Below are 57,927 nucleotides of genomic sequence, written 5' to 3'. Positions count from 1 at the left end.
ATTCTCCAAAACAATGACAAATGGATCAATCAATTGATAGAGGATTTCTTCTGCAAGGAACCCATGCAAACAAATACTATAAGAACCATCAACTGTAATTATATTTTATCTATATATATAAAAATATGTTGTCTGTGTGTGTGTCGAGTGACGTCATGTTTGTGTGTCGACTGACGTCATGTTTGTCGTCTGACGTCATTATAAGGATTGAGCTGTATGCGTCATGAAGTTGTTTGTCGACTGACGTCATGTTTGTCAACTGATGAAATTACATACCGGGACACCGGTACACAAATGACGACCGGGACACAGGGAATATAAATGACGACCGGGAACCTCAAAGAGAAATTACAGACTGGGACACCCGGACACAAATCACACCCGGGACACAGGGAATATAAATGACGACCGGGACATAGGGACACAACTACAACGTGGACGCCGAGGGCACAGGCGGGATATATAAATGACGACCGGGACACAGGGATTGTTTGAATAGAAATTACAGATCGGGACACCGGGACACAAATGACGACCACGACACCGGGACACAGGGAATATAAATGACGACCGGGACAATCAGAGAGAAATTACAAATTGGGACACCGGTAAACAAATGACGACCGGGACACAGGGAATATAAATGACGACCGGGACACAGGGACACGTCATTAGAATAATGAGATATATATCTGAATACGGATTGTTTTTCCAATGGACAATTATATGTTGCATGTTCAAGAGTCAGTAAACCTGACAATCTATTTATATGCAACATAATTTAGTGTTGAATAGAATTGTTGAATAGAAATATATGCAACTTAATTTAGTGTTTGATAATTTAAAAACTGTTATAAAGAAATCTTTCCTCTTATCTAGTAAAAGGTCCTTAAGAATAGACATTTATAATAAAAAAGCTATATGGACAAACTGCTTTAATACTACAGTTAACTTGAGATGTTACAGCTTGGATATGATTTTTGAGTTATTGAAATTTGTTTTATACAATACTTATATAAGATTTGGGGTGATTTGTACAAGCAAATTATGGGAATTCCCATGGGGGGGAATGCCAGCCCATTTATAGCTGACTTGTTTTTAATTCAACTAGAATATAAATATATGATGGATAAGAATAATCCAATTAATTTAAAACATGCTTTGTCAAATAATAAAAGATATTTAGATGATATTTTGGTCTTAAATTGTAAGAATTTCATTGATATTTCTAAAAATATATATCCATCAGAGCTTATTCTTGAGCCTAGTCATGGCGCTGGTCATGAAGATCATTTCTTACATTTGAATATTAATATTTGTGATAATAATAAATTAAGTTTTAAAATGTATAATAAAACAGATGATTTTGATTTTGAAGTGATTAGTTTCCCATTCCCTGAAAGTAATATACACTCAAATATCACATATTCAGCGTTTTTCTCACAGTTACTTCGTTATGCAAGGATTTGTAGTAATTATATTGATTTTAAAAATAGATGTAAAATCTTAAGCCAAAAATTGATATCAAGAGGTTTTTCTGCAAATAAATTAACTTGGCAATTTAAAAAATTTAGTTTTCATTATAACGAACTTTTAAATAAATATCAAAAGAATTATCTAGAAATACTTAAAGAAATTTTTAACTAATTTCGGATGTTCGAGAAATGTTGTCACTGCGCCATTTATTTTGAATTGTGTTTCTAATTGAGCGGATTTTCTAAAAAATTAGCCACATGGTAAAGATGAATTCTATAATTGTTTAGTTCATTCAGGTTTTTTGCAATGTGTTAATATTCCTAATTTAGTAAAATTTATAATATTTAGTTTACCTATTGTTTCTAAAAGGAGGGATATATTAACAGGATAAGCTTGTTTTTGGTTTTACTTGGTTGTTTTACATTTGCTGGTTTTTTTTTCATAGGCATGTATTTTGGGGGTGATACCTGACGCGGGGATGCCATGGATATTCTGTGGTAGCCACAACACTGTGCTGGGTAGAGAATTTAGAGTGGCGAAACCCTATATAGGCCAGTGTATTCTCCTGATGAGCCCTTAGGTTGGGTGTTGCCTCTGAATTATTTGTCTATATTATTTTTTCTATTGTTTGGTAAATGACGACTTATACTTATTGACGACATGACTGCCTGTCCATGGATTATTCTTTATGGTTGATTGTGTGTGGCTATGCTGTTTGACCTATGTGATTGTATGGATGAGTAGGGTTAAGGCCTCATTCAAGTGCTGGTCTATATTAATCACTAATTTAGGAAAACAGTCTTCCTTTTCTCCTTCTGTCTCTCTTTTTTTTTCTTCTTTTTTTTTTTTGTGTTTGCGCTGTAGCATTGGTGATTTCTCTTTTCATGATATATATATATATATATATATATATATATATATATATATATATATATATATATATATTCACAGGTGGGACACAGGGACACAACTACAATGGCGCGTAACTGATATGGCGCGTAACGACTTACGCGCGCGGGGGGCTTGGGGTGGCGCGAAGCGCCACCCCAACAGCTAGTAAGGTCATAATTTCAAGGGAGAACTTCGTAATAACTGAAGCGTAAAGGGGGCAATTAGTCTACGTTTATGCGTTAGTTTCTGGTCCTTACACTTTTAACTGGTAGAATACTCTCACTATGCTCAAACGACAACATTATACCCATTTATGGAATAATTTCTAGTCCTTACACCTTTAAGTGGTAGAATTTCCTCACCATATCTGAACGTTTTTTTGTCCTCTCAAGAAATTTTCAGGTTAATTATGTATTCTATTTCAGCCTAATAATATTTTCTTTTTCAGCCTAATATAATTTTTTTTCGGGATAAAATCAAAAGTGTTTCTATTGGCTAATAAGTTCTTCTTATTTTTCAGGTTCACTTAGCAATGTCACCAGCTACACCAGTGGCCTGTATCGACGATAAAGAGACAGTTATCCTGTTACCGCCACCCTAGTTCCTCAGAGGTCTATATATGGGTCCCATGGGAAGTCAACGTGAGGGATATTTTTGTTCATGGGTGAATCTCATTAATATAGCTTCCCCCGATTTTGGTTTAGATGCCTTTGTGAGGGATCTTGGGCTCGATGTGGAATTTGCGACATCTAGCAAGGTCGAAAGAGTACTGGAAGACACAGTGCCCACCCCTCACAGTAATCGTGACGAGGGGAAAGGAGAATGAATGGTGCAAGTTCAATCCCTCTTTTACCTGATTTTATTTCACTGATTCTGCCTTTTGTAATGTTTATGTCTTTAGAGAGCTCTGTTTGGAGATCCCCTTAACTTGCTTATAAGTGGTAATATCCATACAGGTCAGGTTGACATAGTCCACTCCTATGTGGGAAAATTCGTGCCCTTCTTGAAAAAAATTAGGAGGGAGGGGGTAGGGACAGCATAAAAGTAGTCGTCACCCAAAAAATATTTTCTTAAATAAAAAGTCCGATGAGGTGCAATCGCGTTACTTGGTGTTACAATTTTACAACACAAAATGATGAGGGGAAACTTAAAGATAAAAAGGGGGAAATATATTCAGTGAGGGCTCCATCCACTGAAGCGGTGAAACACTGGATATGGCTTCTATACGAGCCTGTCAGTGAAACTGATGCAATTGGAAATTCCAATTCCGCATATTAGTCAGGTTTTTTGTGAGGTTAAAGGGAACAAAGGGCTTGTTATTATTTTCTTCGTACAGAGTAAAAATAAAAACATTACTTGAGACACAGTACGCGTCCGTAGAGACGGTTTTGGGTGACAATGCTATCTTGCACTTGGAGTACTTTTAGAATTCGTTCTTGCAGAGCAACAAAGTAGCAATAAATATCAAAGCTAAACTCATATACTTTTACGATCCGTTAAACTCAAATCGTGTTGAAGAACATGAAGCTATATCAGTCTCTTATGCCCATGCGCAAAGACACTCGATTAATACCATGCAATTGGTAGAGATATATGAGACATTGGTTGGGGAGGGTTGCGTAGGATCAGCTATAGTTGCACTTATTAAAACTGCTAATACGGCAATTTAACGTCTGCGCGACGTAAATTATCCAATGATTGTATAAGCAGAGGAAGAGTTGGCAATTGAAAATCAAGAAATGCGTTGAGTTTGCAAGGGGAAGTTTGTCCCGGCTAGTAGGGGAAACGCCAGTCCGCGACCACAATCATCTAAGCAATCTTTTCTATTGGCGGAGGGAGTAACTTTCATGGACTGGGGCATAAATCTTGTAATTTAAATGTTAAACAACAATATCTTTTACCGGTTTATAATCGCATCTCCAACTATGATTTGAAATTCATAGTAACAGCGTTGGTACGGTTGCAGAAATGTGAAGTTGTAGGTGACGCATGGGTAGATGGATCTTTTTCATATAACGTCATACCCAAATATTATGAGAAGCTGATGCTCTTAGAGTTCAGCAAAACAGTTGTCAATGGTAATAGGTGCTTGAAAAAAATCCGTTTTTAGTTTCATATAGTTTTACCCCTAAATCCCTAAGCCAATTAATTCAAATAAAAAAAATGATGATTTTAATTATTTCCCCTTCATAAACAGCATTTTCCAAATGATATATTAATGAATAAGGGAATATGCCCGTATGAGTGCTACAACTCTGCCTCAAAGCTAAGTAAGAAAAAATTGCTGCCCATTTTATGATTCACTTCACTAGCGCCATTGTACCTCTGCCAACTATGAATCTACCAAAAAAGATTGAGCCAAGGGAGGGTATAAAAATGGAGTGGATTATTGTGAAAGATACCAGGCAAACCATGTACTGACTTTGTTGAATATTGTCTGTAAAAACACTGATAAAAATCTGTCTGGAATTTGAGTTGCATTTGGAGTATTATTTTCTTAACTCCTCATCTGGTGATGGATTTAACTCTTAAAAGCAGTAAGGAGGAAATAGGTCTTAATACCGAGGTGGATCAGCACTTATTTGTTGAAAGATCCCTGTGGAGAGGGTATATTTTCCACGGGAACTGTATCCTGGAAACCGACTCGACTGGACAACGTACCGGAAAAAAGTAGAATGCGGTTTTCTTGGTATGAACTCCCTTTATCTGTCATAAGGGGAGTCGGCAAAGATTCTCGAAAACCTTTGCCGTACGGGAATTACAAATGGCTGTACAGTTCTTCTGATCGTAATTTCCCCGACATTGCCACTATTGAGGAGAATGGACCACAAAAATGGTGTTAGAAATTGGTGGTGATATACCAGTGTAACTTCATGATTCGGTAAAGGATTTTATTTTCCATTGCATAAATATATTGCTATCCAGGGATTCACTGAGTCCCTATAATATTTAGTCAGTAGATAATTGGGATACTCACTAGGCACCTTCAAAACAAAAAATTATTGTCGACCTTCCCCACAAACGGAATATTATTGTACACACTACCGACCTTCACCGGAAAAAGATATTGTAGTACTTCATGTTCTTTTGCAGTGGATACTTGCCAACGGTTCCAAGGTCACAAAGGCTTATAGAGTCCTCCAATTCGACTAAAAGCCATAAATTAAGGGGTTTATTGACACATTTGTCAGTAAACGCACTGAGGCGAAAACGAAAGTTGAAAAAGAGATCTTTAAACTCATTTTAAGTGCTGCCATCGGTATAACGTGCGAGAGCGTGTGAAATAGGAGTCGTTGTGACGTTTAACCAGCCCAAAAGAATTTGCTTAAATCATTGCCGATCCCAATTTCATATCGTTTAAGATCACAATCTCCAATATGGTACTTTGAACTAGAAAAAATAATTAGTACAATTGTACTAGCACAATTTTAGGAATTTCCTTGAAACTCATATTTGAATGTCCTTGCAATGTTTGTAAGCCTCAATGGCCAGGGAAGGGAAAAAATGAACGTTAGTATGGAGACACTGATTCACCTGTTAAAAGTTAAAACTGAAAATTTATTGGACCATTTGGAAAATGATGAGCACATTAGCTCTCGAACGGATTAAACCAACTGGGATGAGTCCCTTCACCCGGAGCAAGTGAATGAACCACCGGAGCAAGTGAATCGACCACCGGAGCACACGTGAGTGAACCGGAGCACCAGGCTTCACTTGCGTGAAGCGCCAAATAATTTATCACTTTTAAAATTAGAGACAGAGAGTAACTTGATTCCCCACGGTGTGCTTGCAGGTCCTAAGGTGTATTGTGTGCAAACACACAATGAAGAAATCATAAAAGTCTGCAAGGGGATTCCTATACACCATGGAAAGGAAAGCATCAACACAAGTCTTTGTAGAAAATATGCAGAGAGTAATGTAGTTGTAAGACCGAATGTCATTGCCATTTGCCCTTTAAATTTTAAAAGTTATATAGTTAGAATAAACAAATGTCATGTCATGTGACAAAGTCTATGTGTGCGCGGACGGTATGACGGTACTACCCAACGGCCATTACTTGACTTCGGATCGAGATTAATTTGTAGAATATAGATAACTTATCGGTCAGGAGAAAGTTCAATAGTTGGCAGGAGAGGTGGGTCTATTTTTCTATCCCTGTTTTCTGTCAGTGTCCAGCTCAGCAGTGTGTTCTTTCTAGTGTTTTATATTTATTGATTTTTTCGGGAAAGACGGATTCGTGTTTCATATTATTTGAAAAAGTGTTTTGGAGCTGTATTTAATATTATACTATTTTATGTTTCCTTAAGACAACCACACCCGTCCCCACCTCCGGCCGAGCCTTGCAGCCGGCCCTCCTCCACCACATCAGGTGCTACACCTTTCCATTACAGCAGTGATAGCCTCGTGTTATTACCTCCCCACCATACTGGGAGGGGCATTATCGTTCTCATTTCATACTTTCAGTGTTTAGCCATTTGATATGAATATAAAACGGACACTGAAATTACCAATATGCTTAGATATGCGACAACTAGTGAATTACACTTAGTTGGGAAAATTAACCATGTATTATTTAATATGCCTCAATGGTTACCTCCCAATGTTAATATTGATGTAACGTTACAACTTGCTCCTTACAATTTTACTTTGCGTACTTGCTAGTGCAGTTGATGTTACAGTTTCTCTCGCCTCACCTGTTGCATAAAAACAACAGTTTATAAGTTCTGGTCTATTGGCAGTTGAAAATTAAGGGGCTAATGGAAATAATTTCAAATGTCTCGTTCCGCATAAAATTACAAATCAACGACATAATACAACAGGTTCACGTTTCTACACCGATTCGCCATTTATCAATAGCGAAATTCCTTGAAAACTTACTTGGCTTTTGTAAAAGGCACTAGGGCAATTGGATTATGGACGAATTCCCCTCACATCTCTTCTGTGTGAAGTAAGGGAAATTCCTTTCTACAATTTATCTTTTGATATATCCTGCAGGACCCTATATTAATTTACAATGAAGTCCCTACATTGAGATTCTTAACTATTTGAAAATGATATGAGTGAAGCAATGTTTGCAAAAACTCATGCTGCCATTGTGTTGGATTAGTCTGGTACTCATGATATGAGTATTGTCGGAGTGGGCACAGTACGTAGAAAGTGCACCCTTGCCTAACCATGGACGGAGAGTTTAGCATTAATTTAGAAAAATCAATTTGAAATCTATTGAGAATATACCCCTAATGGCAGTGTTTTATTAGACTTGGCACCATGAACACGAATCAAATAATCAGTGTATTTAATTTGGATTCCCACTTGTTAAAGTACAAATCTTATTGCATTCCCTCGGATTTTCTCGACCATGTTCATACTGTTAACAATACCCTTGTCATTGTTAATATTAGTCCACCAGCTGTAAGGACGGGTCATTGACTATATATTTTTCAACGAGCGAAGAATATTGAATTTTTCGATCCTCTTGGCCTGCTGTATGCATTCTACACCCATCACAGAAAAAACTTTCTTCAAAGAAGTGGAAATCTATTAGTCAAAATCGGATGCTAGTACAAGACTTATCGACAAAAAATATGGTTTTCTTGCAGTATTATATTTGATTTTTCGATGTCGTGGATAAGCTTACAGTGAATTTCTTAGCATTTATGTAGATAAATTTCGATTGGACGACTCTTAAGTTGAAAATACCCTCTCCTACCTGTATAATGTAAATTTCAGTGCTCTAAAATTGAAATTCTTTAACAATATTTGTAAATTTGTTTATTAAAAAAATTTGTATTTACAAAAAAGCCTTCATTCTTTAGATATCTTCTTCTGCGTATAGGTAACCATCAACAGCGAAAGGAGAGGGTAGCTCTTCAGAATTCAATTTGTAATAATCTTGGCAGGCAAAGTCAGGGTAGCATTTAATACAATATTATCTGATTTCTTTTTTATTATATCTCTTCATAAAGTCAATAATACTATTTTGATTCTTTTTTTAAGATTCATCTTTTTCAATTTGCTTATTTGAAGCAATTTCACACACGATATTCTCATATGAAGAATCACTTCCTGTAGCAGCCAAAAAAAAACATTAGGTTTACAATCATAGTAGCCAGTATCTTCACAACGATGTCATGAAAACCAGACTCTCTTATTACTCCAACAATTGAAGTGCACACCAAGTTTGTCCTCCCAAAACTATTTACAACCATGAAGATACCAGTCTCTTAAAAATAAGCTGAAAGTACGTTTAAGGTTTTCTTCAATCATACCAGGGTAAGTATTTTACCATTGATCACACATCATAGTGATAATTTGAGCATAGGAAACCTCTAGTGTGAGAGTCACAAACATCTTGAAGACAGGAATTACAGTCTTCAAAAATTCACAGCATATCTTTTGTGCAATTTACATGGATTATATAACCTAAAGTTTTCATTATAGTCATCAGCAATAGTAAAATTCTCACAGGATGACCACCTTCCAATGTATAAAACCAAATGGACAAGTTTAAATTATTATTTCAACTCTGACTGTCTCACTTCCATTAAGGAACTGTATTGTGATCGATAAAATGAATGTCTTCTAGGAGCAGGAGTTATCAAGTGACGTTACATATCAAATCAATAAGGCCTGTTTCGACAGGATTTTTTATAATATCGACTTATTTTTTGTTTGAATCTAGTTAGCGTTTAAAAGCAAATCTAAAATATCTTTTCAGTTTGTTTCGATTAGTAGGTTGATAAAATGAATAAATGCATTTGCGACACGACGTGAAAGTTTCTTTCATTAGTCCCAAAATGGAGATTCATTTTTCATTATATCTTCAAGCATTATTTTAACTGGTAACTCTTGAAAATCATCATACAGAATCAAATATTTTTCCAAATTCACTAGAACCCGCATGATTGTCAGTTTTTCAAATCTAAATATTTTTAATCTTGACACTTTTACTGCCAACTATAGACTAAAAAAGAACCAAGACTCTTTCTCACTTGTAGAATTTCCAACAAGCAATAGTAACAAACCCACTCCTTTTTTATAAATTGATTCGGATCACTGTATTAAACATATTTCATTAATGCATGTGATTATGTTTTATAATCTTGGTAGATGTTTTATATTCAACTTTTGCTACAAAACATAACTGTTCTTCCAAATTGAATCCGTTTAATGATATTACATATCTTGCAAACATCTCGTCCCATTCTGAGGTTAGCCGAAAGACCTATGTAAGTTCTACTACTACGTTAGAAACTCTTGGTTTCATTTTGCCATTGCTAGGGCCTTCAAGAATCAATAATCTAAAAGCTTCCATTGCTAAGGAATTAGCAAAGAATAATATCCTCCATATTGATACACCGAACTCTTTTTCAATACTGAGGTGGATCATAAGACCCAACAAGTTACGTTTTGCTGACCTTGAAAACCCCTTTTTGATGGATGGTAAAGGTCCCCAGAGCCAAAACAAGTCGCTTAAGATTATTTCACCCTCAATATATCTAAAAAGTCACACAAGATTACGTAAAAAAAGAAAAACATTTGTATAAGTAAACAAACAATCCCTATTATGTAAAAACAAGTGTTCTATAGTATTATATAACAAATAGAGGTAATATAGTATTGCACCGGACCCAGGTGTGCATAATAAAGTCTTGAGGATCTATTAGCTTCTCTAGTATACGCTCTACGGGCGTGCTCGAATCTATTATAGCGTCACTACTTCAGACTCATTTTATCTGTTCTTTTCAGTAATCTTCGATTAGGACATTTTTTTGATGTTAAGACAAATAAAACTGCTCGAAGTAACAAGTATTTTCACTAAAACACCAACGAAACCAGGCTTGTTGACACTCTTTGACCATTATATGAAACTTCTGTTTGTTTATGGTCTCATTTAATCGGTTATGCTGATTCCTGTTCGTTTTTAACCTGAATTAAATAAAAAAATGGTTTTTTCAACTGAAAGTAAGGAGCAAAATTAGAACTCAAAAGGAATAAAAATGTTTCTGTTTATGAAGGGTCTGCCCCCTCCTCAATAAATTGCTTTCTACGCTAAAGTTTTTAGCACTTTTAAAACAAGGGGGTCGTTTCAGGGTCGTTTAAAAAAAAATGGAACAAACTGTCAAACTTTAGCGTAAAGAGCAAGGTTTATTTAGCGTAATTGAGCGTAATTATTGAGCGTAATTAGCGTAACTGAGGAGAGGGCAACCTCTTTATGTTCAGAATAATTTTTGTTCGTTTTTATTTTTATTGTTGCTCCTTAATTTCAGTTGAAAAAATTCTTTTTTAAAATTAATTTCTGAATGTCTTTCAAACAATGCCGGCAAATCTGGCTCACAATCCATGAAAAATTTCCTCACTGGAAAGTCATGCGCTGAAAGCTCCTCAAACATAAAATAACCCCCCTCCCATAAAATTCCCTTCGTAAAATTTGATTCTTGCTGAAAATTCCCCGTCCCCTCCTTGAAATTTCGTGTGGATGATTCAGTCTGAAAAATTCTGCTTGGCATAATGTCATTGAAAAAAAAATAATTTCTAATCGTTTTTCAATCATTCCGGAAATCCCCCTTCTGTGAAAATTCTTCCTGGAAATCCAGAACCACTGGGGTCAAACTACCGCTAAAGGCATGGTTATTGGAACTTTCAACTGTGCTGAACAATATGACTATCTCAAAATTTGATTAGACGTCTTTGGAGAAAAAGGACGTCGGGGGGAGGGGCTAGTCGCACTCCAATCATTTTGGTCCCTTTTGGTCACTCCAATCTTTTTGCAGCACTAAAACTGTTAAATTCAGTTTGAGAGTATCCTCTCCTAATCTAGGACCATTAGTTGAATAAAATCATCCCAGGGAAAAAAAAACACAAATGAACTCACGTCCATGACCTTTCATATGGCAAAAACAAAGATGCTAAATTCCACTAATAGGAACTTGAAATTAATACAGTAGGGTTCTTTGATACATGCGATTGTCATTAAGATTCCTTAGCTTTTAGGGGGTGTTCCTCCCCTTTTTGGAAAATCATACAAATTTTCTTAGAGTTTCAGTTACTATTGAGCCGAGTCGATCCTTACTTACAGTTCTTTACCACGAACTGTTTGACTATCATTTTGCTTCATTTCTGCTCGTTTTTGGTTTAATGTAGCTCTTTACTCTTCTATGAAAAACTTTTTTTATAGAAGTATTTCTTATTAATATTAAAAAACAAATTGCAAATGGAAATAGGAGTACAGAGTATGAGTAACTTACAAAAAAGAAACACAATAGATAATTATGAAAAAAAGGAATTGAGGTGCCAAATATTAGATGGTATTGATGACTTTTTTTTTCGACGCAAGTGCCATTTCCCACTCTTATGCGTAACCCAAACTCGTTGAAAACGAGCACAAGAAACCATTGTTGATGGCCTGTATCTCGTGCCGGAGATTGTTGGGAAAAAATGAAAATAAGAAACCACTAAGAATTTTGATGATGTATATAACTGTTAATATTAATAGAATTTCAGTCAGTTTTCCCAGTTCAACCATAAATTCACTATCTTTCGCAATTTAACTGCAGTTTACCTAACTTTCGTCGAACAGCCAACCTTGATGGGGAAGAGAATTGACCAAAATCTTATAGATCGCCAGGTCAAATGACTGTTGCATCTTAACAAATCATAGTAATTGAGCTTATTTTTTTTCTCACTCATCACGACCAAATACCTGCCATTGAATAACTGTGAAATTAGAAATGATAAGAAAAGCTTAGGATTAGAATAGAATATAATTTTATTTTAAGAATTTCTATCACAGCATGGTTGCCAAATTTAAATTTTTTTCATGGCAGTTAGCACTAGTATAATTAAATGAAATAACAGGCAAAAAGTTTTAATTTAACTCAGCTGCTAACAAATAGATATATAAACAATATTCTTGTGTCTAGAGCTTGAATTTCCAGAAGAGACCAACTTCCAAGGAATCTCAAAAAGTTTTCAGTTTTCTATATGAACCTTAATATCCTATCTTGTCACACAATTCGCAATTTTTTCATTTCTGTTCTAAAAAGCTAGAAAAAGCTTTCTAAAAAGTATTTCTTTTCTTTTCCAACCCATGCAAAACAAATGGAAACGCACGTGTTGGTTCTGTCAGAAATTCTGAAGAGAAGTTATAATAAAATTGGTAAACTAGGCTTCCACATTGATTCCATCAAGAATATAATCAGTAAACACTACGACCTATTTGGGGTAGGCAAGGACTTGTGGTCAACGACCAGTTGGGAGCCCAATCTTTTTTTCTGAACTACTCAGCACTTCTTACTTATATTGTCAAATAAAAGTTTGTTTTTTGTTAATCTCCCCCTAGAAAAAAATCCTGTGCATGTGCAGAGGCACATATGAAGATAAATATTCAGCATAAGAAAAAGAACATAACAACTTGACCGAACAAAATGTCATGCCTCACATTGTAGATTATTTTGCTGGAGATTTTTTAGTTATTTTTTTCGTCCTATTTTGGACGAAAAAAATGGAAAAAAATTGATAGGACGGACTATTTTTTTCGTCCATTTTTTTTCGTCCAGATCCATTTTTTTCGTCCTTTTTTGTCAGAAGCAGGATGTTATTACATTGTCTTTCACAGAGCAAATTAATTTTTAAAACTAAAATTAAGAATTAGCAAATTAAGAATTTTACTTCCGGGCTAAATCTTTCACAACATGTGAAAATCTGTGATTATTAACAAGTTTAAGCATTTATTCAGGAAATTAATGGCATATGGACTCATCTATTTTGTGCGTTTCAGAATTTGAGGGTCGAAAGTAAAAGTTTTTAATGAATTTCATTAGGGTGCTTAAGCAATTTAGATTTGTCTGACTTTACTGATGACACGGCCTGACTGGTCTTAGCCATCTGTGATGAATATACTGAGAGCTACGCGAAAGTTATTTAGACTCCGAGCTAACTTTTTCTTATGTCAGTACTCATTCAAGTAAAGAAACGATCACAATTATACTTGTGTGACCAACATTCAATTCTTAATTACAGTTCAGCCTGGACTATGATATACTCTTAGTATTATTATTTTTATCCTAGAATTTGAAAAATAGGATATCTTCTTTGATAGTAATTTGGATACAAATTTTGAGGTTAGTTTCTTAAGTTCAATCATTCGGCTCATTACCTCGACCTCATTCCACAAAGTTTTTGTTTTCTTCTATAGTATTGTAGTTATACTTCCAGATATGGAATATGACTTCCAGAATATGACTTCCAGAAAATAGTATGACTTACTGCTAGGGTTAGCACATCTAAGTGGAACCTCGTCGGGTTATTCTGAGATAGCAAAATGAAGATTAAGAATTACTTCTTCATTTTGGACACAATTATGTGGGGCCTTTTTTGTACAAAAGTGGTTGATACATTAAAATTTGCTCTTTGTCGCAGTTTTACTTCTTAGAACAATAAAAAACTTTAGCGTACAGAGAAGAACCTTGAGGAGGGGACAACCCCTTTCATATACGGAATAATATCTGTTCGTTTTAAGTTTTAACGTAGCTCCTTACTTTCAGTTGTAAAAACTTATTCTTTTTAATTAATTTCTGAACGTTTTTGAATTAATCCATGTTTTGATTTGAGGCTCAACGCACATAAAAGACAAAATTTGCAAATTATTCTTTTTTTGCCTAAATAGCTTTCTCATAGTTTTGATAGGACAACTTTGATAAAAAAAGGGGGTGGGAGAGGAGGCCTAGTTTCCCTCCAATTTTTGGATACTTAAAAATAAAACTAGAAAATGTTTACCAACATTTTTATTAGTAATAAATATACGTAACTTACGAATTATCTTACGTAACGACCTTCTATATTTGTATATTTTTATTATGTATATGAGGGGGTTTGCTCCCTCATCAATACCTTGCTTTGTACACTAGAGCTTGAATTTTGTCCTAATTCTTTAAGAATGACCCCTAAATCACAAAGGCAGTATAATAAATAGTTGAAATTACTAAAAACACTCTAACTTAAATAGTGAGATATTGAAGAGGAGACAAATCCCCTTGTATACATAATAATTTCTGTTCATTTTAAGTTTTAATGCTGCTCCTTACTTCCAGTTGAAAGCACTTTTTTTTATTTATTTTCTTGAGGAAAATTCCATTCTACTACTACTACTACTAATAACTCACTGCAGCACCAAGCCGCCTGAGGCCAACACAGCTACGCACGCTCCTCCTCCAACCTAATCTATTTAAAGCCTCCCTCTTTACACCCTCCCAGGAAGTTCCCATTTCCTTTAAATCCTTATTTATGACATCCTCCCAACCCAGACAAGGACGACCTGCTTTCCGTGTAGCCCCAGACGGTTGGCCAAAAAGGACAATCTTCGGTAATCTGTCATCCTTCATCCGTAGAACGTGGCCTAGCCATCTCAATCTTTCTTTAATTATAGCCCCAGAAAGCGGGATTGAACCACACTTTTCGTACAGCCTACTGTTTGAAATACGGTCAGTCAGCCGGGTACCCAGAACAATCCGTAGGCAATTTCTCTGGAAAACATCTAGTAAATTTTCATCTGCTTTTCGGAGTGTCCATGCTTCAGAGCCATATTTGACCACTGTCATCACTGTAGCTTCCAATATTCTAATCTTGGTTTGTAGGCTTATCTTTCTATTCTTCCAAACTTTTTTTAACTGTGAAAAAACACCCTGAGCTTTAGCTATTCTACTTTTAACATCTTCACTGCTCCCACCATCTTTACTAATAATACTACCAAGGTAACTGAAGCTCCCAACCTGATCAATCTTTTCGTTACCTAAGGTCACCTGTTCATCTTCACTTATTCCTAACCTTAGTGACTGAAAAAAAAATTAAAAAAACACGTATCCGAGATCTGTCTTCTGGCAAAAAATAGAAAATTCCACATTTTTGTAGATAGGAGCTTGAAACTTCTACAATGGATTCTCTTACACGTTGAATCTGATAGTGTGATTCTCGTTAAGATTCTATGACTTTTATGGGATGAATTCCCTATTTTCTAAAATAAGGCAAATTTTCTTAGGCTCTTAACTTTTGATGGGTAAACTTGACGAAACTTATATATTTAAAATCAGCATAAAAATACAATTCTTTTGATGTAGCTATTGGTATCAAAATTCCGTCTCTTAGAGTTTCGGTTACTATTGAGCCGGGTCGCTCCTTACTATAGCTCGTTATCACGAACTGTTTGATAAAAACAACTAAATGAAGAAGAAAAACATACAAAAAGAGAAGACTATACTTAGTCTATACAGAGTTCAATCAAACGTTTTGTCTGAGAATCTTGACACAAGCCTAGCTTGAGTATAATCTATCCTCGCTTAGATAAAATATAGTGTTCCTAGGGAAGAGTCTAGGGTACTTATGTGTTATATAATACAAATTCAAGAAATAAAGTTTGGTCATTGGTCAAAGTTGGTGATTTTTGATTTACTGAATAGTTTTTATGGTTATTAGTTTCAAAAAATATATCATTCAATAGCTATTCTTGGTAGTCACTCTTGCCAGAAACGTCAGTTGAATATACACACTTTGTGATTTTTGATTTTCTGGCTAATTTTCAAAGTGATTCGTGTTAAAAAGATCTTATTCAATAGTCATCCTTGGTAGTGACTCTTGCCTAAAGATTCAGTTGAATATACACTCTTTTTCTTTAGCTTTTCTGAACAATTTTTATAGCGGTACTTTAAAAAAAAAAAGATCTTATTCAATAGCTATCCTTTGTAGTCACTCTTGCCAAAAGGGTCAGTTGAATATATACACTTTGTGATTTTTAATGTTCTGGATAATTTTATAGTGATTCATGTTAAAAAGGCCTTATTCAATAGTTACCCTTAGTAGTCACTTCTGCCAAAAGATTTAGTTGAATATACGCACTTTTAAATTTTGATTTTCTGAACGATTTTTATAGCGATTCATTAAAAAAAAAAAGATCTGATTTAATAGCTATCCTTAGTAGTTACTCTTACCAAAAGGGTCAGTGGAATATAGAGGCTTTTGTGATTTTGGATTTTCATTAAAAATTAGTATAGTAATTCACTTAAAAAGGTCAATAGCTATCCTTTGAAGTTCCTCCTGCCAAAAGGTTCATTTGAATATACACACTATAATTTTTGATTTTCTGAACATTTTCTATAGTGATTAAATTTAAAAAGATCTTATTTAACAGCTATCCTCAGTAGTCACTCTTGCCAAAAGCATCGGTTGAATATGCACGCTTTGTGATTTTAACTTTTGTTAACAATTTGTATAGTGATTCATTTAAAAAAATCTTTTTCGACAGCTATCCTAAGTAGTCACTCTTGCCAAAAGATTTAGTTGAATATACACATGTGATTTTTTATTCGTTTTAAACAGATCCTGTTTAATAGCTATCCTTAGTTTTCACTCTTCTGAAAAGGTTCAGTTGAGCGGCTTTCAGATTATTTATTTGATTTTCTATGCTTAGTAATCGAGTCGTGTGACGCTAGAACAACCTCTCTCACTTAAGCAAGCTCTTTGACATTACCCTAATATAAAAATTAATAAATCCACGTAATCAATGGGTAAAGTCATCATAATCATCATAAAGAAACTTTTCCAAACAATGACAATGTAGAATGGAATTCATGCTGTTATCACACACGAAGCGCTTTCTAAGAGACACGTTTAATAGTCTATTTTCAACTATCAACTGTTCATCCGAAAATTCCATTTCGTAGCTGTGACATTCAAAGGTACTCTACAAGAAAAAAGAAATCTTCAAGACTTCAACTGCGATAGACACTTAAAACATAAAATATTCTTCAGAACGTTAGTAAATCGTTTCCATTTAAGGAAAATGACTCTGTTTTTTTTTTTTTTTTTTTTTGTAATCTTGCCTAAGTACGTTTACGTTTCAGTAGCTTGGCTATAGAATAGAGAAAAAAATTGCTATTGGTAACGCGAGGGAATATTTTATTAAAAAACTGTTATTTTTGATACATGTAACATGACATGCTATTTATGATACATGCAATGGAAGGGTTCGTATAAGAAGTATTGAAGCTATAGAATTGAGTGATACAATAAGAGAAAATGTAAGGAAAGTAAAGACAGGAATAAAATACAAAATTAGGAGGTGTGAACTGGAGGACAAACTACTAAGGATATAGAAGATGCAACTAGACGGAATAATAGTAAAACATTGCATTGCCATGTTAAACAAGAGCCAAGAGCTCATATGGCACTTGTGACGAGGTCAGAAGATCGAAGAGTCAAGAGCTTCTTCCCACCAATTTTCATTACGATCCCTCCACTCTAAGCATTTTCAAAGATTCCCAGTTTTCCCCTCGAACTCCCCCCCCCAAAGTCATTGGATCCGGTTTGGATTTAAAGTAAGAGCTCTGAGACACTAGGTCCTTCTAAATACTAAATTTCACTAAGATCCGATAAACTGTTCGTAAGTTAAAAATACCTAATTTTTTCTAATTTTTCCGAATTAACAGTCCTTCCAATCTCCCCTCCCGATCATCAACTCGGGGAAGAAACTATTTCTAGTTTAATTTGGTCGGGTCTCTGATACGCGTGCCAATATTCAATGATCGCCATATTGATCACGTATCTAGTTTCGGATCTTCTTCATATAAAAATTGGGGTAGTCTGGGATTCCAAACTGAGACCTCTCACACCCTAGGCGAGAATAATACCCCTAGATCACAAGTCATACTTAAGAAGAACAATCATTTGGTTTTTTCGGCAAATGAAATTCTTCTCAACTATCACGTTCGCTCGCTCCCCCCAGATGGTCAAATCGGAGAAGTGACTATTTCTAATTTAATCTAGTCTGGTGGGTGATACGCCTGACAATTTAATCGTGCTAGATAATCTGGAAGTGCCTAAACTAGCAAATCCTCAATTCCCCAAAAGAGAGTATATCCAGTCCGGTTATGTTAATAACGTATCTAGGACATGAGCTTATTCTTCCCACCAATTTTCATCCCGATTCGTACACTCTAAGCGTTTTCCAAGATTTCCGGTATCCCCTCCAACTACCCCCAATATCACCGGATCTGGTCGAGATTTAAAATGAGAGCTCTGAGACATGATATTCTTCTAAATATCAAATTTCATTAAGATCCGATTACCTGTTCGTAAGTTAAATATACCTCATTCTTTCTATATTTTTTTGAATTAACCGTCCCCTCACCCCCCCCCCCGATGGTTGAATTGGGAAAACTATTACTAATTTAATTTGGCTTGGTTCCTGATATACCTGCCGAATTTCATCGTCCTAGCTTATCTGGAAGTGCCCAAACTAGCAAAACTGGGACAGACAGACCAACAGAAATTACGATCGCTATATGGCACTTGGTAAATACCGAGCGCCATAAAAACTGAGAGGGAATAATCAATCTGCACTTTGTCCCACTTAGAGATAGGGAACGGGGTCTCAACTAGTGTTGAGAAAAGAGAGATGAGCAGAATGTTTTGAGAATGTGCCAAACCGATACAAAGTTACAGAAATGATATAGAGAAGAATGAAAAGTTTATTACCCTTTGGAAGTGAAGGAAGATTTATTTTGTGAGGAAGGGTTGAAAAACAATAAGGTATCGGGTTCAGATATTGTAGTAAATGAGTTTTTAAATCCGGTTGTTGAAGATTGTAAAAATTGTTAGATTGTAAAAATGTTTTTAAAAAAAGGAAAATTACCTGGTTATTTTAAGAAACTTTTGGGAAATTTGAGTTGGTAGAGGCGTCACTAGTCAAAATGTTTAGGAAGTAGGAGGAAATGGATTTTACAGACTGGCTGGTAAATTTTACGCTCTGATTCGTGTGATATTGCTTTTAAATTTCCTTTTTTTTGCTTTTTACTGACTGACCAACCACTTTTTACTGACCCCCCCCCCATTGCACTTCCTGGATGAAGGGCCAAGACACAGAGATCAGCACCGCTGGTAGGGACTGAAAAGTCTAATGCCGTATTCTTCTAGTACTGACTGAGACTGATCTGTTTTCATTGGTTTTACTTTGTAGTAAATAAAAACAAAGAAAAACAAAGAAAAACAAATTTTGCAACTGAAAGTAGGTAGCAACATTAAAACTTAACACGAACAGAAATACTTTCGTATATGAAAGGGATTGCTCCCTACTCAGCTCCTCACTCTTCAGGCTAAAATTTTTTAGTACCTTCAAAAAGCTTCTCATTCTAATTAAATGGCTCCTGTTTTTTGGGAGTCCCTCTTAAAGAATAGGGACGGAAAAGGCAAACTTTAGCGTAAAAAGCAAGGTATTGAGGAAGAAAATTTTGAGCCCCCCCCCTCATATAAGGAATAATTTTTTTTAGTTTTCGTTTCCAATGTTGCCCTCGGTTTCAGCTGAAAAAGCTTGTTTTTATATTTAATTGCTGTTCCTTTTTCCAACAATGCTGGAAAATTCGCCCCTACCTCCTTGCGTAATTCCTCCTCCCACGGAACATTTCTCAGGGGAATTTCCTCCTATATAAGGAACCCCTAAAAAGAATTACCCCCGGACAATTCCATCCTCGCTGTAAATTCTCCCCAGAAAGTTTCTTGCAGAAGATTCCGTTTGAAAAAGTCTCCTTAGCATACTTTCATTTGAAGAAGAATTTAGTTTCTGATCATATGTCAAATCATACTGGAAAGATCCCCCCCTCCGTGGAAAATTGTGCCTAGAAATCCCGCCCTAGCTGAGAGTTGATCCTGCAGAAAATTCTTTCATGGAAAATTTTTTGCGTGAAAAATCCCTATTGCGGAAAAATCCTCCAGACAATTCCAAACCCCGTTGAAAAACTCCCTTTCCCATGATAAAATATTCCCATGGACTCCCTTCCTCTCCCAGCCAAAATTTCCCAGAAAAGTGTCAATATTACTTCAAAATAAAAAATAATATACATAAACAATTGGTAAATTTCATAACTTACAGCCCTTTCCCAAGAGGATGGGAAAAACATATCCGTGATCTTTCTTCATTCACAGTCGCCCCATTTACCCGAATAAAAAAGTCCAACCTAGTAAAATAATGGCTGATAGCGCCGCTATTTACCCGACTCAAATTTTTTACCAGCAGGTTAAAAATATCAGGTGGGGGATCTTCTCACCCCATATGCAATTTCCCTGCATGTAGGATGCAAGTTACTTGTCATGATGATACTTTTTAGGATTAGAGATTCTGTGGATAAAATTTTAAGAGAAGTACAATGTGGTTTTAAGAAGGAGATAGAATGTGTTGATCAATTTTTCACTCTCAGATTAACAAATGAGAAGTATCTGGGTCATTTAACCTCTTTAATCCTCAGGCTTATATAGACAGTTGTTTGATTCAGCCGATAGAAAAGCTTTAGCAAGGACCTTTTCCTTGTATATGATATACCAGATATGCACGTTAAAGGGATTAATGCTATGTATGAAAATAATATTGCTTTTATTAAGGTAATAAATGAGGATAGTAGCTGGCAGGGGGGTGTCTTTTTGGAGGAGGGGGGGTGTTTTACTCAAGGATTGTGTTTCGGGTAGGGGTATACAAAAACCTAAGAAAACACACATAAAAATTTGTTTATATCTATTTTTGTTACGTTTTTATGAGTCAGAAAAACATTGGGGGGAGGGGGGTTCATTACCCCTACCCCTTGGGTACGGCCTTGGGAGGGGGTATCGTATTGAAACAGGATCTAAGTAAAGTTGCGTCCTATCTCCATTTATAAGGATCATTTTAATGGGCTGCGTCTTAAAGAACGCGACAAAGGCAATGGGAGAACTTGGACTCAGATGGGAAGGTAAAACCCTCCTAGACTTAGATATTGGCGATTTAAGTGTTCTAAATGAAAATTTTAGCAAAATGAATGATTCTTTAGAGGTTTAGAGAGTTCAAAATGCAAGATTAGGTTTAGAAATCTATTATTAAGAGGGCTAAGTTGCTTAGACTTGGAATAATTGGAGGAGAACAGGTGGTGTTGGGTAACAAGAAGATGGATCGATTGGATAACACTATCAGTAAAGATGTTGGATGCAGTAAAGATATTAAAAGGTGATTAGCAAAGACTTAGGGTGTTTTGATGTTACAATTGAAAAAAGTTCGGAGAATAGTAAGTTAAGTCTGTGAACCAAGATTAGAATATTGTTACAGTGAGGACAGTGTTCAAGTATGGTTCTGAAGCAGGGACGCTTCGACAGGAGGAGAAGGATTTGCTAGATGTTTTCCAGAGGAATTGTCTACAGACTATTTTGGGTACCAGCCTGACGAACCAAATTTCGAATAGTAATCTTTATGAAAAATATCATTCTATCGCTCTTTCAAGGGCTATATGTGAGACAAAGGTTGAGATGGCTAGGACACATTTTGTGGATGATGGATGACAGATTTCCAGACATCGTCCTTTTTTGCCGAAGATCTTGGGCAAGCGTTGTCCACGAATGGGATGGCAAGATGTCGGAAGAAAGGATTTAAAGGAAACTAGTATCCAGTTCATATTATTGTTTCAGAGACGAGTTTTGTATTTTGATTTAACACCATTTCATGGGTTGAGTTAGGGGGACTATTTGTTTATAATATCCTTCTTGGAAACGTTCTAAGCCAGCAATATAGACCAGGTTAACTTGAGCTGTTGGTTAATGTTTTTTTTCTTTAGACATGGACTTCTCAAAGTTTTCTTTACAGATATAGTTCAATACAATGTTATCACACATTTTTTAACTCACTTAACAATTTATTACTGCTTGGAAACTACTTTATTTTAAATTTCTTAAATGGTTGGTGGTGTATTTTGTTTTATCTTGAACACTTACGACGCTTTGTCCCTGAATCTGACATTTTTTCCGAAGATAAGTTGTTGTTTCGCCTCTAAGAGCTTTCTGAAAGGTTTTTCATTCAAGCAACCCATTTTTGGCAACTCGTTTGCTTCGTATAAGGTATGGGGTTAATATAATGTTTAAGACAAAATAAAATATTTAGGTAGCCTACCTTTAGCTCTAACACAGTTCTCACTTAAGTCAGGTTTTTGGTACTAGGGTCGGCGTTCTTTGGAGACTACACTAGGAGTAGCAGTTTGCCAATTTAGAGCTTCAAGGACATCTAAAGTCAGGACAGCAGATTGCTAATTCTGGTGTTAGAGAATATAAGAAATTAATTTTCTCCTGTTCTGACACATTTTTTTTTATTTGGTCCCGAGTAATAACCTCGAACCAAGTCACAAAAAGTAGGGGAGAAGGCAAGGTTTTTTTTTTTTTTTTTTTTTTTTTTTTTTGTTTTTTTTTTTTTTTTTTTAGTGGAGATACAAAAAAAGCATTTTTCCTTTGAGATGTTGCTGATTTTTTTTTTTGTTACAAAAATATTTTAAAAGGAGTTTAGTTTATCAAAATTTAGAAAATGAGAGTAATCGTGATTCCTCCTTCTTCTTACCAATTGGTGTTACTATCCTGAGGAGTCACGCTTCTGGAAAATTATTCCCGACAGTTTTTTCTCGGTTAGAGCAGCCACAGGTACTTTATATTATATATAAATGTTTTATTCCTAAGACTTTACGGTTTTGACTCTTAGGGAGGGAGAGGAGGTACCACATCAACTAATATCTGTTCCCTGTTTTCTTTAATCGACATTACTGGCTATGGTTTACCAGTAGAACGTATTTTCCACGTGATAATCTTATGGATACATGAAGCATCTATTATTGTGTCATCTTAAGTACTTTATTGGTTTCCCTAAACAACGAAATTAGCAACCAACATGCTTCACTTTAGATGATATCAAATTTCTCTGGTACTTAAATTAGTAAGCTGTTACTGCAACTTTAGATTCACATAGACCAGAGCCAGTACTAATGTCAAAGACTATGTTTTGGTTTCACCAGACATCTCACTCCTGCAAAATACATGGGCCGACGTGTTCCTCAATTACTTTGGCTATTTAACAAAACTGGCCCACCCATACAAGCTGGCGCAATGTCATTGGGTTGGATAAGGCTCCGCCCGCCTCGGAATGAATTGGAAAAGGTTCCGCCCAGGAAATGTCATTTGAAGCTGTCAAACTTTAGAAAGCCAAATCATCTGATCGAATGGTTGTTGAGGTTTGCAAAAATACTGAAGTGAGAAATTTGCGTAAGTATCAATAATTTCTGCCAAAGCATCGACTTTATTTTCACTGTTTAAACACGACCCAAAACATAACTGTACGGATTATACCCCCAATGCAGCCACTTTCTTAAGCTGCATTCCTTAGCTTTTAACTCAAATTTCTTGTTTAAACATAAAGAGGACAGCAAATATCTCTTATTAAACATTTAAATGTCCCATAACCCCCCCAACCCCCAACCCCTACCCGGAGACAACGTATGGAAGCTTCGTAGCCGAATTTCCTCGAGCTTGGTATACTTTTCCTTATGACCAGATAGATTTGTCATTGTAAAAGCCTGAAAATGGGAAGTTCAAGATTTTATACATTAAATTGAGGACTTAACTCAAATATGGCTAAAAGTGAGATAAAGCCTGTTAGCCCCTGACTTACAGACTCACCTCTCCTTTAATGACATTGCTTACACTAACAGATCACCGAGGCTCACACGCATGGTAGAAGCAAAAAAGAACAACTACTCAAGCTAAACTAGTTTTTCAAATGTATTGAAATGTAAATGGATAAACCAGAATTATTGACCTAAGTAAAAAGTCGTTTGAACTTTTGACGTCAGGTAGTAAAGACTCTGAAAGAGCCAGTTTAATATTTTAACATAAACCTTGACCAGTCATGACGCCTGAACATGGTAAAAAAAGAGAAATCAAAAGTTAATGTAAATCCATCAACATCACTTTTCATGTGAAAACGCTGCTGTGTCGACCTATTGTAAATAATTACATTTGTATTGTATCCAAAAATGTGTCTGCCTGCCAACTTTCGCAAATGTATTCTTCTCAACCTCTTACAGATGAAAAGACATATAAAAAGAAGGTGGGCTGTGAAGCTGTTACTATGTTTTGACTAATACCCATGTTTTTGACAAAAAAAGAAAAAATATAATAAATGCAATAAAAGACAAAATAAGAAAACTAGGGTGATTTTTAAGTAGTGGGAAAAAAAAGTGAAAAGACAAAAACAGATATTGTACCAAGGAGATCTGTCAAGCCGTCCTCAGTGCGCAAAAAAAAAAAAAAAAATCACAAAACACTGTCCTTTTGAAGCGAACATTAACAAAGTAGATGAAACGCTTCTACTTTGTTAATACCTAATTCAAACGGTCTCTTCTGTCTTTTTGTGGGTTTAGCAATTGTTTTGTCTTTAGAATTGAGGTAAGTTTGGTCGAGGTTCTTCCTGAAATACCTGTTTTTGTCTTTGCACTTCATTCTTTCCATTTACTGAAAACAACCCTTGTTTTCACGTGTTTTTATTGTCTGTTTCTTAAATTTTCTCTTTTTTTGCAAACGTCGTGTATAGCCAGTGTGGTCTTAGAATATATTTGCACATGTTTACGGTAAATGCTGAAATAATTTGATTAAAGCATAAAATCATTAACCAATGTTTTAGCCTTTTACTATTTCACAGTGGTAAACCCTATTATTAACTGGTATGTACATCTGTATAGGAACCCAAGGACTTTTACAGTAACATATTAGAAATGAAAAAGGTGAAACGAGGACATGCGACAGTTCAGAAATAGACAGTGGGGTGATGGGCTACCACATTGAAAACTATTATTGTTTAGTATTAAAGTGTAAGAAAAAGAAATATATGCACGAGTAAAAGCTTATTTTTTCAGAAAAACAAGAAATAAAAAAAAGAAACATATGCGAAAACACAATTTATTCTATCTTCCTTTTTTAGGTGATGAAGCTTATCATCTTTCTGCTAGTGGCATTTCAAGTATGCAATTTGACAGTATTTGCCTTTTCTGAAGGATTGCTAGAAAGCCAAAGAAATGAAAGGCGACTTAGACTATTCGGGGAAAGTAAATCTACAGCGAGTGAACAATCTCAAAAGAGTGAAATAGATAGGACAAGCGGGCATTTTGATTTTTTATCAAAATTCATGAGCCATAAAAAGAAAAAGCAGCAGGGTTATGAAGCCGCGTCATCTTACAGTGGTTCCCAGCAATCATATGGTACACCGCAACAATCATACGGTTCACCTCAGAGTTCGTATGGCGCACCACAGCCTTCACATTACGCAACTCAGCAGTCTTACGGTACACCTCAACAATCATATGGTGTACCTAAAAAAGCTCCAAAGCAAGCATATGGAGCTCCACAAGCCTCATACGGTGTCCCACAGCAGTCTTATGGTAACCCACAACAGTCTTATGGGGCTCCACAGCAGTCCCATGATGCTCCTACGCAATCTTATGGTGCACCTTCTCAGGAATATGGAGCTCCTAAGAAGCAAAAAAAGCAGAAAAAGCATAAACACAAAAAAGAAAAAGGAAAGAAGCATAAGGGTGGCTATGGAGCACCCCAGGAACAGCAGTATGGACCACCGAAACCAGTTCAAGGGACTTATGGCCCCCCAAATCATCCAAAACCCGCCTATACTGCTCCTAAGCCTCAAAACCAATACAACCAAGGTCCATCACAAGGTTATACTTCACAACAATCTTCTTCTTACTCTCAACCTCAAGTCCCACAGGTATACAGGGCTCCAGTGAGACCGTCATATGTTCAAGCTGCCGTTATTATTCCTTCTCCACCATTGCAATCTAATCCGTATGGTACACCTTCGCAGGAGCCAGCTATAGTTAAGCAGCCAGCTCTACCAAATTCAGCATCATCCTCCACAGGGCTTATCTACGGTGGGGCCCTGTCCCCCCAAATCTCTGCGGTAATTAAAAACTATCAGAATGAAAAACCAGCTTTACCTTCATCATCTTATCCTGTTGGCTCCCAACAGGTACCAAATTCTTTTGCTCAGCCAGGGCAATCACCATCACCAATAGCACCATCTAGCCCTCAAGGAAACTATAATAATGATTTAAATATTATTCCATCTGTTGGATATGAGACACCTGGATCTCAAAGTGATACACATCTACCCTCCTTGCAGCAAGAATTTAATAGTTATGGGACAGCCTCTGGATTTAACTCTAACAATTATGCGAAAGGCTCAGGGCTTCCAACTAACGGATTTTCATCCTCTTCTGGTTTAGTAGAACAACAAAATCATGGTATTGATACCTCACAGTACAAAAAACCGCTTTCCAACTCAGAGCAGGGGCCACCATCTCAACCTAGTTCTCAGTACCCTCTACAAGGACAACCAGGACAATTTCCATCTAATCATGATATCTCTTCTGGCTCTAATAATGTGTTTCCAGAAAATTTACAATATAACTCAGCAAAATTACCATATTCTTCACAGCAACAGGATTCAAATTTTGGAGGATTTAGAGATTCTCTTTCACCTAGTTCCCAGATCTCTGCGCAAGCACAACCAGAACAATTTTCATCCAATTACAATTTTCCTTCTGGCTCTAATACTGCAATTTCAGAGACATCCCAATTTAACTCAGCCAAATCACCCTATTCTCCACAGCAACAAGAATCAAATTTCGGAGGATTTACAGATACACATTCATTCAATTCTCAATTCCCACCTCAAGAAAAACCAGAGCAATTTTCGTCTAATTATAATATTCCTTCTGGGTCTAATGATGGATTCTCAGGGACACTACAGTTTAACTCGGCCAACTCACCCTATTCTCCACAGCAACAGGAATCAGATTTTGGAGGATTTAGAGATACACCTTCACCTAGTTCTCAATTCCCCCCACAAGCCCAAAATGAACAGTTTGAATCAAATTATAATACGGTTTCTATCTCTAATAATGGGTTCTCACAGGGTTTACAGCTTAACTCAGACAAATCACCATATTCTTCACAACAACCAGAATCAAATTTTGGAGGATTCAGAGATACACCTTCACATAGTTCTCAATTCCCCTCACAAGCCCAACCTGAACAGTTTGAATCTAGTTATAATACCCTTTCCGGCTCTAATGGGTTCTCAGAGAGTTTACAGCTTAACTCAGCCAAATCACCATATTCTTCACAACAACCAGAATCAAACTTTGGAACATTTGAAGATACAGGATCTCCTATCTCAGGAGTTAGTAATACTTTCTCCGAGGTTAGCTCCTTTAACGGTTATAATGAAGAGAGAGGACAGTACCAAAACCCATCTGAGCAGTATCTAGAACAGCAAGGTCAAAATGGAAATCAAGTTTCACAACAAAGTATACCGTACTCTCAGCCTCAGGAATTTCAGGGAATATCTCAGCTATTTAAAAACGAACAAGCAAATAATATAGTACAGGCTGGCCAAGAGCAAGCAAATTCTCCTTACTTTCAGGAAAATCAGCCAATTAATGCTGGAACACCATTAAAGACACCAGATTCCAGTCGGTTTTCTTCATACCAATCGGGAGCTGAGGCACCTCTACCCCAGACAACACCACCATCTGTATCAACGTTTGTACCCTATTATCGAGAAGAACAAACAACTGAGAGAATAAGTGATGAACAAATACCTACTTATACTCCAGTTCAGCCAAATCCTATTCAGTCCTCTTACCTACCTCCTTCTCCTCAGAACAACCAACAGACATATGGCTACATAGGAAATGATCAGTCAATAGATGGACAAGGACCTAAAGAAGGAACTTATCAGGGATTCGGGGATTCTTTTGGAAGTTTGGACAGTTTTTTCAAAGGTACAATTTTTAGCATAACTCCCCTCTTCTCTTTTAAACATCAGCTATTACGCAGCACCCATAAACTATTTTGCCGGCTGATTACCGTTAGTTAACTATTCCAGACGCTAAGTTGTGTTAAACTAAATTTTGTCATTTAGGATAAATTGATTCTAGATTTTGAAAATGTTCCTAACACTTACGACTGTCTAGCTTTGAAAGTCAAGCTCTGTGAAGTTTAGCTAAAAGAAAAGAGAAAAATTCCTTTCCAAAAACTCTTTAGATAGATAGGTTGATAAATAAGTTCATTTCAAAAGCCCTGGGGTAATGTATACAAAAATTTGTAAAAATTAAGTAAATCACCAACAAAAAAAATTACAAAGCTTACAAAAACGAAATGAAAAGCAAGAAAAAAATTCCTAATCTATGGAAAATGGCTTAAGCGCAACGCTGTTTCTTCATTTTATGTCCTTTATTTTTTTCTTTTTATTTATTTAGAAATTTTCCCGGGCAGAAAGTTAGCATTTTCAATAAGTTCAAAAATCGTAGAATAGTGAAAATGGGACTAGTCCACTCTTCATAAGAATAAGGAAGAGCATATTATCCTAATAGGGTCTAAAAGTCTGCTTTCTAAGTTTTCTAAAGAGTATACCCGGCTGACTGACCGTATTTGAAACATTAGGCACAAACAAAAGTGTGGTTCAATCCCGCTTTCTAGGGCTATAATGAGGAAAAGGTTGACATGGCTACGCACGTTCTGCGGATGAAAGATGAAAGATTGCCGAAGAATGTCCTTTTCGACCAGCCGTCTAGGGCTAAACGGAAAGCAGGTTGTCCATGGTTTGGGGGGGGAGGATGTCGTAAGAAAAATTTAAGGGAAACTAGAACTTCCTGGGAGGGTACAAGTAGTGAGGCTTTGAATAGATTGGGATGGAAGAAGAACTTGCGTAGCTGTGTTGACCTCAGGCAGCTTGCTGCTGAAGTAAGTTGTTAGTAGTAGTAATAATAGCATTTTTGGATTTTCCCTCATTTCAGTAAAGGGGATATTTAAAAATTTCGATCAGTCTACTTTTGAAATTTCAGGGGAAGCATATTAGCAAATTTGTAGGAAGTAAATTTTATGGAATAAAGAATTAGAAGAGTGTTTAGTACTTATCATCCTTTTAGTACGTTTTGTGGTTTCTCGTGAAAAACTGGATTAACTTGCTTGATTCAATTAGTTCATAAATATTTAGAAGATACAGAACTAATCCAACTAAGACACGCTGCATTTCTTAGGATTTTGACGAATTTTGTCGAAATGGAGACGAAATGGACAAAGCAGTCCATTTTCTTATAGAATTCATTCTGAAGTTATATTCCTTCCCTTTTGGCTAAACGTAGCACAGAAAATGGACATATTGCGGGAAGAGTTTCTTTTTAATTCTTCTGAAACGTAGCTCGAATTTTTCACCTTGATTTTCATTATTTTACATGCTTAATTATAAATGCGACAAATGTGATGATTAGAGTGAACATTATTCGCTAAAAGATTAACTTCCACTAAAAATAGAGCTTTAACTTATGATCAATAATATCCCAGGCGTTTTTTTTTCTTTTTTTTTTTTTTTTTTTGCAAAGCCACATTTCACACATATGCTTAGCTAGATCACCAATCAGGACTGCTTATAAAAAAAAAAATCAGGCTGATAAACTAGTTTACAAGACTAAAAGGACAAGAATTTCGTAGACAGGAACAAAGTAAAGCTAGGGTGACAAGGACACTAATAGCGACTTCGATCGAACAAATGAATTTAAAAAAAACAAGTTATTCTTAGGGATTTAAAGAGTGATGTTGAAAGTTAAACGAGCAAAAATTATTGTTTCGCAGATTTTGCAAGATATATCTACAAAATTAGCTCAAATTATAAACTGAATTATGATATTTTCTGATTTCTGTAGAATTCTACATACTAGCGCTTTAATGAAAACACAAAAGTCACCGCTAAAAAATGTAATGTTCTCAGAGGAGCAGAAAATTCAACAAGTAGCCTTCTAAAAATAAAAAAATAAATTAATTTATATGGCTTTAGATGATCTTTCACCGGCCGTGATGTCTATAACTTTAAAATTTAAAATAATTTCCACAAAAATTCAAGCAAATTCAATTTCCAGTAAAGCACTAAATTTTCAAAATATAAAAGTATAGCGAAATGTCATGAGCCATATTATTTGAGCAGTTTGGTAGGTACATGTCGGATGAGCAGCGAAGTAGTGATCGTTTTAATGTTCAACTTTGGTGCTTAGTCCCATCAGGGAAACTTTGCCTCTTAAAAAATGGTCAAACTTATGAATTAATTTTCCAATGAGAGTTGCTTGGAGTAAAGAGTTTTATACCTTCAATGTATTATTTTTTCACAAGAATATTTCATGTAGACGGAATGGTTATAGAAACTTTAAAGGGGACTCATTCAATTGGAAATTGAAAGTTCTAGTGCGAATTTAAGAGTAGAAAGTCATTGGAGAGCAACCAGCCCCTAGTTTTACTCTTTCTGTGAGAAAGACTTCTCTTTAAAACTTCTCTGTGAGAAGTTTTACTCATTCTCACAACTCTACTTTTTAAAACAAAAAAAAACTTTGCCTAAAGAGCAAGGCGTTGAGGAGGGGACAACTCCTTTCATATAAGGAATAATTTCTGTTTGTTTTAAGTCTTAATGTCGCTCCTTACTTACAGTTAAAAAAGTTTTTTTTTTATTTAATTTCTGAACGTTTTGAATTAATGCATGTTTTGATTTTGGCTCACCGCACATGAATAATTAAAACGAAATTTGCATTTAAATTTTTTCTTTGGCTAAATGGTTTTCGCATGGTTTTGATCGGACAATTTTGAGTGAAAAAAGGGTTGTGGAAGGAGGCATAGTTGCCCTCCAATTTTCGGTTACTTAAAAAGGCAACTAGAACTTTATATTTTTACAAACGTTTTTATTAGTAATAAATGTACGCAACTTGCGAATTGACTTGCGTAACGAACTTATATATTTGTATTTTCTTATTATGTATATGAGGGGGTTCGCCCCCTCGTCAATATCTCACTCTTTCACTAAGCTTGAATTTTGTCCCAATTCTTTAAGAATGGCCCCTGAATCACAAAGGCCGTAGAATAAAAGTTGAAATTACTAAAAGTGCTTTAGCGTAAAGAGCGAGGCGTTGAGGAGGGGAAAACCCCTTTCATATGCGGAATAAATTTTTTTCGTTTTAAGTTTTAATGTCATTCCTTACCTGCAGTTAGAAAAACTTGTTGTTTTTTTTTTTATTTAATTTCTGAACGTTTTTGAATTAATCCATGTTTTGATCTGGCTCACCGCACATGAATAATTAAAACAAAATTAGCATTTAAATTTTTTTGGCTAAATGGCTTTCTCGTAGTTATGGTTGGACGATTTTATTTAAAAAAGAGATGGGGAGGAGGCATAGTCGCCCTCCAATTTATGGCTACTTAAAAAGGCAACTAGAACTTTTAATTTTTTTACAAAGGTTTTTATTAGTAATATATATACGTAAATTACAAATCAACTTACGTGACGAACTTCTACATTTGTGTTTTTATTACGTACATGAGGGGGTTCGTCCCCTCGTCAATACTTCGCTCTCTACGCTAAAGCTTGAATTTTGTCCCGATTCTTTAAGAATGATTCCTGAATCTCAAGGGCCGTAGAATAAAAGTTGAAATTACTAAAAATACTTTAGCGTAAAGAGCGAAGCGTTGAGGAGGGGGCAACCCCTTTCATATACAGAATAATTTCTTTTCATTTTAAGTTTTAATGTCGCTCCTTACTTGCAGTTAAAAAAACTTGTCTTTTTATTTTATTTCAGAACGTTTTTGAATTAATACATGTTTTGATTCTGGCTCACCGCACTTCAATTATCAAAACGAAATTTGCAAATAAATTTTTTTGGCTAAATAGATTTTTCATAGTTTTGATCGGACAATTTTGATAAGGAAAGAAGTGGAGGAAGAGGCGTAGTTGACCTCCAACTTTTGGTTACTTAATAAGGCAACTAGAATTTTTTATTTTTGTTACGAACGTTATTATTAGTAATAAATATACATAGTTTACAAATTAACCTAAGTAACGAACTTCTGTACTTGTATATTTGTATTACGTATAAGGGGGTTCTCCCCCTTGCCAATACCTCGCTTTTTACACTAAAGCTTGAATTTTGCCCCAATTCTTTAAGTATGACCCCCTGAATCACAAAGGCCGTAGAATAAATAGTTGAAATAACTAAAAATACTTAGTTAAAGAGCGAGGTATTGTGGAGGAGAAGAACCCCCTTATATACGTAATAATTTCTGTTCTTTTTAGGTTTTAATGCTGCTCCTTACTTCCAGTTGAAAAAACTTTTTTATTTATTTTCTCTTTGTTTTTTTTTTAATAATACTAGAAAATCCTGCGCCCCCTTCACGGAAATTCTAATCCCTCATGATAAATTCCTCCACGAAATGATCCTCCCATGTAACCCCCCTCCCCCCAAACGAGAAAAATTCTCCCTAAAAACGTCTCTGTGCTTCCCAATAACTATTACTACATGTAAACAATGGTCAAAGTTTGTATCTAGAAACCCCTCCCCCAGGGACTGTGGGGGATTAAGTCGTCATAATTAAGTCGTCGAAAGACATAATTATTAGGTTTTTTGACTATTGGCTATGTCAAAATTTTGATACGGTGACTTTGGGAAAAATAAGCGTGGAAGGGGGCCAAGGCGCCCTCCAATTTTTTGATTACTTAAAAAGGGCACTAGAACTTTTAATTTCGGTTAGAATGAGCCCTCTTGCGGCATTCTAAGACTACTGGGTCGATACGATCACCCCTGGGAACACACGCATCTGTCTTCTGGCAAAAAATACAAAATTCCACATTTTTGTAGATAGAAGCTTGAAACTTCTACAGCAGGGCTCTCTGATATGGTGAATCTGATGATATGATTTTCTAAAGAAAAAAACAAATAGACACGCATCCGTGATCTGTTGTAAGGCAAAAATTACAAATCTCCACATTTTTGTAGATAGGAGCTTGAAACTTTTACAGTAGGGTTCTCTGATACGCTAAATCTGATGGTGTGATTTTCGTTATAATTATATTACTCTTAAGGGCTGTTTTCCCCTATTTTCTAATTAATGCAAATTTTCTCGGGCTCGTAGCTTTTGATGAGTAAGATTACACTTGATGAAACTTATATATTTAAAATAAGCATAAAAATGCGAATCTTTTGATGCAATTTCAATTGTTTTTATTTTTCATTATTATTTTTTCATTTTTCTAATTTTTTATTATATTTTATGTTATTTTAAGATATGTAAAAAACTTCATTCCAAACATTATTTTTCTAAGAAAAAATAACGACTGACATATTATATCATCCTCATTTTTTATTTTTAAAAACAGCACAAGAGATTTTTTTTTTAATAAGCATATTTAATGTGATCTTAAGACATGTAAAAAACCAGAAAAATTTCAGTTAAAAAAATCTAAGTAAAAAAAAGTTAACCCCCTCCCTTAAGAAATTTTAAAATTGCAACAGTCACTACTGTTTTCTTTTCTTACATCAAATTTACCTAGTATAGCATGCTAACTATCCCTGTTTCTACCAGCCTGGGCGTTAAAATCTCCTTATAAAAACACCATATTTCTACCTGGGACCCTGTCTTTTTGTTTCTGTAACTGTAAAAAAAATTCATCTGAGTTACTAACAGCTCCGTCAGTTGATTCTACAGTGGCATATACTACTATAGGTGATGCTCTAAACTTTTTAGTCATAAAATGAGCGATTGGTAGTATCTATTATTAATAACTTCCCAGCCCAAACGAGACTTTGCAGCTTGACTCCACTTTAATTCTGTATTTTTGACTTTTTTAAAAATAGTTTTCGTTTGTTTTCACAAACATGGTTTCATTTGTTGATTAATATTACAGATATTTGTAGAAGTTTTCCCAGATTTTCTCCTTAAGAATCAAAACGCTTAATTGCAATTTAGCGAGACTTATTATTAAGGTTGAATCCTGGGGTAAGGCTAGAGGGTTTCAGCCCCATCCCCGAAGTGCTTGTCTGACTCGTAAAAACGTATTGAAAATGTATTTTAAACAATTTTGACGCCTTTTAAAAAAGTTTACTTAAAAATAACTCCCCCCCCCCAAAAAAAAAAAAATCCTGAATACATCCCTACACTTCAGACAACATTTGAATAATCAGCCAAATTCCTCGCTTAACTCTAGTTTATATATTACCTAATCTTATAAACCCTATATTTGAATAAAACGGCTATTTTAAAATTTTGATAAGATTTCTTTGGAAGTTACCGGAGCTCTGTCATGTTCATTACGATATTGTGAACATCCATTTTTCGTCCAAAAGCAGAAAAAATATTTCAAGCAGGAGATGGACCCTGTCGAACTCATAACATGTATTCTACTATTATTCATATTAAGACTCGGGTTCAAAAATAATTCATGGACCGAACACAAAATTTTAATAATAACTATTTATTTGTTAAACTAATGATTATATATGATATAAAAACATGTAAAATTCAGTAAATGCTCTTTTTTTAGATTTAATATTGCTCTTTACCGTCCCCTGAAGGTCCAGATTCAAAATATTCCACAGTTTGAATTCAATAGCTCAAGAATAACTAGTAGGGAGGGGTGATTCTAAAATAGTAGATGATATACATACAAATCGGTAACTAAGTGGGACTGTAAATATTGTTTGATAAATCGGAACTGCGTAAGGAACAGTCCCAATCCGCTTAGTATACAACAAAACTATATAGATCACAAACCTCTTGTATATTAGAGGCCTTGTTAAGATCCTCTTAGACATCCTCTTAGATTTAGCTCACTTCATCTAATGAAAATAATTTGAACGGTCATTCTTTTAAATCAAAATTTTTGTCTGAGATACCTTACACAATGGGGTACTGTGCGCTCGGAATGATGGCATTGTTTCAGAAAGAATATCTTGCATGCATTTCCAATAGTTTTCTTATTGTACTCGAAATTGTGATAATACTATCTGTGTATGGATCCACTTAAAAGCAGAGAAGGAATATGAGGGGCTAGCAACTCCAAAATGACTTCAGGTACAACCCCTTTGCGTGTGCTTGCATCCCAAGGAGGGATACGGGGGTCTAGCAATCTCAAAATGGGTCCATGTATACCCCTATGTTTGTTCTTGTTCCAGAGGGGGGATACTACTCGACTTATAACCAATACGGTGTTTGGTCGTAAAATGGCACATAGGTTAACATGGTATTCACGTGATGGAGTGCAAACCTTATTGATTATTTTATAGTAAACGAAAGACTAGCAGGATCAATATAAGATACTAGGGTATTTAAGAGTGCTGTTATTAATGTTAAAAGTAAAGATCTGCATCTGGTAGTGTCTAGGGTTAATTTAAAGCTGATTTTTCGGAAGAGTAACTACCTCCCGAGAAATTATGATGTTGGTATACTCCAGAATGTGAATTTGAGCGGAAATTCCTAGGGAAAGCTGAACACTAAAAAGGATAGTTTAAAATTTGACAATATAGAAAACTGATGGAATAATTTTAGGAAAACAATTTGTGAAGCTGCTGATGGTGTCTTAGGGAAGAAAGTTAGGACCGCAAATAGGAAGATTAGTGAAAAAACTTTATGTTTAATAGAGAGGTTAAGGAGTTTGTACACGAATTATCTGAGTAATAGATCATATCAAAACAAAAAGAATGTAAAGAAAGTATTAAAATATGAACGAAGGAGGTGTGAAGTGGAGGCCATAGATTAAATTGCCGAGGATCATGAAGATGCAGCTATACGACATAATAGTAGAATATCGTACTGGCATGTTAATATATTGAGAGGGAGTAGTCAATCTGGACTTGTGCCAGTTAAATATACGAACGGGGCCACAATTAGGAATAAGGACAGAATTAAAGAGAGATTGGTAGAACATTTTGAGAATGTGCTAATCTCAGATAGAGTTACAGGAAGAGATATAGAGGAAAATGAAAAAGTTTGTGATACTTGGATGTGAAGGAAGATTTGTTTTGCGAGGAAGAATTAGCAAAAGCACTAAAAGAATTAAAAAATAATAAGGCTCCAGTTGCTGATAGTGTAGCAATTGAGTTTCTTAAATATGGTGGCTCTGAGGTTAGAAATAAGCTACTGAAGATTATAAATATGATTTTTGAAAAAGCGGAAGTACCGAGTGATTTCAGGAAAACCTTAATTAAACCACTACATAAGAAATGTGATAGGAGTGAGTCTTGTAATTATTGAGGCATTAGTCTGGTCTCTTTAGGTAGCAAATTACTACCTAATTAATATGATACTTCTTAGGCTGAGAGATGCTGTAGACAAACTGTTAAGAGATGAACAGAGCGGTTCTTAGAAAAGATAGAGGTTGTGTCGATCAAATTTTCACTCTTAGGTTAATAATTGAGAAGTTTTTGGGCTATAAAACACCTTTGGTTCTCACTTTTATAGATTTTGAATAAGCATTCGATTATGTTGATAGAAGAGCCTTAGCAAAGGTTGTATTAGGTTAGCAAGTGGCAAATGGCAAATGGTTATGTTAGCAAAGGGTTGTATACCAGACTTTAAAGGATTGTGACATTAAAATGATGTTAGTAGTTGGTTTCGTATTAAATCAGGAGTTAGGCAGGGTTGTGTTCTATCTGCCTTTATATGGATCATTTTGATGGATTGTCTTAAGAAGGACAGGAAAGGCAATTTGATACCACTTAATCAAATGGGGAGGAAAAACTCTACATAACTTTTAGAGGTTTTGCGAGTTCAGGGTGCTACAGTTCGATTAAAAATAAATGGTAAGAAGACTAAACGAAGAAACCGTAAAGAAGAAAGAAACGAGGATAATACAAGCCATTGAAAAATTCTAAGAAATAATTACGGTATGAAGACTAAGTCACTTAGGCTAGGAATAAGTGAAGACGAAAAGGTGACGCTGGGTAACGAAAAGATTGATCAGGTGGGCAGCTTCACTTACCTTGGTAACATTATTAGTAAAGACGGGGGGAGCAGTGAAGATGTTAAAAGTAGGATAGCCAAGGCTCATGGTGTTTTTCACAGTTAAAAAAAGTTTGGAAGAATAGAAAGACAAGTCTGCAAACCAAGATTAGAATATTGGAAGCTATAGTGATAAATGTGTCCAAATATGGCTCTGAAGCATGGGGACTCCAAAAAGCGGATGAAGATTTGCTAGATGTTTTCCAGATTTAATGCGTACGGATTGTTCTGGGTACCCAGCCTACTGACCGTATTTTAAACAGTAGGCTGTAAGAAAAGTGTGGTTCAAAACCGCTTTCTAGGGATATAATGACAGGAAGACTAAGATTGCTAGGGCATGTTCTGCGGCTTAAGGATAACAGATTGCCAAAGATTGCCCTTTTCCGTAACCGTCTAGGGCTAACGGAAAGCATGTCGTCCGCAGTTGGATTGGGTGGATGTAATAAAGAAAGATTTAAAGGAAATGGGAACTTCCTGAGGTGGTTTAAAGAGGGAAAATCTGATTAGATTGGGATTGAGGAGGAGTGTGTGTAGCTGTGTTTGCCTCAGGCGGCCTGGTGGTGCCGTGAGTTGTTAGTAGTAGTAGTAATAGTAGCTGCAGAAATTTTATAAGTTTTTGATTTTTTGACCTTTCTAAAAGTTTGACACAAGGGTATACTGCTTATTATTTAAATGAGACGGTAGATGTGTTCAAAAACTTAATCATCATTAATAGTAATTGTGTATTTGATATTATTTTTGTTCTAAGACAACAGACAGTGCAACATTATAACCAGGTTCTATTACTATGCTTGTAGAAGAGTCTAAAACACTTGCTCATTTTACGTGTCAAATGGCTATATATATATATATATATATATATATATATATATATATATATATATATATATATATATATATATATATATATATATATATATATATATATATATATATATATATATATATATATATATATATATATATACATATATATATATACAGAAATTAAATAAAAAAACAAGTTTTTTTAAATGAAAGTAAGGAGCGACATTAAAACTTAAAACGAACAGAAATCACTCCGTATATGAAAGGGGCTTTTCTTCCTCAACGCCCCGCTCTTTACGCTAAAGTTTGACTCTTTCTCTTAGCTCTACTTTTTAAAAAAGGAAAAAACTTTAGCGTAAAGAGCGGGGCGTCTAGGAAGAAAAGCCCCTTTCATATACGGAGTAATTTCTGTTCGTTTTAAGTTTTAATGTCGCTCCTTACTTTCATTTGAAAAAACTTGCTGTTTTTATTTAATTTCTGGACGTTTTTTAATTCACGCATGTTTTGATCTTGACTCTCCGCACATAAATAATTAAAATGAAATTTGTATATTAATTTTCTTTTTGGCTAAATGGCTTTCTCATAGTTTTAATCGGAAGATTTTTAGAAAAAAGGAGAGAGGTAGGAAGCCTAGCTGCCGTCTAATTTTTTGATTACTTAAAAAGGCAACTAGAACTTTTAATTGTTTTACGAACATTTTCATTAGTAAAAAATATACATAATTTACGAATTAACTTACGTAACGAACTTCTATAGTCGTATCTTTTTATTGCGTATATGAGGGAGTTTACCCCTCGTCGATACCTCGCTCTTTACACTAAAGCTTAAATTCTGTCCCAATTCCTTAAGAATGACCCTTGAATCACAAAGGCCGTAGAATAAATAGTTGAAATTACTAAAAATATTTTCGCGTAAAGAGCGAGGTATTACGAGGAGGTAAACCCTCATATGCGCAATAATTTCTCCTCGTTTTAAGTTTTAATGCTGCTCCTCACTTTCAGTAGAAAAAACTTCTCATATTTATTTTTTCCTTGTTTTTTAAATAATGCAAAAAAAAATCCTGCGCCCCCTTCATCGAAAGTCTCTTCCCCAATGAGAAGTTTTTCCATGGAAAGATCCTCCCGCGTAACCTCCCCCTCCCCGCACCTCAAATCTCCCTCTCAAACCAAAAAAATCCCCTGAAAACGTCCTTACACTTCCCAGTAACCATTACTATATGTAAACACAGGTCAAAGTTTATAACTTGCAACCCTCCCAGGGAGACTGCGGGGTAGTAAGTCGTCCCCAAAGACATAGTTATTAGGTTTTTGGACTATGGTGAATAAAATGGCTATCTCAGAATTTTGATCCTGCGATTTTCGGGAAAAATGAGCGTGGGAGGGGGCCTAGGTGCCCTCCAATTTTTCGGTCACTCAAAAAGGGCACTAGAACTTTTAATTTCCGCTAGAATGAGCCCTGCCGCGACATTCTAGGACGACTAGGTCGACACGATCACCCCTGGAAAAAAAATAACAAATAAACACGCATCCGTGATTTGTCTTCTGGCAAAAAATGCAAAATTCCACATTTTTGTAGATAGGAGCTTGAAACTTCTACAATAAGGTTCTCTGATACGCTGAATTTGATGGTGTGATTTTCGTTAAGATTGTATGACTTTTAAGGGGTGTTTTGCCCTATTTTCTAAAATGAGGCAAATTTTCTCAGGCTCGTAACTTTTGATAGGTCAGACTAATCTTGATGAAAGTTATATATTTGAAATCAGCATTAAAATGTGATTTTATAAATGTAGCTATTGGTATCAAAATTCCATTTTTTAGAGTGTTGGTTACTATTGAGTCGTGTCGCTCCTTACTACAGTTCGTTACCACGAACTGTTTGATATATATATCTATATATATAAAAATAAGTTGTCTGTCTGTGGATCTGTGGATCAGGTGACGTCATGTTTCTGTGTCGGCTGACGTCATGAAATTAGTTGTCAGGTGACGTCATGTTTCTGTGTCGGCTGACGTCATGAAATTAGTTGTCGTCATTTTTGCTTTGACGGTGACGTCATTCAAGTTATATAAGACATATGTTCACGTAGAAATCTATTAATGTTTAAGTTTACAATGACTGATGAAGATGCTCAAAGAGTCTATGCCAAAAAACTTGCTGCTGATAGAGAAAGTCAGAAAAGAAAGCGTGCCGAGGAACTACCAGAGCAACGCGAAAGCAGACTTGCTGCTAAAAGAGAAAGTGAAAAAAGAAGGCGTGCCGAGGAATCAAAAGAACAGCAGGGAAACAGGCTTGAGGCTGATAGAGAAAGAAAGAACAGAAAGCATGCCGAGGAACTACCAGAGCAACGCGGAAGCAGACTTGCTGCTAAAAGAGAATGTGAAAAAAGAAGGCGTGCCGAGGAATTACAAGAACAGCAAGAAATCAGGCTTGCTGCTGATAGAGAAAGTAAGAAAAGAAAGCGTGCCGAGGAATCACAAGAACAGCAAGAAATCAGGCTTGCTGCTGATAGAGAAAGTAAGAAAAGAAAGCGTGCCGAGGAATCAGAGCAACCTGAAAGTTATCGCCTGGCATTCAGGTACAACCCAGTCGATGATTATAGCTTGAGTAGATGTGTTCAAATCGGGACAATGTCTAAAATTTGTCCCTATTGCAAGGCCTTGAAATTCAATGGTGAAACAATGGGAATGTGTTGCGCCTCAGGAAAAGTTAAACTTCCTCTATTGGCTGCACTACCAGAGCCATTGAAGACTTTCCTTACTGGAACTACGTCAGAATCTAAGCGTTTTTTGTCAAAAATCAGACAATACAACTCATGTTTCCAAATGACGTCATTTGGAGCCCAAATCGAAAATCCAGATCAATTTATGTCTACTTTCAAAGTAAAAGGGCAAATTTATCATAAAGCAGGGTCCCTTCTACCATTCTCAGGCGAGAATCATAAATTTTTACAATTGTACTTCATCAGTGATAGAAATTCTGAATTGAATGCACGTTGCGAAATTTCTCCCAACGTTGAAAGGACAATCGTTTCCCAATTGCAACATCTTTTCCACGAAAATAATAATTTAGTGCGTCTGTTCAAAACAGCCATCGATTTGATGCCTACTGATACGCATAAAATTGTTATTTCCGCTGACAAAACGCCTCCTGGCCAACATGTGCGTAGATACAATGCTCCGACTATCGACGAAGTGGCAATCGTTATGGTCGGTGATCAGTTTTTACCTCGAGATATTATTCTTCATAAGCGAAACGCTCAGTTGTTAAGAATTGCTGAAACTCATCGATGCTACGATGCCCTACAATATCCTATCATTTTTTGGGATGGAGCCGACGGCTATCACTTTAATATTAAATTGATGAATCCAGCCACTAACAAAGAAATGAATAAGAAATGCAGTGCAATGCATTATTATTCCTATAGACTAATGATTCGGCAGGATGAAGAAAATTATATTTTAAAATGCCGTGAATTGTTTCACCAATTTGTCGTGGATATGTATGCTAAAATTGAATCAGAACGTTTGCTATATATCCGCCTGAATCAGACCAAGCTCCGCTCTGAACAATACATTCATTTGCGAGATGCAGTTATAAATGACGGTAATACCACAAACATTGGAAGATTAACAATTTTACCTTCGTCATATGCTGGCAGTCCCCGTCATATGCATGAATATGCTCAAGATGCTATTGCGTATGTTCGTCTCTATGGTCGTCCAGATTTATTTATTACATTTACATGTAATCAATCTTGGGACGAGATACTGCAGCTTTTACTTCAAGGACAATCGGCGGTTCATAGGCATGACATTACGGCACGTGTCTTCCGGCAAAAGTTGAAATCACTGATAAACTATCTTGTAAAACATGAAGTGTTTGGGTCAGTGCGATGCTGGATGTACTCAGTGGAATGGCAAAAACGAGGTTTGCCACACGCACATATACTAATCTGGCTACATAAAAAAATTACTTCGAACGAAATTGATGATGTGATTTCCGCTGAAATACCTGATAAAAATGTCGATAAGGGGTTACATGATATTATTGTAAAAAATATGATACATGGACCTTGCGGTGCACTGAACGAAAATTCACCATGCATGGCCAAAGGAAGGTGCACAAAGCAATATCCTCGACTTTTAGTACCCAAAACAATTACTGGCAATGATGGTTACCCACAATATAGAAGAAGATCTACTGAAGATGGCGGTAAAACAGCAATAATAAAGAAGCGTAACGGTACCACCATCGAAGTAGATAACCAGTGGGTTGTTCCATATTCCCCATTATTATCAAAAACATTTAATGCACACATAAACGTTGAATACTGTAACTCCGTAAAGGCAATCAAATACATATGTAAATACGTCAACAAAGGCAGTGACATGGCAGTTTTTGGCTTGCAGTCCGAAATCAAAGATTTCGATGAAATCGTAGAATATCAGGCTGGAAGATACATAAGCAGTAATGAAGCTGTTTGGCGAATTCTGTCATTTCCGATACATGAACGTAGTCCAGCTGTTGTTCACTTAGCGGTACATTTACAGAATGGTCAACGTGTTTATTTCACGGAAACCAACGTGCAACAAAGAGTCCTGAATCCACCGGATACAACATTAACAGCTTTTTTTTCGCTTTGCAAAAATGATTCTTTTGCAAAAAAACTGCTGTATACTGAAGTGCCTTCGTATTACACGTGGAATACTAAAAATAAAGTATTTGAACGTCGAAAACAGGGTAAGTCAGTCGACGGCCAACCTACCATCTTCAAAGATACCACGATAGGAAGACTCTACACCGTTCACCCCAATCAACATGAATGCTTCTTTCTACGCCTGCTTTTGGTGAATGTACCCGGTTCGACATCCTTTGAGTATTTGAGGACTGTAAATGGTACTATACATGACACTTACCGTAGTGCATGCCAAGCTCTGAATTTATTGGAGAATGACCAACACTGGGATAACTGCATCAATGACGCGTGCGAAACGTCAACCCCAAGTCAAATTCGTGCATTGTTTGGCATCATTTTAACAACTTGCTCTCCATCAGCTCCTACAGAGTTATGGGAAAAATATAAGTCAAAAATGTCCGAAGATATACTTCATCGAAAACAGTTAGAGACGTCAGATATGACTTTTGATTTTACATCAGAAATTTATAACTACACTTTAGTTGTTATAGAAGATTTGTGCGTAAGTATGGCAAACAAACCTCTTCAGGATTTGGGAATGCCTTCACCTAACCGTATCGCTGCTGTTTCGACATTTGTAGAATTGGATCGTGAATAAAGTTAAAGTACGAGTGATCTATTGTCGTATGTACAAAATAACATTTCCAAGTTAACGTCGGAACAAAAAGACATTTATGATACGATAATGCATTGTGTCGATAACAACGTTGGAGAAATTTTCTTTTTGGATGCGCCAGGAGGTACTGGTAAAACGTTTGTGATAAAACTGATTCTGGCATCAATTCGATCAAAAAATGATATAGCGTTGGCAATTGCGTCGTCCGGAATAGCCGCAACATTGCTGCCTGGTGGAAGAACTGCTCATTCCGCTTTGAAATTGCCTCTGAACTTGCATTCTACAGAAACTCCCACGTGCAGTATTTCCAAATCATCTGGGATGGGTAAAGTATTGCAGCAATGCAAACTTATTATTTGGGATGAGTGCACAATGGCACACAAAAAATCGCTCGAGGCTCTGGATCAATGCTTGAAAGATTTGCGAGGGAAGTCGAAACCCTTTGGCAGCACCTTAATATTGCTTGCGGGAGATTTCAGGCAAACATTACCTATAATACCTAGATCAACTCCTGCAGACGAAATGAATGCTTGCCTGAAAAATTCTAATTTATGGGCACACGTAAAAACATTAAAATTAACTACAAATATGCGTGTCCGATTGCAAAACGATGACTCTGGTCAAACATTTTCAGATCAATTGCTGGCAATGGGAAACGGAAAGCTCCCAGTAGACTCAATTTCAGGACGTATACAACTACCTGCTGATTTCTGTAATTTAGTGACGTCCAAAAATGAATTGATTGAAAAAGTATTTCCGAATATTCTAAAAAATTATAAAAATAATAAATGGCTAAGTGAAAGAGCGATTCTCGCACCCAAAAATATAGACGTCCACGAAATCAACAATATTGTTTTGACCAAGATTCAAGACCAGGCAGTCCTTTACAAGTCAGTCGACACAGTTTTGGAACCAAATGAAGCGGTTAATTATCCATCTGAATTTTTAAATTCCATAGATCTTTCAGGGTTTCCACCACACGTGCTACAACTAAAAATAGGCGTACCAATAATACTTTTAAGAAATATAAACCCACCAAAGCTTTGCAATGGCACTCGACTTGCCGTAAAAAAAACAATGGAAAACCTAATAGAGGCCACAATCTTGACAGGGCCTTTTGAGGGTGAGGCTGTTCTTATTCCTCGCATTCCCATGATTCCAACGGATCTGCCTTTTCAATTTAAAAGATTGCAATTCCCAATTCGATTAGCATTTGCAATCACCATTAACAAAGCTCAAGGTCAATCATTAGAAAAATGTGGTATTGATCTTAATACTGATTGTTTTTCCCATGGACAATTGTATGTTGCATTTTCGAGGGTCGGTAAACCTGACAATCTATTTATATGCAGCGACAATTGGACAGCGAAGAATGTTGTATATTCGCAAGTTTTACGCAGTTAATTTGTATTTTGGAACCAAATGAAGCGGTTAATTATCCATCTGAATTTTTAAATTCCATTGATCCTTCAGGGTTTCCACCACACGTGCTACAACTAAAAATAGGCGTACCAATAATACTTTTAAGAAATATCAACCCACCAAAGCTTTGCAATGGCACGCGACTTGCCGTAAAAAAAACAATGGAAAACCTAATAGAGGCCACAATCTTGACAGGGCCTTATGAGGGTGAAGCTGTTCTTATTCCTCGCATTTCCATGATTCCAACGGATCTGCTTTTTCAATTTAAAAGATTGCAATTCCCAATTCGATTAGCATTTGCAACCACCATCAACAAAGCTCAAGGGCAATCACTAGAAAAATGCGGTATAGATCTTAATACAGATTGCTTTACCAATATACAATTGTATGTTGCATCTTTGAGGGTCGGTAAACCTGACAATCTATTTATACGCACAGACAATGGGACAGCGAAGACTGTTGTATATTCACAAGTTTTACGTAGTTAATTTGTATTGTATCTATCTATCTATCTATCTATATAAAAACGAGTTGTGTGTATGCATGTTTGTTTGTTTGTAAAAAGAGCGTTTGCATATGACGTCATTATTAGTACATACGGCTTTGTATATGGACAGACAATGGGAAAGCCAAGAATGTTGTATATTCGCAATTTTTACGTAGTTTGAAACACATATATAAATCTATCTATATTCACAGGTGGGACACAGGGACACAACTACAATGGCGCGTAACTAATATGGCGCGTAACGACTTACGCGCGCGGGGGGGCTTGGGGGGGCGCGAAGCGCCCCACCAACTAGGTGTTGGGGTGGCGCGAAGCGCCACCCCAACAGCTAGTATATATATATATATATATATATATATATATATATATATATATATATATATATATATATATATATATATATATATATATATATATATATATATATATATATATATATATTAAGTTTATATAAATATATTTAAGTTTTTAGTTATTTACAATTAATGAACATTAATAATAATTGGGTTCTTGAACAAGCCGTATTTCTCGAGTTGAACTGAGAATAATATTATAATAAGTAAAGCAATGCATATCATAGGTCACTTTTTGTTAATAAATGGCTTAATATATTTTTTTTTAGATATGCCCTGGGCTAAGGAACAAGACAGCGGTTTTGGATTCTTTGGGCGTGACTTCGGACAGTTTCAAGGCCAAGACTCTGGACAGTCAGTAATGGCATCTCAAGGTGATCAACTCAACAGTAATCAGTTTTACGATCAGAGTTTGAATCCTACAACTGAGGTAATGGTTGGTCAAATCACGAGTTAATTAATCTGTTTGTATTTACTACTTGTCCTCAGCAAAAAAAAAGTGCTTTCTGGATTTTTAGAGCAGTTTAATACTTAAAAATAATTATCAGATTGCTGAATTAGAGAGGAAAGTTACTTGGATGAACTTCCAGTTCGTTTGAATGATATCTCCCTCACTTGAATGAAGTGGATATAGGCCATTTAGCCTAATAGGCTATATTCTATTAAATTTTAAATATTTTTCATCAAAAGCTGTATTTCCCATTAATGGCGTAGAAAGTTCTTTTGAACCCACAGGTAGAATTTCAACTTGTCACCTCCCGTATTTTGGATTTTCCTCCCTAACTGTTCAACATACAATAAAAAAAAACTCCTTTAAAGTGTTTCCGCTATAGAAACAAAGAAGTGAAAATAAAGTAAATTGTGTGTTTGAAAGAATTAGTATGTAAACATTTCAGGGTAAATAAGTTAATACATGACAAAATAAAAAAAAATCAATATTTATAACATTGTATTCCTATCAATGTTTATATAACGTTTATATTATAATAATTAGGATTATTATATGTGGCAAAGTGATTAATCAGTTATTAAAGGGTGTGTGTAAAAAAGAAATAGCTAAGTCAGGCTACTGCCGCTGCGATCAATGTTAAAGAAAATAAGCGATAGTAATGAAAAATATTTTGAAAATACCGTTTCGTAAGGATAACAAGCTGACCGGAAAAACAGGAAGAAATAGTAGAAAAACAGTCTTTTTAGATAAACTTTTATCACTCCTACAAGAACAACAGGGGCAACACCCATTATTCTTTCTATGCCGCTATTTCCTTTGTTAACATCTCGTCCGATGAAGTTAGGGTACTAGAGCCTTTGGCAATTAGTAAATATAGTGGATGTAGGATGGAGGTTATCTGGATTAGATGGGTTTAATGGAAAATACGGATCTAAATCCCTATTTCTAATAAATAGCAAGAATTTTAAAATGAGCCCGTTTTTGAAAATACCAATAGAAATATTTTAACAATTAGTAAGCATCGCCAGGACTTTTCACCTAGGGAAGCAGGTATTTGCAACAAATGAAAAGGAAATACAAGGAGGAGAGATGCGGAAGGTTGACTGCAGCTATGATTGCTAAAAAGTATCAATCTCGGTTTCGAAATCTAAGAATTCCACATATCTTGTTTACATACATTCAACTTGTTTCAACTTGATACACCAAACTGGCCCTAAGATATTGCTGTTGTCACCTTTTGACCAACTATACAAAATCATAAAATGGTAAATCCCTAAGAAACTATACATACAAATATACATACGTAGGCCTATACTATACACAAATACAAATACAAATACCAATACTTACATACAAATAATAAATAAATAAAAATACTAAGTAATTTCCATTTTCTTTGAAAACTTGGTTGAACACATAAATTTTTATAGTAATGCTATTTTTTCATGAGTTTGTATATTTATTTTATATAATAAAAACTTTTGAATTCAGTCCGTCCCTTCCTTCTTAAAGTAATCATGCCACAACTCCCGGTTTTTCTGATTAATTAGTGCTTAATTAAGCTGTGCTTCTTAAGAAAATGACTCCAGCGAAATGAAAGAATCAATAAAACAACAGTAATGTCACTCTAAAGAATACAGTCTAATCAAACCCTAATCAAAACTTACAGTCGGACAAAATAATTTACAACTGTCCATAGTTTAATTGAGTTTACGCAATACCACCTAAGGTTAAATAGTTTTAATGTTTAATGTAGCGATTTGGGTGAAAGTAATTACGGACTTTCAGCATGAAATGAGAGCTGTGTTCCGCTAGACGTAACACATGCATCTACCAAACAATTCGTAGTAAGGAACTATAAGTAAGGATCGATTTTTTGCCTGAAGCAAGATCACGGATGCGTATTTACTTGTTATTATTCTTTTCCCAGGGGAGTTCGTATCAAACCAGTGATTCTAGAAGATCGGGAGAGGGCTCACTTGATCGGAAATCAAAAGTTCTAATGCCTTTTTTAAGTGACAAAAAATATTGGAGGGCAGCTAGGTCCCTCCCACCCGATTTTGTTTACCCAAAATTGTCCAATCTAAATTGAAAAGCCATTTTTTCAGTATGGTCGAAAGATCCAATAACTATGTCTTTGAAGATGACTTGACCCTCTTTCTTTACCTCGCTCCTCAGCACCACGCTTTTCACGCTGAAGTGTTTATGGATTTGTAAAAAGCTTATTATTCTGATTAAACGGTCTTAGGGTTTCAGGAGTCATTATTAAATAATTGGAACAAAAAGTCAAACTTTAGCGTAAAGAGTGAGGCAATGAGGAGGGAGCAATCCCCTCATATATGTAATAGTTTCGGTTCGTTTTAAGTTTTAATGTTGCTCTTTACTTTCAGTCGAAAAAAGTTGTTTTATTTATTTAATCAGATACAATTAGACAGGTTCTATCTTATCCTTTACATTTGAAGTCATGATGTGGCGGACCTTTTTGGCCCAAAAATGAAAAAAAGCAGTGAAACATGTTGGTTCAGGGTGTGTCTAGGATTTATTTCGGGGGGGGGGTGAATTACAAGAAAACACATCAATAATTTGTCTACATGTGGTTTTGGGCACTTAAGTTTTATAGCGACCACACTTTGTTCTTGATCTGTGATGAAATTGGTTTTTTGTGTCCACTGGGTCGCCTGCTTTCCAAAATTTTATGCTGTATTTTTCCATAGTTGTGTTGCTAAATTATTATATTTTCATAATATTTTGGTATATTTTATTAACATTAACCTACCTTCACTTTTTTGGTGTGGTTGCGAAAAAAAAAAATCCTTTTAGTAGCTGACATTGACATGCATTTATTTTAACAAACAAAAAGTTATAACAAAATATAAGACAATACTATAAAAATATAAGACAAAATATAACAATACTTTGTTAAATAAAACAGTAGCTTAAGATGCGCGTCTATTAAAGGGTGTATACAGGACGGCTTCAGCCGTCTGGAAGACTAAAATTGTGCCCTCTTTCAATTTATGTGATTTTAAAATATGTGAACAATTATTGAGAAGAAAACGGGAAAAAATTACAAATATTTATAATATTAGCCAATAATTAGAACGTGTCAATTAAACCCAGCAAAATCAATTAAAAAAACATTTTCCAGAACAATGAATTCCAAACCTTGTGAAATTTCACAGGAATGTGATAATTCAGACCTAGAACGACGAAAATTAATATCAATGAACAAATTAAACCCAAACGGACAGAATTTAAAATGAGTAATTAAACCAAAAATAAAGATAATAGGTACTTCTAAAGATAAATAAATTAACTTTAACTCTAGAAGGTACATAAATTCTAATGAACAATCAAATCAAACTTGAATCGAACAGAAATTCCCTCAAACACAAGTATGGCCACCACTACTTTAGCCCTTTCAAGCCAGAGCAGTATTCAGTGTTTTACTGAGAAAAACAATTTAACATTCTCTTTACAATTATAAAAGTGAAAAATCAAAATTGCTGCAACTCCTAATAATCAATACCATTTCTTGTATATTGAACAATTAGTACTTTTATTTGTTCTTCTCAATAATCTTGGTTAGTATGGGGATTTTTTTTTGACAAATAGAACCATATTCCTGTCAAAACATATTATCTTCAGTCAAATGCAAATGACATTCAAGTCCTTGAAGGTTTGAGAGGGTGATGGGGGGTCAGAACTACTCTTATTTCTCTCAAGTCGATATTTTCGAACCTTCGTTTTTCATGTGATATTATTTTAAATACATTTATGTTATGACAAATAAAAACATACTGTTCAAATACAAATCTTTTTCAGTGAAGTGCAAATGACGTCTGGCTTTCGAAAAGTTTTTTTTTTCGGGAGGAGGGGAGGGAAGGGGGTTAGTAGCTCTACTCCACTTTGTAGGAGTTCTGCTTTTCTTAGGTTTCATTTGATTATTCATTTAAATTAAGACCAGTTTCAGCATTTATTTGTTCATATAAAGCAGTATCTGTTATCTTAAGGCTCGGTATTATCATTCAATTTGATTTCTGTTTGTTTTGGGTTCTATTTATTGATTGATAGCAATTTCTATTCATTTTCAATTTGAGTTATCATATAATTTATTTATTCTTGTTTTAATGTGACTCTTTTTTTTTTTTTGAAAAGACCTATTTGAAAAATACGTTTTAAAATTAATTATATAAATAGAAACTATCGCAGTTAATGCCCAAATCCAACCATTTTTGCACCTGCTGATAAAAGCCTAGACGTGTGAATAATGTGTGTTCTTTTCAAATTTGACTTTCAATTGTACTTTGGGAATGGAGAATTGAAATAGTAAGAAATCGATTTGCAATGCTCGTTCAACATCTACTGGCAGGGTTGGCACCCAGTGAAAAAACAGTCTAGTGATTCTAGTGATTTTTCTGGTTGATTTAGTGATTTTCTTTAATACTCTAGTGACTTGTGTGTTCATTCAGTGATGCTTTTTCGGACAATATAAAAACACTAGAAATAATGACAAATCACTAGGGGAGGCAGCCCTGTCTACTTACTCCCAATTATTGCCCTCTGCCAATATGTCTCTGTGCCTTATACCTGATTCCTCTTACGGACAGTTAAACTGCTATTTTATCCTTCGAATTTCTCTAATTTCAAAAAATTATGCATAAATCTTGACTCTGATTGATCTGTCATAAATTTTTCGTAAGGAAGTGGACAGTGGTCAACTCGAGAAATTGCGATCAGGGTACATAATTGGCACCGTAGTCATGCAACGTCACTTTAGATTTGTCAGCAAGTGTAAATATAGTTTGGCTCCGAAATAAGTTACTTAATGTCCATATTATCTTTCCCGTTGTCTTTCGGTGATAACTCTTTTTGCCCAATAGCTCATTTAGCCATAGGGTAGCATAAACGCTTTCATATTTGGTTTCCAGTTTTGTGGTTTTGTTAATTGGCATGTCACGATTATCGTGATGTTTTGTTTCAAAACAACAATAATATTCACAAAATAAATTTGATTTTAATCCGAACAGCGCCAAAGTATAGAAATTGGTCAATATTGTAATCGACGACAGGAAAAATCACATTTCTTCATTTTTCCAGGGCATTAGAAAACCTTCACAAAATTAAATTTAGGCAGTCAAGGTAAAACATATTCAAAGCACTTGTAGTATTGCACCTATGAGACCCATAACAGTGATTTTACAACCCATGCTCAAAAAGTTGTACCCAGGGAGGGTCTCGACCCCCAAAATCCTATACTTTGTTTGAGTTTCTTGATTCTTCTTATTAAAATTATTAAATACATTTGTTTTTGTAGTATCCCCCCACCTCGTAATCATTTTATAATAAGACTACCACGAAAACGTTCCTACATTAATGTGTATTCAAGATGGCTATGTATAATAAATCGTACTATTAAAAAAGAAAAAGAAAAAAACAGTGTCCACTAGCGCTACGTAAACGCAATTTTAACTTACACATTCCAAATATCTATAGCAAAAAAGCATTGTTGGTATTGGGCTCATCGATTTTGTAATGAGGTCATCTTTATTATAAAAACAAAGTAGAAGTGATGGAATAATTTCTGTTGGAATAGGTACATTCGGAGATCCCTCATCAAACACCCAGAACAGGGGATATTGTCATATCAGACGACACCCAGCCTGATATAAATGTTGATGAATCGCAAAATTTACAATCTGATTTAAATGTCCCATATGGCATTGGACATGTTTCTGAGATGATCGAAATGATGGACAAATTCCATAGAGATCAACAATCCCTACTGACAGTCCCTGCTGCAGAAGTCCCATCAACCTCCGCATGGGATCAGCAGGCGGCCGCTGAGCTTAATCAACCACGTCTACCTTTTGAGGAGGCAAGTTGAAAAAGGGATAAGGTCACTTTTTAACACAGATCTTAGTTAAACATGCTTTCTAACACTGTAATGTAAAAGGCGGTGATGCCCCCTAGTTCAGCTAAAAATACTAACAAAACGCTTAATTTTCTGGATATTAAGAAATGTCCAATTCCTTTTTTCATCCAGTAGCGAACTTTAGCTGAACAGAGGCTCAGGAATACCCAATTAATGCTTCGTATGGAACTAACGCAACATGTTTATTCTGATGCTACTAAACTTGCTCTGCTTTATTTTGTTTAGTCGCTGTTAGTATCTGCTATTACTGTAATTGCATTTCCTTGTCTATTTCTTCTTTCATATCTGTTAATCGTCATATGTTGCTTTAGTAATATGTATTTTGGCCTTTTTAGTGATTTTTACAAAAAATAAGAATCCATAGCGTCAATTCTTAAAAAGAAGTTTAACTTAACATAAAAAAATAAACGCTTCAAAACACTATATCTTATGCAGCTGAAATTTACAAATATTATTTTTTATGGATATAACAAAATGAACAATTCTTTTTTTTGCCCAGGAGTGAATTTTAGCTTGAACTAGGGCTTTCTTTACTTGAATATTAGTTTTGACCTTCCCTAATTATTTGTATTCTACTGTAACACATTTTGAATATCACTTAGTGCAGTTTAACGTCTTGTGCTGTGTTTTATTTTTCAATATTGCAATGCACACTATTACTACTACTACTGCTGCTAATACTAGTATCTTACCGCTACACCAAGCCACTCGAGGGCAATACTACTGCTCAAGGTTCTCCATCCGAATCTATTCAAAGCTTTCTCTTAAACCCCTACCTTAAGTTCAAATTTCATTCAAGTCCTTCCTTACGGCCTCTTCCCATCGGATTCACGACGATCTTTTCGTTTTGCCCTAGAGAGATGGCCGAAAAGGATGATCAGTGGTAATCTGCCATACCTTTATCCTGGCCATCTCAACTTTTTTCTCATTTTAGCCCTAGAAACGGGAATAGAACCAGCTTTTTGTAGAGTTTGGTACTTGAAATATGGTCCGTTAAATGGGTTCCCAAAATATTTGTAGGCAATTCAACTGGAAACCATCTAACACCTCCATTTATTCCTATAGGACTTCGTTTTCTTAACATTAACTTTTAAATCTAGTCCTGCACCCTGGACTCTAAAAAACTTCCTAAATTTTATTCATTTCGGTAATACTTTTATCTATTACACTCAAATCGCATGCATAATTAAGTCTAGAAGAGTTTTGCCCTCTTATTTGATTCCATGCTGTCTCATAAACTTTTTTACGTTCCTTAGGGTAAAGTCCGTCAAAATGATCCATATAAATGGGGATAGAACATAGGATAGTGAATCATTATTAATCAGGTTTCTGTAATTTGTAGATTTTGCTTTTACGCCGTCAACGAAAATAATACTATAATTACTATATAACATATAGACAGAAACCCCCTTACCATATTTTGTGTTCTCAGCGCGGTATTTCTGAGTTTCTGATTACATATTGACTTCCTGCTCAGTCCAATGTTTTAGGGGGGCATTTTTCCACTGGTTCTTCTCTAACTTTCACTGTAATTGAGACATAATATCTACAAATGCATGATCTGACTTGTGCCTTTTAAAACAAACCTCTAATATAATTTTCTCAACTGTCTGGGCTCTTCCTGTTCCAATTACTAAATAAGTTTTTGTTATCATTGCCCTCCTCCCCACAAAAAAAAACTTCCTACATGCCTGAAAGACATGAAAAAAAACTCCCTTTCCCTTGAAACAGTCGGTAATTGCCGTGGGATGAAAACTGCTTGCTATACCTCCTTCCCCTGCCTCTCCACGCAAAAAGTATGGTCTAGCCCTGCTAGATTCACAGGTCAAAACCCACTAGAGTCTAGCATGTTGATGTTGCTCTTGAATATCTTAGATTTGTTGAGCCCATGTTTCATGGAAAAGCATTGACAAAATAAATAACACATGACATTGTAAAAGGCATAGAAAAGAAGAAAGTAAAAGACTGCGGTATGAGTCAGTCATTCAGAATAAAAGTAAATTGAAATTAATGATACTTTGCTATTTGTTTTGTCGAATGACAAAACACCAGATTCAGAATATCTAATAAGATTTTCGTTACAATGAATAATCAGTTAGATAAAAAACTTGAACTTTATATGATTAGATTTGAACTTTATATGATTAGATATGATTAGATAAAAAACTTGAACTTTTATTTTGAATTTTTAGCAACTTTCAACGTTTGGACAAGCTGGAATTGCACAAACAGAAATACAGCAACAACAATTTGGTCTGAATGATTTGTCTGTCCAAAATAATCAGCAAATTTCACAGAGCTCTGAAGCCCAACCTCAAGGATTTCAAGAGCAACAATTCGGTGTGAGTGATTTATCTGCCCAAAATATTCAGCAAAATTCACAGAGCTTGGACATTCAACCTCAAGGGTTTCAAGAGCAACAATTTGGCAGCTTCGACAACGCTGCCGTAGGACCTTCAAATAGTAAGTATATTTCTGCTCTGAACACAAAGGAAAAAATGCCGAGCCCTATAGCTACCCCCCCCGTGCATTCTAAAAAAACCTTTATTAGCTATTTCCATCGAAAAAATGGGAAAAAAATAAAAATAAAGAAGCCCCCCTTTCAGATTTTGATAAGTGTTTGTTTTATCTTCATTGAATAAATCCCTAACCCCTCCCGAATTTTTTTACTTGGTGCTCTTGACTTGCATCCTGATTGGTCCCTCAAACATTCACCTCCTAAGTGACCTGACTTTCCTCCATCAGCTAGTTCTCAGAAAATATAGGACCATTATTTCCCAGTGCTGTTATTTTTTCAGCAGGTCTTTGTGGAATCCAAAAAATATATTTTTGTACTGTTGTCACCCCCCTCCTTTCTCTCTCTTTTTCCTCGTTATTTTTCCATCATACTATCTCCACTGTTTTAAGTTTTTGGCTGATCTATCACAGAAACTATTTTAATTATCGAAATTTCTTTTCTCGATTTAGTTAATTTGTTCGTGAGTTTAAAACAAGGAAAATCACTTTTTGCATGGGAAATACTGATGTGTCTTCTTTTTTTCTCTCCTCCGCTATGGGGCATTGAAATATTATAGAGAGCTGTTGAAGGGCTCATTTGAAAACTAGTTTCCATATCTAGATGCTTTTAACAAACTAAAATTGATAACACCATCACAAAGGGCCATACAAAACCCAAAATGAAGGTTTAGAGATCATTCCTGACGTGAAAAGGATGGGAAGTAGCAAATGGTACCACCATAATCTCCTTTGTCAAAAATCCTAAACCTGAGGTTTGCAATCTTCCTGCTGTGCACTAACCCTCGTACTCCCCTTAATAAATTTCATAAATTTTCTGCTGAGTATCAAAATAACAGGCTACTGCAAAATCGTATGGGGGATGTTAAATGTCTCAATTCAAGGCTCTAGTCCATACTAACGTACTTTTTAGAGATTTGTCTCAATAAGCCATCATAAAGCGCCTGATGGATCCTTTTTGTGCCATATCTGGAGTTGAAACGCTGGAGGAAAGATTGAGGTGGCCAGGACACGTTTTGCGGACGAAGGACAACAGATTGCCAAATATCGTCCTTTTCAGCCAACCGTCTAGGTCGAAACGAAAAGGGAGTTTCCCCGAAGGGGATAGGTTAAACGGAAAGATTCAATGGAAATTCCAACTTCTTGGGAGAGTGTAAATAGGGTCAATTTAATTCACAATCTCGATTAATTTGTGTTTCGGATAAGGAGGGTTTGAAACAGCCCCTTCCCTAACCGGAATTTTTTCTCAACCCGTAAAACCGTAAAACAAATGCATATAAACACACTTTTCATACATTTAAAAGAATTTTTGGACCCCCCCCCCTTCGAGAAAAAAATCATAGCTTTGGCCCTGGCTGTAAAGAAGTATGAGTGAGTTCCTTTGGTAATTAGTGGTTGGCCTCTTCTCAAGGATAACCTGTTTACTTCAGGGAAGATCAACTTGAATATTTATCGTTTTATTTTTCTAGAATTCTACAACTTCAAAACCCTTGTGACAATGCAGCAGAAAAGTTGCAATAATAAACACACTAATTTCTGTAAATCATATTAACACCTCTTAAATCCTTTTAATGTTCTTTAGGCTTCTATAATCTGTATATATTTCATAAGTTATAATACGTAGGATAAAATTTCATAAGTAATTGATGTTTTTATCTACCTAAAGAATAACACTCCTTAAGAACTTTTTATGTGACATAATGGCAGATTGTTTTAAGTGAAAGTTTATGAGAGATGTGAAGCAAAAATTTATTTTGACAAATTATTATATTCGCTTAATTATTATAATTATATTATATTATAATTAATCATGTTATTAATTCTTATTAATTAGAATATTTTAGCCCTGTTTTAGCAGAAACTCACGGTGATTTCTATAGTTTCTTCAACTGAGTTGGACATATATCTTTTTTTTAAGGTCATGGAGCACGGGACTAAGTTAGTTATACCCATCTTCAAGCTCAAACACTTATAAAAGTAGCCCCAGTCTTGCCCCCCAGCCATGGCACCCGAGGCTGCTTGCCTAGGTTGCACCACTATTTCTTTGAAAGGCCCTGATGAAGACAATGGGTAAATAATAAGAAGAGAAACCAGCGTTAGCGTCGAAAAAAAAATCAGCGACGCCAAACAGCATTTGGCGTTATTTGGGATTTTTTAGTGTAACAATAAGGCAAAACTTGTGTAATTAATGTAATTGCCGAAATTTGTGTAGTAATAGGTGCATGACTTCAGTTTCTGACAATGCCACAACTAGGAAGTTAAACAACAACTAAGAAATACCAAACACTAGATAGCACTAGTATCTTTTCCGACACTAGTGCCAGTTTTCACCCTAATAAGTTACCCATACTCTTTATTAGGGAAAGACTAACGAGAGGGACCCTCTATTTTGTACACAGGCTGGTAAATAAAATTTAGTTTAGAATAATGTCTATTCCAATTTCAGTGGGTAATACGACATTAACATAATTATTTAAAGGTCCAAATCAGGACTGTAAACTATTTTTAAGGCTCTGGTTTATGCGCTATACGCTTAAAAGTGTTTTCAATTGAGTTGTGTGAATGTACTTAAGTATTGATTCCTTTTAGGTCAACCTGAGGCTAATCCTGCATTAAGTAATAATAAGTTACAGTACAAGTACGAAAAAAGAAGAACTGCCCTTAAGAAAAGGAGGACGAATCGTAGACCAACTGTGACAGATAAGAGTAGTTTGTAAAGTCAGTTAAATAGATTTGGTACTATTTTCATGTTATTTATTGTAATTCGACTATATTTTTAATAAAACATAAATATATCACAGAAGTATATACTTTGGGAAGAAGCACCCGTTGAGACTGAAACAGATAAAGACTATGCAACGTTTCGCTGTTCTTTTTAGACGTATTTCTGAAATGGAGGTATGAAAAAAAAATCGTAAGAAATAGCTTGAATTTTTTGCAAAGAAAAGCCAAGTCCAAAAAATTCATTTAAATAATAACTACGTAATAAATTAGCTAAGACAACAAAAACATGATCAAACAGAGAAAAAATCAATCTTTAAACTTTGATTAAGCCTGTTCAATTAATATTATTGAAAATCTGGAATTCAATGGGTTTAAAATACTTTATTTAAGGGCTAAATTCAGATATTAGATATTGCCAGAAAAGCTACATGGTTATTATTAAAAATAACTCGCCTCTTTGAATCTGGGTAATATGGTTATTTTTTCAACTTTTTTTAAATTGAAATAATTGAAAATTGAAAACTTATTTTTTAATGAAAATACCCCAGACGATATTTTCATAAATCTACTGGGGCTAAACCATCCAGGGAGGGTCCAGGGTCATATCCAAGACAGGGGTTAGGAGGATTTAACCCCCTCATCCAAAATTTTCGCTCAAATCATAAAAACGTCATAAAAATGCATATAAACGAATATGTAACTTGTAAAGACGCATTAAAAATGTGTATAAAAACATTTTTTAAGCGTTTGCCCACCTCAAAATAATACCCCCGCCGGAAAAAATAGTATATATGGCCCTGCAGAGAGTGCCCCCATCTATTGGTGCCCCTGGT

General features: G+C 35.4%; 1 protein-coding gene and 1 long non-coding RNA gene across 4 annotated transcripts; one reads left to right on the top strand and one right to left on the bottom strand.

Moving 5' to 3' along the window:
- The first annotated feature begins 13,327 nt into the window (after positions 1 to 13,327).
- LOC136032210 (uncharacterized) lies at positions 13,328 to 57,173 on the top strand. 2 transcript variants are annotated; one of them, XM_065712418.1, is made up of 6 exons: positions 13,328 to 13,490; positions 25,166 to 28,043; positions 45,740 to 45,900; positions 51,518 to 51,799; positions 54,049 to 54,319; positions 56,960 to 57,173. In XM_065712418.1, the coding sequence occupies exons 2-6, from the start codon at positions 25,169 to 25,171 to the stop codon at positions 57,085 to 57,087; spliced, it is 3,717 nt and encodes a 1,238-aa protein (XP_065568490.1). In that variant the 5' UTR covers positions 13,328 to 13,490; positions 25,166 to 25,168; the 3' UTR covers positions 57,088 to 57,173. The 2 variants fall into 2 exon arrangements, with proteins under 2 accessions (XP_065568490.1, XP_065568492.1); XM_065712420.1 differs by lacking the exon at positions 51,518 to 51,799.
- On the bottom strand, positions 13,486 to 34,978 carry LOC136032211 (uncharacterized). 2 transcript variants are annotated; one of them, XR_010618682.1, is made up of 3 exons: positions 34,843 to 34,978; positions 22,319 to 22,496; positions 13,486 to 17,101 (listed from the first exon to the last, which is right to left on the bottom strand). It is a non-coding gene; the product is annotated as an uncharacterized LOC136032211 (long non-coding RNA). The 2 variants fall into 2 exon arrangements; XR_010618683.1 differs by having other exon boundaries at positions 22,319 to 22,457.
- Positions 57,174 to 57,927: the final 754 nt, after the last annotated feature.

The sequence above is a fragment of the Artemia franciscana genome, chromosome 10 (genome assembly GCF_032884065.1).
Source record: "Artemia franciscana chromosome 10, ASM3288406v1, whole genome shotgun sequence".
NCBI classification, from domain to species: domain Eukaryota; kingdom Metazoa; phylum Arthropoda; class Branchiopoda; order Anostraca; family Artemiidae; genus Artemia; species Artemia franciscana.
Note: the sequence above shows the minus strand (reverse complement) of the source record. Positions and strands in the feature narration are given on the sequence as shown.

Coding starts and splice junctions, on each gene's coding strand:
- LOC136032210 (XM_065712418.1), top strand. CDS start 25,169: ATGAAGCTTATCATCTTTCTGCTAGTGGCATTTCAAGTATGCAATTTG. Junction 28,044..45,739: donor TTTGGACAGTTTTTTCAAAG/GTACAATTTTTA, acceptor ATTTTTTTTTAG/ATATGCCCTGGGCTAAGGAA. Junction 45,901..51,517: donor GTTTGAATCCTACAACTGAG/GTAATGGTTGGT, acceptor CTGTTGGAATAG/GTACATTCGGAGATCCCTCA.